The 72,089-nt window shown below is 31.8% G+C and overlaps 2 protein-coding genes across 3 annotated transcripts in view; both read left to right on the top strand.

The window, feature by feature from the left end:
* Positions 1-13,990, top strand: part of LOC139502168 (uncharacterized) — a 26,740-nt gene extending 12,750 nt beyond the window's left edge. Inside the window, exons 9-12 of one of the 2 annotated variants that reach the window (XM_071291546.1) lie at positions 6,157-6,301; positions 6,944-7,115; positions 12,502-12,674; positions 13,896-13,990. In XM_071291546.1, the coding sequence (XP_071147647.1) occupies positions 6,157-6,301; positions 6,944-7,115; positions 12,502-12,674; positions 13,896-13,954 (549 nt within the window). In that variant the 3' untranslated portion in view covers positions 13,955-13,990. Of the gene's footprint in view, positions 1-6,156; positions 6,302-6,943; positions 7,116-7,644; positions 7,818-9,017; positions 9,110-12,501; positions 12,675-13,895 lie in introns of those variants that run through there. The other variant, XM_071291545.1, reaches the window with a different exon arrangement.
* Positions 13,991-45,973: 31,983 nt separating this feature from the next.
* On the top strand, positions 45,974-46,876 carry LOC139500389 (uncharacterized). Its single transcript, XM_071289131.1, has one exon. It carries the CDS (start codon positions 45,974-45,976, stop codon positions 46,874-46,876), a length of 903 nt encoding a protein of 300 aa, XP_071145232.1.
* Positions 46,877-72,089: the final 25,213 nt, after the last annotated feature.

The raw sequence follows: 72,089 nt of genomic DNA, 5'->3' as shown, positions 1-72,089 counted from the left end.
TTGGACCTTAATGTAGACCAATTTGAAAACTGGACCAAAAATTAAGAATCTACATACACAGTTAGATTTTGCATATCAAAGAACCCATTTATTCAATTTTTGATGAAATCAAACAAAGTTTAATTTTAGACCCCCATTTGGACCAACTTGAAAACTAGGCCAATAATTAAAAATCTAAGTACATTTTTAAATTCAGCATATCAAAGAACCCCAAGGATTCAATTTTTGTTAAAATCAAACTAAGTTTAATTTTGGACCCTTTGGACCTTAATGTAGACCAATTTGAAAACGGGACCAAAAGTTAAGAATCTACATACATAGTTAGATTCGGCATATCAAAGAACCCCAATTATTCAATTTTTGATGAAATCACACAAAGTTCAATTTTGGACCCTTTGGGCCCCTTATTCCTAAACTGTTAGGACCAAAACTCCCAAAATCAATACCAACCTTCCTTTTGTGGTCATAAACATTGTGTTTAAATTTCATTGATTTCTATTTACTTAAACTAAAGTTATTGTGCGAAAACCTAGAATAATGCTTATTTGGGCCCTTTTTTGGCCCCTAATTCCTAAACTGTTGGAACCAAAACTCCCAAAATCAATCCCAACCTTTCTTTTGTGGTCATAAACCTTGTGTCAAAATTTCATAGATTTCTATTAACTTAAACTAAAGTTATAGTGCGAAAACCAAGAAAATGCTTATTTGGGCCCTTTTTGGCCCCTAATTCCTAAAATGTTGGGACCAAAACTCCCAAAATCAATACCAACCTTCCTTTTGTGGTCAAAAACCTTGTGTTAAAATTTCATAGATTTCCATTCACTTTTACTAAAGTTAGAGTTCGAAAATTAAAAGTATTCGGACGCCGGACGACGACGACGACGACGACGACGACGCCGACGCCAACGTGATAGCAATATACGACGAAAAATTTTTCAAATTTTGCGGTCGTATAAAAACTTCATCAGCAACATTTTATATTGGCAAATTTCCAATGAAGTTATTTACATAAAGTTATTGGCAAATAAAAATAGAAAATGACATCATAGTCATGTCTGGCAAATGTCCAACATACATTATCTAAAAACATTTTAGATAAGATAAGGAAATAAGATGTAAAAAAACTGCTTGTTATCACTGAATGGTAAAGATTATTTTTAATTTATCAGTTGGTAGTAAAAAGTGAATATACATTGTATATTGTATATAACAAAGATTTAAGTTGATTCTGGACAAAGAAAGATAACTCCAATTAAAAAAAATCTTGCTATTGCACAATATTTTGAAATTAGATATTTCTTGCTTACTATTCTGGACAAAGAAAGATAACTCTAATTAAATTTTTTTTCGCTATTTCACAATATTGTGCAATTAGATATTTCTTGCCATTGCGCAATACTATGCAATTGAAAAGACTTGCTATTGCACAATACTTAATATAATAATTTTAGATCCTGATTTGGACCAACTTGAAAACTGGGCCCATAATAAAAAATCTAAGTACATGTTTAGATTCAGCATATCAAAGAGGCCCAAGAATTCAATTTTTGTTAAAATCAAACTTAGTTTAATTTTGGACCCTTTGGACTTTAATGTAGAATTTGAAATTTGAAAACAGGACCAAAAATGAAGAATCTACATACACAGTTAGATTTGGCATATCAAAGAACCCCAAGGATTCAATTTTTGATGAAATCAAACAAAGTTTAATTTTGGACCCTTTGGACCTTAATGTAGACCAATTTGAAAACTGGACCAAAAAACTTCAATAATCAAGAATCTAAGTACATTTTTAGATTCAACATATCAAAGAACCCAACCGATTCATTTTTTGTCAAAATCAAACTAAGTTTAATTTTGGACCCTTTGGACCTTAATGTAGACCAATTTGAAAACGGGACCAAAAGTTGAGAATCTACATATACAGTTAGATTCGGCATATCAAAGAACCCCAATTATTCAATTTTGATGAAATCAAACAAAGTTTAATTTTGGACCCTTTGGGCCCCTTTTTCCTAAACTGTTGGGACCAAAACTCCCAAAATCAATACCAACCTTCCTTTCATGGTCATAAACCTTGTGTTAAAATTTCATAGATTTCTATTCACTTTTACTAAAGTTAGAGTGCGAAAACTAAAAGTATTCGGACGCCGGACGACGACGACGACGACGACGACGACGACGACGACGACGCCGACGCCAACGTGATAGCAATATACGACGAAAATTTTTTCAAAATTTGCGGTCGTATAAAAATTACATGAGTGTTTGTACTTCTATTCTATAAAGTTATAGTTTTATTTTAAGCAAAATTATATACAGGTTGAGCTTGAATGTACAAACCTTACACTTCTTTAAGTGTTACCGTTGGTAAACGGACAGAAAGTCACAGGACAAAAAGTCACAGGACATATTAAAGTCACGGATTTGATAGGACAAAAAGTCACAAATAATTTGTGGACAATTGTTTTAATATATAAGAGAACTATCTTGAAATATATTCATACGAAAGTTTAGGAAATATGTCATTATACTTGAAAAATGAAGATTTTTATAATTTTAATCATGCAAAGGATATATTTATTGGCACCATGAAGCCATTTAAGTGCCAAGCCACTTTGACATTTTGTTTATTTGACAGTTATTTGATCATCTTTGATATTTTTTTGATAAATTTTGTTAACAAAGTTGATTTATAATATACAATAGTTTAAGAAAAATGCAAAAATGTTTTTGTAAAAATAAGTGTTTTTTATTCAAAGAAAATAATCAGAAAAAAATGAATTGTGACTTTTTGTCCTGTGACTTTTTGTCCGTGGCTTTTTGTCTGTGACTTTTTGTCCTGTGACTTTCTTTCCTTCATTCTTATCGTTTTAACTTAATGGTTACCTGTAAAGGCTACGGATAGCGCTCAGTGTACCAACTCATCTATTCTCAGAATTATCCAAACTTGTCATTATATACATTATTTCCCGATGAGCTGTGAAATGCAAATTTTTTTGATTCAATATTAAAAATGGTTATATGCAATGAATTTGTCTGGCAAATTATGGCAACATTCTTTGTTGAATTACTCAACATCCGTTCGGTGTTCGTCTTCCAAATGAACAGACGGCCTTGGACTTGTACTGTGGTACACCATTCTCAATAAAAAAAAAAAACCGCTGTGCTTACTAATATAATATGCAGCTTAAGATAGAAATAAGGAGATACTTGTTTACCAAAAGGTGATAAACCTAGACAGTTTATGAAAAATTGGCGACCAATAAGTCTTTTGAATACAACATATAAACTAGCATCAAGTTGTATAGCAGAGCGTATCAAATCTGTTCTACCCATTATTATTAGCAATGATCAGACAGGTTTTATTCCTGGAAGATATATTGGAGAAAACACTCGTCTCATATATGATATTTTATTCTATACAGAGGTAAATGATTTGCCAGGTCTTCTCCTTCTCATAGATTTTGAAAAAGCTTTTGATTCGGTATCATGGAAATTCATAAATGAAGTATTAGACTTTTTCAATTTTGGACCCTCTATAAAACTTTGGATAAAGACTTTTTACACAAATATAAGCTCATCAGTATCCCAAAACTGTTTTTTATCAGATTTCTTTCAGATTCAAAGAGGCTGTAGACAAGGGGATCCTTTATCACCTTATATTTTTCTTTTATGTGCTGAAATTCTAGGAATTTTAATCAGAAAGAACAAAGAAATTAAAGGAATTAAAATTGATGACACAGAATATCTTATCTCCCAATATGCAGATGACACATCAATAATACTTGATGGTACACCTGAATCTCTAGATGCATCTCTTCGCTTACTCCAAAAATATGCTGAAATGTCTGGTCTCCATATGAACTTGGACAAAACAAAGGTGGTGTGGATAGGCAAAAAAAAATATAGTCAAGACACAATGTGTGTAAAATGGGGATTGGAATGGGGTTCCAGTAGGTTTACATTACTAGGAATAAACTTTTCTGTCAATTTGCATGAAATGGAACTGTTGAATTATGGTCCTAGAATTAAAGAAATTGAAAATATAATAAAAATTTGGTCTAAACAAACATTAACACCAGTTGGAAAAATAACCATCATTATAAGACACTAATTATTTCAAAATTGAACCATCTGTTTTTAACATTACAAGCACCATGCAAAAATACTTTAAAACAACTAACTGACAAAATTTATTCATTTATTTGGGAAAACAAACCTGACAAGATAAAAAGAGAAATATTATGTTCTGAACACAAATTAGGAGGGCTGAAAATGATAGATATTGACAAATATATAAAAGGATTGAAACTAACTTGGATAAGACGGTTGTTGAAAAACAACCCAAAACTAAATAAGCTAATAGAAAGTACTGAAAATATTAGTATTGAAAACTTAGTTTATTTAGGCCCAACAAAAAGATGTAAAAACCCTTTTTGGGAAGAAGTTTTTAAAGCTTGGACGGATTTACAAAATAAATTCATACCAAAAAATGAAGAGGAATTTTTATCAGATTCGCTCTGGAATAATGAAAACATAAAAATAGGAACAACATCCATTTTCTATAAAGACTGGATAGATAAAGGGATCTTTTTGATAAATGATTTATTGATTTATTAAACGATGAGGGAAAACTAATGACTTTTCAACAATTCCAAAACATTTATAAAATAAAGTCAAACTTTCTTACTTATAATGGGGTCATTTCATCAATAAAATCATATAAAAAGGCTTTAAAAAACTATATATCCACAAACAATTGTTATAAAACACTAGGACCAATTATGCCAAATAATATAAGAATATTTTTTTTATCAAGAAAAGGCTCGAAAGATATGTATAATGTTTTATTTGAAAAAAGCAGTACTAAACTTAGATGTGAAGAAAAATGGTCCTTAACACTCAACAAAAATTTTGATTGGAAAACTGTGCATAATATGTCTTTTTACTCCACAAAAAGCTCAAAACTCCACTGGTTCCAATATAGAATAATACACAGAATATTGGGCACAAATAAATTTTTATTTAAGATAAAAAATAAAACAAAGCGATAAATGTACTTTCTGCAGTGAAGTTACTGAAGATATTGAACACATATTTTGGACATGCCATAAAATAGCAGATCTGTGGATAAGACTTATGGACTGGATTTATAACCAAACACAAATAATTATTCCATTTAACATGGATATTATTTTATTTGGAAATTTAGGAAAAACAGAAAATAATAAAATAAAAAACTTAATAATACTTTTATCCAAATTCTTTATCTATAGAACAAAACTGTGTGAAAATCAAGTAAATTTTGCAGGGCTGAAAAACTATCTAAAAGAAAATCTAATACTAGAAAAGAATATATTTTTTAAAACAAAGCCTCTTCACATTGCCAACCTCTACTGGGACCCCTGGCTTCCATTATTAGAATAATTTACACTTAAGCAACTTAATTAGCATTACCCTATGTAATGTTATTGTGCATTTTATTTTAGCCTTCTCACACCAACATATATGTTTTTATATAATATACTGTTATATGTTGTTTATTGTCTTTTGTTCTTGTTTTGTGCCTAAAATGCATATACATTCTCTAATATCTGTTTTGTGTTTGTATGAATTATTTACAATGGAAAACCAACTTTGCCAAATTTATTTAATGTTGTATCTTAAGAAAAAAATACTGCTGCCAAATTCCAAATTTCAAGGACTTTCTATTTTTTATTTTTATTTTTTTTCTCTAGTTTTTATTTTTTGTTGTTTTTGTTTTGCATTTGTCTTTTAATTATTTATTATTTTCTCTTCTCTTACATTCTCTCTTAAATAAAATTCTCACTTTAAAAAAAAAATAAGGAGATGTTGTTAGGAAAGCCAACAATTAATACTTAATTATATGTCACCGTACCAGGGGCGGACCCAGCCATATAAAAAGGGGGTGTCCAACCATATGTCCCCATTCAAATGCATTGATCTGCCAAAAAAGGGGGTTCCAACCCCCGGACCCCCCCCCTTGATCCGACACTGCCTACGGTCTTCAACAATGAGTGATCGGGTATATCAGATAACTGCAGTAAATTTAAATTTATACAGTTATACCGTAAGACTGGTAAATGAATTGTACACACTTAAAAACTTAACTTAAATTTATTTCTGTTGCAGCTTTTGCTATGGGAAGCAACTCAGGATAACCAATACAAAGCGCCAGTTGAGGCTTTTGTTAATTCATATAAACCAGGCGGTGGTGTCCCTTATACACCGTGTGGACTTGTATATCGAGATAAATGGGGATCTAACAGATATGCAGGTATATACATTCTTTACTCTGATATTCATTGATACAATATATGCGACCGATATTATACATGTATATATATGTATTAGATACTATACAAAGGTAACAAAGCCGAGGACCTTGATCTGACTACAAGTGCAGAAAAACTATACGGCAGGTTGTTTCCGGCCTGTTTTTTCCGGCAAGTCGTACAGACATGAATATATCCGATCGTGTGTCGGGATTACAATTTGGACACTGATTTCTTTAATTTCTACCTCTACATGAAAAAGCAGAGTATACTTCATGTTGACCTTTGAGAAAAATCGAGAAGATCAGTGTAGCTTTTATAACCCCAACTCTATGTAAATATTTAGTTTGAATTTCACTTTCAGTCGACCAATTGTTTGTTGTGGTTGAATGTAATTCTCAGATTTCCCCACGTTCCTTTTTAAATTAATGCTTGTTATTTCTATTCATTTTGTAATGCATTAATTTGGATTTATAATATTTGATTGCAAGCAATTGTTGTTGAAATGTGAATATTGTGTTCCAATTGAGTTCTATATCTTTAACTTTATATTCACAGCCTAAAGACACGGCCTAGTTTGTATAAAATTATGTTTAAGCAAGATTTTCTGCTCTGTCACTTTATTCTTGGTTGTTTATCAATAGGTAATGCTGCATTCATTGCTGTAATGGCGGCTGCTGACGGAATAGGTGGCGCTGATTACCTCAAATGGGCCATGACACAAATAAATTATATCCTTGGAGATAACAATCTACATATCAGTTACGAAATCGGTTTTGGTGGATATTTCCCTCATAAGCCTCATCACAGAGGAGCGTAAGTATATCTTAAACGTTTAGTGATAATCAATTGAAAAAATAGTCCATAAAATGATAGTTCGTTCAGTGCAAAGGCGGATTTAGGGGGGGGGGGGGGGGGGGGGGGGGCCGGGAACCCCTTTTCTGGGAAAAATTTGGTTGCTTATAAAGGGAATCACTGAAGCATGACTGAAGTGCCCCCCCCCCCCCCCCCCCCCCCCCCCCCTTTAAGCAGTCAGTGGGCCCCCACTTATGAAAATTTCTGGCTCCACCACTGCAGTGTAAAGCTCAGATATCTTCTAGTTTCATTTTTGATAACATCTTTTCAACTATAAATATTATGAGATATTAAACAAATGCCCGTTAGATAGCATCTAAATGGTAAAAAAACGACCTCTAGGGGTCAACTAAATGAAAACGTCTTCAACAAAATATATGGGTCAATTAAAGCCTAAATCGTTCCGTATCTATAAATTTTAAGTGGTTTATAAATTTAACAGAGACTCATTACGGTTTATTATAAAGCTAAATCTGTGTTTTTTTTATAGATCCTGTAAACCCGGATGGTGTGCTCCTGAGAACCAGAATAGTCCCAATCAACTAAATGGTGCTCTTGTAGGGGGACCTGGCCAGAATGATGACTATTCTGATAACCGTGGGGATTACGTCAAAAATGAAGTGGCATGTGATTATAATGCAGGATTTCAAGGAGCATGCGCAGGTAATATCATATTTCCTTAATAACAATTTTAACATTATTTTTTTCATTTCACGTTTAGTTAGAATCAACAGTTAGATCAATGAATATTTATGCAGTGGACTGGTGCACATTATAAAATTGAGAATGGATATGGGGAATGTGTCAAAGAGACAACAACCCGACCATAGAAAAAACAACAGCAGAAGGTCACCAACAGGTCTTCAATGTAGCGAGAAATTCCCATACCCGGAGGCGTCCTTCAGCTGGCCCCTAAATTAGCTTATTTCTTTTACAATTGTTTTCGCACTGAAAATAAAAAGAAAACGCGATGCTGAGGAGAATTATTAAAAGTATACATATAAACCGGGATCAAAGAAAAATGTATAAGACATATAATATTTGATTAACATGACATGTAGTTTTACTTTGTTGCAACTATTTAAAACATTCAACTTCTTGAGGTGTGCTTAGAGTGAATTTCATGAAATGTCTCATTCCCTTCATATTTTGATATATATATACGAAGATACATGTAGTATTTTTATGAAAACATTTATGAATAAAGTACATGAATTAAAAAAAGACACGAGGTATACATAAACGAGGCATATACCCAATTACACACACACACACACATACCAACAATGACAACAATACATACACAAAAATAATCTGAAGGTCAACACACAGTGTTTGGCTATATGCATAAGAATAGAGAATGGAAACGGTGATTGTTCAAAAAGAGACTACAACCCGAACAAAGACCAGAAAAACCACCAAATCGAATGGATCTTCAACACAACGATAACAGACAGCATTCACATGCCCATAAGCAATAAGTATACTAGAAATGGACACCACGCTAAACTCTGAAACATGCAAATAAATAAAAATTATAATTAAAAAACGCAAGACTAACTTATGGTAGAGGTTCCTGACTTCAGGCCAAAGCAAAAATTTGGCGCGGTTAAAGATGTTTTTGGAGATCTAAACCATCAAAGCCTGAATTATGTAGTTTTTAACTCACCCCGGTTCAGGCCTGTTTTCAATCTGCTAACAACACCAAATATTTATCATTTTTTTATTGAGCTAGCTAGCAATAATACATCTTAAGGGTATTTGTAAAGCTGCTTTTGTATCAAAATATTTCATGCAAATATATGACTTCAAAAAGTACTGATGAAACTTGTTTTCTATATTTCATTACATTTTTACTTTCAGGTCTTTACCATTTTGCTATCAACAATCAACTACCGCCATCTCCACCATCGAAATGTTAATTTTATGTACAAATAAATAAAAGTCTATTTTTTGTGTATCATTTCTTGATAAAAAAAATTTTTTTTTTCAATGTATCTAATTGTGTGAATTAATTTTCTGTTATTAGGTTTGTGTATTTGATAACACATTCATTTTCTAATATTAGTCACTGTTCAATGAAGTTTTTCTACAAAAATGGAGATAATGACAAGTTAATGGTGCAAAATACCAGATCCAATAGAGATAAGTTATTATATACTGTCAAGTTGTTAATATTAGATTTTTTTTGTATAGACCAATTAAAGAAGGGACTTGGTAACGTTGTTACATTCGTAGGTCACAAGCCTAACTACCACATGCTAAGATAGTCGGTATGTTTGCCAATGAGACAACTCTCCACAATAGACCAAAATGACACAGAAATTAACAACTATTATAGGTCACCGTACGGCCTTCAACCATGAGCAAAGCCCATACAGCATAGTCAGCTATTAAAGGCCCCCAAATACTTATTTAATAACAGTGTGCTAGTGACTAAATTATACTAACACGATAAACATGGGATCAGTAAATTGCAAATGTGGATTCTATCAATTCTTCAAGGTATTTATAAAAAAATGATAAATTGATAAAGCTGAACCATGCCAAGCAGCAAACATTACAGTCATATTGAAAATACAGGTACATAGTTATATACGGTAAAAATTCATATTGTCAAATTAAAATTATAGAAAATAATTTCTTGCTGAACAAAATAATGATATATGTAGGAAACGTCTTAACAAAACAATGATTGATTTATTGATTTCTTGGTGTGCAATGCCACTTTTTTAAGACTATTGACTATTTCATGGCGGTTAGTTTTTTTTTATTAGTGGAGGAAGTCGGAGTACCAAGAAAACCACGTGACACCTTAGGAAGAAAAACTAACAATCCTAGTCGATGAGAATAAGTGTCGAATACACCTGTCGGTACCAAGAAACCCACCTGGCACCTTAGGAAAAAAAAACTAACAATCCTAGTCGATGAGAATTAGTGTCGAACACACCTGTCAGTACCAAGAAAACCACCTGGTACCTTAGGAAGAAAAACTAACAATCCTAGTCGATGAGAATTAGTGTCGAACACACCTGTCGGTACCAAGACAATCACCTGAAACCTCAGGAAGAAAAACTAACAATCCTAGTCGATGAGAATTAGTGTCGAACACACCTGTCGGTACCAAGAAAACCACCTGGCATCTTAGGAAGAAAAACTAACAATTGTTGTCGATGAGAATTAGTGTCGAACACACCTGTCGGTACCAAGAAACCCACCTGGCACCTTAGGAAGAAAAACTAACAATCCTAGTCGATGAGAATTAGTGTCGAACACACCTGTCGGTACCAAGAGAACCACCTGGCACCTTAGGAAGAAAAACTAACAATGCTAGTCGATGACAATTAGTGTCGAACACACCTGTCGGTACCAAGAAAACCACCTGGCATCTTAGGAAGAAAAACTAACAATTGTTGTCGATGAGAATTAGTGTCGAACACACCTGTCGGTACCAAGAAACCCACCTGGCACCTTAGGAAGAAAAACTAACAATCCTAGTCGATGAGAATTAGTGTCGAACACACCTGTCGGTACCAAGAAAACCACCTGGCACCTTAGGAAGAAAAACTAACAATCCTTGTCGATGAGAATTAGTGTCGAACACACCTGTCGGTACCAAGAAAACCACCTGGTACCTTAGGAAGAAAAACTAACAATCCTTGTCGATGAGAATTAGTGTCGAACACACCTGTCGGTACCAAGAAAACCACCTGGTACCTTAGGAAGAAAAACTAACAATCCTAGTCGATGAGAATTAGTGTCGAACACACCTGTCGGTACCAAGAAAACCACCTGGTACCTTAGGAAGAAAAACTAACAATCCTAGTCGATGAGAATTAGTGTCGAACACACCTGTCGCGTACAGGGTTTGAACTCTGAAATAAGAAATGAAGCAATGATTAAGCTAATGACAGGAACTGATTAGGTTTTTTTTACTAAAAATTATATACAATTTACGTTCGACCTACGGCTCAGTCATTATCACTGTCTAAGACAAACCTGCTGTCCCGTGTATATATAACGATAATGGCCAGATTTTCAATAACTTTTATGTAGGTATTTATTATCTTTAGTCAACAGTTAGTACGGGGCGCCGAATGGGACTCTTGTGGTTTTGTACTCAAAATTCAATTTTGTACGGACAAAAGTGACTTTTGTTCAACAAAAATAAGTTCAGTTTAACAAAATTTGTATCATACTACAAATTTAATATTTTGTCATACAAAATTATCTATCAGCGGACAAAAGTCACTTTTGTCATGACAAAATTCATTTTTGTTAATTTTGTTGAGACAAAAGTCAATTCTGTCAATTTTGTTGAGACAAAAATCAATTTTGTTGAGACAAAAGTCAATTTTGTTAATTTTGTTGAGACAAAAGTCAATTTTGTTAAAGTCAATTTTGTTAATTTTGTTGAGACAAAAGTCAATTTTGTTAATTTTGTTGAGACAAAAGTCAATTTTGTTAATTTTGTTGAGACAAAAGTCAATTTTGTGACGACAAAATTCATTTTTGTGACGACAAAATTCAATTTTGTAACAACAAAATTGACTTTTATGAGACAAAATTGACTTTCGTGAGACAAAAATCAATTTTGTTGAGACAAAAATCAATTTTGTTGAGACAAAACTCAATTTTGTCAATTTTGTTGAGACAAAAGTCAATTTTGTCAATTATGTTGAGACAAAAGTCAATTTTGTCTCACAAAAGTCAATTTTGTCAATTTTGTTGAGACAAAAGTCAATTTTGTCAATTTTGTTGAGACAAAAGTCAATTTTGTCAATTTTGTTGAGACAAAATTCAATTTTGTCAATTTTGTTGAGACAAAAGTCAATTTTGTCAATTTTGTTGAGACAAAATTCATTTTTGTCAATTTTGTGTAACAAAAGTCGATTTTGTATGCAAATTAGTTCACAGAAACCAAACTAAACTAATTTGAATACAAAATTGACTTTTGTCGCCCAATTTTCAAATTAGGTAACAAAATTCAAGTCTGTGTAACAAAAATGAATTTTGTCATGACAAAAGTGACTTTTGTCCGCTGATAGATAATTTTGTATGACAAAATTTTAAATTTGTAGTATGATACAAATTTTGTTAAATTGAACTTATTTTTGTTGAACAAAAGTCACTTTTGTCCGTACAAAATTGAATTTTGAGTACAAAACCACAAGAGTCCCATTCGGCGCCCCGTACTAGGGGTCAACTAAATGAAAACGGTCTTCAACAAAATATATGGGTCAATTAAAGCCTTAATTGTTCCGTATCTATAAATTTTAAGTGGTTTATAAATTTAACAGAGACTCATTACGGTTTATTATAAAGCTAAATCTGTGTTTTTTTATAGATCCTGTAAACCCGGATGGTGTGCTCCCGAGAACCAGAATAGTCCCAATCAACTAAATGGTGCTCTTGTAGGGGGACCTGGCCAGAATGATGACTATTCTGATAACCGTGGGGATTACGTCAAAAATGAAGTGGCATGTGATTATAATGCAGGATTTCAAGGAGCATGCGCAGGTAATATCATATTTCCTTCATAACAATTTTAACATTATTTTTTTCATTTCACGTTTAGTTAGAATCAACATTTAGATCAATGAATATTTATGCAGTGGAATGGTGCACATTATAATATTGAGAATGGATATGGGGAATGTGTCAAAGAGACAACAACCCGACCATAGAAAAAACAACAGCAGAAGGTCACCAACAGGTCTTCAATGTAACGAGAAATTCCCGCACCCGGAGGCGTCCTTCAGCTGGCTCCTAAATTAGCTTATTTCTTTTACAATTGTTATCACACTGAAAAGAAAAAGAAAACGCAGTGCTGAGGAGAATTATTAAAAGTATACTAACATATAAACCGGGATCAAAGAAAAATGTATAAGACAAATAAAATTTGATTAACATGACATTGGTTACATGTAGTTTGACTTTGTTACAACTATTTAAAACATTCAACTTCTTGAGGTGTGCTTAGAGTGAATTTCATGAAATGTCTGATTCCCTTCATATTTTGATATATATATACGAAAATACATGTAGTATTTTTATGAAACCATTTATAAATAAAGTACATGAATTAAAAAAAGACACGAGGTATACATAAACGAGGCATATACCCAATTACACACACACACACACACACACACATACTAACAACGACAACAATACAAACACAAAAATAATCTGAAGGTCAACACACAGTGTTTGGCTATATGCATAAGAATAGAGAATGGAAACGGTGATTGTGCAAAAAGAGACTACAACCCGAACAAAGACCAGAAAAACCACCAAATCGAATGGATCTTCAACACAACGATAACAGACAGCATTCACATGCCCATAAGCAATAAGTATACTAGAAATGGAGACCACGCTAAACTCTGAAACATGCAAATAAATAAAAATTGAAATTAAAAAACGCAAGACTAACACATGGTAGAGGTTCCCGACTTCAGGCCAAAGCAAAAATTCGGCACGGTTAAAGATGTTTTTGGAGATCTCAACCATCAAAGCCTGAATTATGTAGTTTTTAACTCACCCTGGTTCAGGCCTGTTTTCAATCTGCTAACAAACCCAAATATTTATCATTTTTTTATTGAGCTAGCTAGCAATAATACATCTTAAGGGTATTGGTAAAGCTGCTTTTGTATTAAAATACTTCATGCAAATATATGACTTCAAAAAGTACTGATGAAACTTGTTTTCTATATTTCATTACATTTTTACTTTCAGGTCTTTACCATTTTGCTATCAACAATCAACTACCGCCATCTCAACCATCGAAATGTTAATTTTATGTACAAATAAATAAAAGTCTATTTTTTATGTATCATTTCTTGATAAAAAAAATATTTTTTCAATGTATCTAATTGTGTGAATTAATTTTCTGTTATTAGGTTTGTGTATTTGATAACACATTCATTTTCTAATATTAGTCACTGTTCAATGAAGTTTTTCTACAAAAATGGAGATAATGACAAGTTAATGGTGCAAAATACCAGATCCAAAAGAGATAAGTTATTATATACTGTCAAGTTGTTATTATTAGATTTTTTTTTGTATAGACCAATTAAAGAAGGGACTTGGTAACGTTGTTAGGTCACAAGCCTAACTACCACATGCTAAGATAGTCAGTATGTTTGCCAATGAGACAACTCTCCACAATATACCAAAATAACACAGAAATTAACAACTATTATAGGTCACCGTACAGCCTTCAACCATGAAAAAAGCCCATACAGCATAGTCAGCTATTAAAGGCCCCGAAATCCTTATTTAATAACAGTGTGCTAGTGACTTATACTAACACGATTAACATGGGATCAGTAAATTGCATATGTGGATTCTATCAATTCTTCAAGGTATTTATAAAAAAAATGATAAATTGATAAAGCTGAATCATGCCAAGCAGCAAACATTACAGTCATATTGAAAATACAGGTACATAGTTATATACGGTAAAAATTCATATTGTCAAATTAAAATTATAGAAAATAATTTCTTGCTGAACAAAATAATGATATATGTAGGAAACGTCTTAACAAAACAATGATTGATTTATTGATTTCTTGGTGTGCAATGCCACTTTTTTTAAGACTATTGACTATTTCATGGCGGTTAGTTTTTATACGCCCGTCAAAATTTTGACGGGACGTATTATGGTATACAAATGTCCGGTGTCCGTCCGTCTGTCCGTCCGTCTGTCCGTCTGTCCGGCGTAAACATGTCGCACCGTAACTTGAGAACGACTTATTCAAATTTCATGAAACTTTATGTAGTTGTTTCTTATGATGGTCAAATGATCTGTATACTTTTTGGTGAAAATAAGATTTAAACTTTTTGAGTTACGGCACTTTGTAACTAAAACAGGGGTGTGTTTTTTTTCACATGTCGCACCGTATCTCAAAAACGTTTCTTGATTATTGCTTAAAACTTTACACACTTCTTAGTTATATTAATCTTAATATCTGTATACTTTTTGGTGATGATTCAAAATTTCATTTTTGAGTTTTTGAGTATTTTGTAAAAAAGGGGTAGGTTTTTTTTACATGTCGCGCTATATCTCAAAAACGATTTATGATTATTGCTTAAAACTTTACACACTTCTTTGTTGTATTAATCTAAAGATCTGTATACTTTTTGGTGATGATTAAAAATTTCATTTTTGAGTTATTGAGTATTTTGTAAAAAAAGGGGGAGTTTTTTTTTACATGTCGTGCCGTATCTCAAAAACGATTTATGATTATTGCTTAAAACTTTACACACTTCTTTGTTATATTAATCTAAAGATCTGTATACTTTTTGATGATGACTCAAAATTTTATTTTTGAGTTATTGAGTATTTTGTAAAAAAGGGGAGGTTTTTTTTTTACATGTCGCGCCGTATCTCAAAAACAATTTATGATTATTGCTTGAAACTGTACACACTTCTTTGTTATACTAATTTAAAGATCTGTATACTTTTTGGTTTGATTCAAAATTTTATTTTAGTGATATTTGTAAAAAAAAAAACAGGGTTGGGGGGGGGGGGGGGTTCACATGTCCCGCCGTGTCTCAAAAACAATAAATGGTTATTGCTTAAAACTTCCACACAAGACGTCGGGCGTATCATGCGCTCATGGCGCAGCTGTTTATTTTATTAGTGGAGGAAGTCGGAGTACCAAGAAAACCACGTGACACCTTAGGAAGAAAAACTAACAATCCTAGTCGATGAGAATTAGTGTCGAACACACTTGTCGGTACCAAGAAACCCACCTGGCACCTTAGGAAAAAAAACTAACAATCCTAGTCGATGAGAATTAGTGTCGAACACACCTGTCGGTACCAAGAAACCCACCTGGTACCTTAGGAAGAAAAACTAACAATCCTAGTCGATGAGAATTAGTGTCGAACACACCTGTCGGTACCACGAAAATCACCTGAAACCTCAGGAAGAAAAACTAACAATCCTAGTCGATGAGAATTAGTGTCGAACACACATGTCGGTACCAAGAAAATCACCTGAAACCTTAGGAAGAAAAACTAACAATCCTAGTCGATGAGAATTAGTGTCGAACACACCTGTCGGTACCAAGAAAATCACCTTTAACCTCAGGAAGAAAAACTAACAATCCTAGTCGATGAGAATTAGTGTCGAACACACCTGTCGGTACCAAGAAAACCACCTGAAACCTTAGGAAGAAAAACTAACAATCCTAGTCGATGAGAATTAGTGTCGAACACACCTGTCGGTACCAAGAAAATCACCTGAAACCTTAGGAAGAAAAACTAACAATCCTAGTCGATGAGAATTAGTGTCGAACACACCTGTCGGTACCAAGAAAATCACCTGAAACCTTAGGAAGAAAAACTAACAATCCTAGTCGATGAGAATTAGTGTCGAACACACCTGTCGGTACAAAGAAAATCACCTGAAACCTTAGGAAGAAAAACTAACAATCCTAGTCGATGAGAATTAGTATCGAACACACCTGTCGCGTACAGGGTTTGAACTCTGAAATAAGAAATGAAGCAATGATTAAGCTAATGACAGGAACTGATTAGGTTTTTTTTACTAAAAATTATATGCAATTTACGTTCGACCTACGGCTCAGTCATTATCACTGTCTAAGACAAACCTGCTGTCCTGTGTATATATAACGATAATGGCCAGATTTTTAATAACTTTTATGTAAGTATTTATTATCTTTAGTCAACAGTTGGACCTTTAAACCCAATTTAAAAAATGAAATCATGTTATTTGAACACAGGGAAAATTTCGGTACTAAAGTTGCACCAGTGATAAAGTTCAGAACTGCTGGTTCTGGTTTCACTGACTGCAATTGTATTGCAGGTATTTTAATATTCGGTTCACTAATTTGCAAAACATGATTCTTTTTAAACTTAAACGTTAAAATTAAGCAATTAGAAAGTATAGCTTTATTTTTCTTGAGTCTTGAGATTTTTTTTCCACAATGCTACACAATGCAATTGAAAGTATTTATTTTTATAAGAACTTTACAAACAAATTACTAGTGTGTTCTTTAAATATGAATCGGATTAACACCCTAATACTGACATTCAGTTAGAAGATGACATATGTGACATTACGGCTTATTTAAATATTTCAATTCATTTCATAAATAAATAAAATTATTATTCTAAATTTGTTTTTTCAGTTGGTATTTAACATACAATTTGAGAAACTCATGTTCGTTCTTATTATAAATACTAGGACAAACGCCAAGACAAAAATTAAATGTATTTGAGTCTCGTCTCTTACAATAGTTATCAAAAGTACCAGGATTATACAAAACATTCACAGAATATAAATTAACATATAAAACAAGAACTACTCTAAAGAGAGTTATTAGTTACAACATTAAATCTTTATTTAAAGAATAAAATTAACAAAATTATATCAATAAACTACAATGCATCATAGCAGATTTTGGCGCAAACTGATTTCTCCCATCTTGACAGAGTTAAAGTAAAAAAAAAAACACCAAAAATTAGGGGTGATCTCAGGTGCTGCGGAAGTGTAAGCAGATCCTGCTCCACATGAGAATTCATGACATACTATAAGATTCATGATAAAGGGAATTAGAATAACTAAATAAAATAGCACGTGCATCTGCATAAAATAGACATCTCAAAATAACATGTTTCTCATCCTCAACTGCATTATTTTTACAGTAAAATTTCACTATACAATCAATTTGTATTTTGTCAGAAATTTACCGGCCCATTTAAATTTTAAGAGTGAACATTTGCAAAAGCGGTTCATTATTTTGAACTCTGTGTTTGACATGTTAACAATCTGAAACAGATTTCATAAAAGAAAAGAACTTTAATGCTCTGCAATACTTAGACATATTTTCTACGTTTTTTTGTGTGTGATTATTTGAGGCGGTGGACATCAGACAATTAGATATTACTATTGTGTTTATTATTGGTATTATTTGCACAGTCGCTTTATATTTAAAAAAGATTGAAACTCCTAAACGGCAAATTTGTAAATGGTCTTTGTCGTGACACGTTGCAAGACTGGCGGAAAGGGAAATTATTCTTATATAAAAGTTAAGGCTGTGGTGTAAATCAAAATGAGACAGCTATATCCATACATTACATACTAAAAGTACAACAATGGGGAAATACTCAGACCTTCAACAATGATCAGACTCTATACTGTATTGCAAACTGTAAAAAAGGAAATGTAACGTACTGATACTACAACAATAAACGAAAAATAGTAACGACAACCGCTGGTTCAGTGGTTCCAAACTTGTTAAAAATGTAGAGTTTAAACATGTTTTTAAGCGCCAAATCCTCTCGGACAGTGACGAAACAGCACAACATGAAACAAATGAAACATTTGAAATAAACTTGACTCATCATTTCAGTATAAATTACAAAACAAAACACAAAACGACAAAATGCTTAAAGAATAGATATAGGATACCATCAGTTTCTGAAAATTAGGAAGCCATTTTCAAAATATACAATCTAAGCTGAACACGTTTTTCCAGACCAGTGCACCTTCGACGTATTTAGTTAAAGACTTTGAAAGCAGTTTTTTTAAATTTTCTTAACAAAATCTTATACGTGTATCTACAAAAAAATAGTTTAAACATATTAAATTGTTCAAAATGACAAATGAATCAAACCAATTAAACGTCAGTACAGACACGAGGCATAGCGAACGAGTTGTGAAATATAGATACAAATACAGAGTAATGCGAGCTGCCCCGGTCGTAAGGAATCAACCATTTGATTTTTATGGGGTGGCTAGGATGATATTTGAAAAAAAAATAGGCAGGACATGTGTTTTGATAAAGTAAAAGCAAAGGCAGGATGATAATTTATGTATATAAAAGTCAGGATAAACCGTGACAAAATGCAGGACCGAGTAGAATGAAAAATCAAAAGGAAAGACAGAGATTACAACTAAAACAAAAAGGCAGGACAACATTTTACCCTCACCCTATAAAATCTAAGGGTAGCTCCCTCAATAGGATATATTTTCTTAATCATTTTCCTCTTCTTCAATTCATGAATGTTATTTAATGGTGTTGACATTTTTGATCAATTCATGCATCTCCTAATTCTACATGTATTCCGTAGAATTTTTGGTACCTAAATACTGCTTTACTGAAAATTGGAGAGAAAGCGTTGTATATACAAAATAAAATCACATATATTCTAGAAATCTGTAAATTGTAAATATTCAATTAATATGGCTGTGTTATGGTATTGATAATTATGGCGTTTTTTGACAACCTTGGCTACCCATGAGGGTTTTGCACGGACGGGATATCAATAAGGTACATTTTGTTTCAAACTGTTATTAGTTTCAACAGTAGGACACACTAAACATTGTTTTTTTCATATCAAAACACTGTTTTTCAAACCAAGATAAACATAAATATACAAGGTAATAAAAAGTAAATATTTGAAATTTATACAATTGACTCCACATATATCTAATACTTTTAAGTATTAAGGTACATATTAAATACTTGTATTTAACGTAGGTGTTAATATGCTAAAGGTACAAGGAAGTGCCTTAAGCTTATTATTGTAAAAGTTTACTGTTTGTGAGTATAATATATTGACATGATAATTTAATCTGTTTTGTGCGAGTCGATTTATCGGATGGACCAAACAGTCTACTGTCCCAGGTTAGGGGTGGGAGTGGGGGACCCGCTAACATGTTTAATCCCGCCACATTATGTATGTTTGTGCTTGTCCCAAGTCAGGAGCCTTTATTTCAGTGGTTGTCGTTTGTTTATGTGTTACATATTTGTTATTCGTTCATTTTTTGTACATAAATAAGGCCGTTAGTTTTCTCGTTTGAATTGTTTTACAAATGTCATTTCGGGGCTTTTTTTAGCTGACTATGCGGTATGGGCTTTGCTCATTGTTGAAGGCCGTACGGTGACCTATAGTTATTAATTTCTGTGTCATTTCGGTCTCTTGTGAAGAGTTGTCTCATTGGCAATATTAATCATACCACATCTTTTTTTTATGCCCCACCTACGATAGTAGAGGGGCATTATGTTTTCTGGTCTGTGCGTCCGTTCGTCCGTTCGTCCGTCCGTCTGTCCCGCTTCAGGTTAAAGTTTTTGGTCAAGGTAGTTTTTGATGAAGCTGAAGTCCAATCAACTTCAAACTTAGTATACATGTTCCTTATGATATGATCTTTCTAATTTTACAGCCAAATTAAACTTTTGACCCCAATTTCACGGTCCACTGAACATAGAAAATGAAAGTGTGGGGAGTTTCAGGTTAAAGTTTTTGGTCAAGGTAGTTTTTGATGAAGTTGAAGTCCAATCAACTTGAAACTTAGTACACATGTTCCCTATGGTGTGATCTTTCTAATTTAATGCCAAATTAGATTTTTTACCCAATTTCACGGTCCATTGAACATGTAAAATAATAGTGCGAGTGGGGCATCCGTGTACTTTGGACACATTCTTGTTATAAAACATTTTTTACAGAAGTTTTTTTTCGGATTGTTTCATTGGTTACAGGCTATTTCTGACCTAATGTCATTTTCTACCTGTATAATTTTGAAAATTATTATATCTTATAAATTTTCACGGGAAATGTATGGAATTTGACAAATATTTTTTTTTCTGAAAATATATGAACAAATGTTGTAATTTAGACAAAACATTTACAAAATTTTCTAAAGATTTAGTAAAATTTTATGTTGAATGTTTCGTATTTGTACATTTTAAATACGCGTTAACATGTCTTGTTGTTTTTAAATACTTTAAGTTTATTTCCGAGTTGTACCTGTAAAACCTTACAAAGAATACGGCTTTCTACTATTGAATAATGAGAAATGTGTATGATTTTGACAATAATTGTTTAACAAATCGTATTTCCGCTAACCGTTTGTTAGAAATTTGTCAATTCAATCTGTCTTTATACTTGTTTGAAACATTTCACAGCATATTTTCATATATATATATATAGATACTTGTACTAAGATATTGACAAAGCAAACGTTAGCGTAATAAGTTTAATTCAATAGCCGGATGTATACACTAGAACCACCCTACCTACCTCTATTTCAGTGTCTAAGATTTATTTGCAACGTTTAAACAATCACTACACTGAAGAAAGATTGTTTCACCTATTTACACCAGTCTAAAACGGTTTGGAAAATAAAATTATCAATGATGACCTATCAATCGGCCCTATTTTCAGCATGTAAGGGAAAAACTTGTGATGTGTCTGTCATATTTTCAAAATTTAGAAATGTCGTAGACTGTAAATACAATTCTTATGAATATGTTTTAATGTTAAAGTCTCTTTTCTCTAATTCTTACTCGATTTATCCTTTTCCTGACCTGATTATTATTATTATTTAATCAACGGGTGGTTCATTTGATTAAATAATAATAATAATCAGGTCAGGAAAAGGATAAATCGAGTAAGAATTAGAGAAAAGAGAAAAGATCTTAGTTTTTCATTAGTTAAAATTTGATTATGACGTCACATTTGTTTGCTTTCCTCTTAAATTCCAATTTTGACGTCATGACTAATCGGCGACCATCGTTTAAGATTCCACAACCAAATCTCGTGCAATACGATACTTATCCACTCCCGACAGTTTAATTTTCTCGAGTGGACAGATATTGTATCACACTCAATGCTGTGATATGTAATTCTGTACAGAATGTCTCTTTTATAATATCTATATATTTTTACACTAAATGTAATATTTTGTTAAACATTATTGAGAGATGAGACTTAAATAAAATATTGAATTTAATTTAATTGAAGTAATCGTAATCAGCTTTTCATGTATTTAACATAAAATAATTGATAGGACTTTTAAACATTCAATTTCATATTAAATTTTTATTATATGTACCTTGACTAACATAACATACCATTTACCTCAAATAAAACAAAATTAGATAATTTGATCAGTATAGAAATCGAAATGTTAAAGACCAAGGGACAATCAAGATATAAATTCTATGTGGACGTAAAGACAAACTAAATTCATTGTAAAAGAAGCTTTTGTCGCCGAAAACAACAACCACTAGTGAAGGAATGAATAAGTGAGCTCATTGGATAAAAATATGAAGTTCGTACAGAGAGTATTTTGGCTATTGTTTTGGGTATTTACATTATTATTTTTTAATAAGAAAGTGATTATTTCTATTTCAACTTACCACCAAACAGTGTACAACAGCTTTGGCGAAACCCTACACTACGCTACAGAGAAACTTCAATACGTAGTAACGGAAACAATGATATACGCTACGAGGAAAATACAGATAACACAATTATTTCGAGGAAGAAACATATCGACGAAGTTTGAGAGCTATTATATGAATGCTTCTGCTGCTGAACTTATAGACCCATTCATTCACCAACATCGCTACGAACTATTGATAAATCAAAACTTCAAATGCAAAGGGAAAAATATTTTTCTTTTAGTATTTATACATATGGCACCGGGCAACTTTGCGGGACGAAACTTGATTAGATCAACGTTGGGAACCATTTTTAGTTTTCACAGTAAACGCATCGAAAGTGTATTTGTGCTCGGCAAAACTGGAAATACAACACTTCAACAAGAAATCGAACATGAAAGTAAAAGATACATGGATATTATTCAAGGTAATTTCATAGATTCATACAGGAATTTAACATATAAACTTGTATTTAGTTTGTTTTGGGTGAACAATTTCTGCAAAAATGCGGAATTCGTTATCAAGATAGACGACGATATTATAATCAATATTCCACTCGTAGTACCCTACCTGACAGAGAAGCTTAAGACAGGAAAATCAGTCAATGTTCTGGAATGTAAAACTATAACGTAAAATATTCCGGTTCGTGAAAGGAACAATAAATGGTTTATAACACCAGAGGAATATCCATTCACAAAGTTTCTACCATATTGTGCTGGACACAGTTCTATAATGTCAATTGACGTTGTAAGAAAAATGTACAGAGCATCAAAGAATGTACCTTATTTGTGGTTAGAAGATGTGTATGGAAGTGGATTTTTATCTTTGCTCTTAAAGCTAGATATGTTGATGCCGAAATTTTATGTTGAACCCGTGTTAAATGGGTTATATGAAATGCCATGCAGTTTATTTTATTTGAATATTTTAAAAAATTACAATAATTCGTTAGAAATGTGGAAGACTATAACAAAATACGAAAAAAGACTCAATTGTTCGGTTTGATATAAAAAAAAATATCAAAATATTCACAAATATCCCATACTGGATGTAAAACAAACAATCAGAACCAAATACTTTACTAACTGCTACGTTTTCTTTTTTATAAAACCAGGTTTAATCCACCGTTTTCTACATATGAAAATGCCTGTACCAAGTCAGGAATATGACAGTTGTTATCTATTCGTTGAACATGTTGAATGTGTTTAAGGTTTTTGATATTGTAATTTGATTAGGGACTTTATTTTTTGAAATTACCTCGGAGTATAGCACTTTTGTGATTTGACTTTTTTCCATGTTCAATGAACCTATACAGAACTGGATCAAATCACAATTTAGTATATATTTCAAACATATCCCATAATTATGAACGAATGAACTTAGGTTCAGGTTTGCACGACAACAACTGCATGGTGAGCTACCTTACAATTAGTTTTAACTCGATACAGGTTGTTTTAATCCTGTAAAATATAACCTCGAATTTTCTTTTAATTTAAACGTTTTCATATTGCTGTTCTAATTATTAATTTTTTGGTATGAGATAGTAAAACAGCGAATACAACATAAAACAATTAGCACAATACAAACGCATTTTTGTCATTTAGCATGCGTCCGCCTTTGAGAAAATAGAGGCTTTAACTTATACCTTCCTTTAAACGATATTTGTCTTTGTTAACGAATAGTATTGTACGGCATACAAACTATTTTCCTTGTTCCAACAAATCAATTTATTGAAATTACACTCCAATTATATTACCATTTGATACTGTTCTACCTGTTTGGAAAATAGGTTGGTTCCCTTCGTAAAATATTCCGAATACTTATTAAGGCATTTGATTTATAGTTTAATTGACTCGTCCTTATTATGCTTGAAATATTTTTCACTTGACGTTAAGGAACCAACTGATCAATCAACCAGTTTCTTTCCCGAACTATATAATTGTTTAGAATAAATATTCGTAATATCAATAAAAAAAAAAAAGATGTCGATAAAATACCGCGCTGAAGTACGTCCATTTTTCATAGTTCATTATTCAAAATTCAATAATGAATAATGAAATAGTTCACTATTCAATGTTTAAAAAATGAATAATGAATAATGAAATAGTTTATGTTTCATTATTCAACTTGATGCGGTGAATAGTGAAATAAAAATTAAAAAATTGACTGTGACACTATAGCTATATCCCGTATTTCGAAATTCGTCTTTTTGGTGTTATCTAACAAATATTAAAATTGATATCAGAAAAATTAGATAAACACAGTCTTTAAATTTTAATTTAATATATTTATCTAGTTCCCAGTTTCGATGGATAAACTAATGGGTTTTCCTAACTATATATATATATATATATTTAACAGAAATTCCTTGGTTCAATTTATGGACGACCTGAATGCCAAAACATATTTTTTCAAAATTGAAATACTCTACGTGGTCTTTCTTTTTAAATTTTCACTGGACCATTGCTATTCCTCATCCTTTAATAAATTATAGATAAAACAAGTCGATTGTGCCGCAATGACCATTAGAGGGGTTATGGAGGACCTAAATGCCAAAATACGCGTGAAAATTAAGAAACAGCCAATTTTGAATGATGAAATAGATATTTTGAATAATGGAAAGGACTGCTGTGACCCTTTAGCCCCTAATTATAGATAAACCTTATACCTCATTCGAAAGCTTATTACGATAGGAACAAAAGGTATATAGTCAACATGTTCCACAACGCATATTAGAGGAGAAACGAAGGACTTAGATATCGAAATACGCTTGAACATGAAGAAATAGCTTATTTTGAATAATGGAATGGACTGCTGTAACCCTTCAGTCCATAATGAAGGCAAAATGTATACACCAAATCAAAGCTTAATGATAGAGGGATAGACTGAGTATAAACGATATGTGCTGCAATGACCATTAGAGGGGTAACGGAGGATATAAATGCCAAAATACGCGTGAAAATTAAGAAATAGCCAATTTTGAATAATGAAAGGATATTTTGAATAATAGAATGGAATGCTGCGACCCTTTAGCCCCTAATTATAGATAAATATTATACCTCATTCGAAAGCTTATTACGAGAGGAACAAAATGTATTTAGTCAATATGTTCCACAACGAATATTAGAGGAGTAACGAAGGACCTAAATATCGAAATACGCGTAAACATTGAGAAATAGCTTATTTTGAATAATGGAATGGACTGCTGCGATCCTTCAGTCCCTAACTTAGGCAAAATGTATACACCAAATCAAAGCTTATTAATAGAGGAATAGACTGAGTATAAACGATATGTGCCGCAATGACCATTAGATGGGTAACGGAGGACCTAAATTCCAAAATACGCGTGAACATTAAGAAATAGCCAATTTTGAATAATGAAATGGATATTTTGAATAATGGAATGGACTGCTGCGACCCTTTAGCCCCTAATTATAGATAAACCTTATACCTCATTCGAAAGCTTATTACGAGAGGAACAATAGGTATATAGTCAACATGTTCCACAACGCGTATTAAAGAAGAAACGAAGGACTTAAATATCGAAATACGCTTGAACATTAAAAAATAGCTTATTTTGAAGAATGGAATGGGCTGCTGTAACCCGTCAGCTCCTAATTAAGGAAAATATCAAACACCAAATCAAAGCTTATTGATAGAGGAATAAACTGAGTATAAAATATATGTGCTGCAATGACCATTAGATGGGTTACGGAGGACCTAATGACCAAAATACGCGTGAAAATTAAGAAATAGCCAATTTTAAATAATGAAATGGATATTTTGAATAATGGAATGAACTGCTAGGACCCTTAAGTTCCTGATTAAAGATTTACCTTATACCTCATTCGAAAGATTATTAAGAGAGGAACAAAAGGTATATAAGCAATATGTCCCACAAGGCATATTAGAGGAGTAACGAGAGACCTAAATATTAAAATACGCGTGAACATTGAGAAATAGCTTATTTTGAATGAGGGAATGGACTGCTGCTAGTCGTCAGCATCTAATTAAGGAAAAAATTATACACCAAAACAAAGCTTATTGTTAGAGGAATAAACTGAATATGAACAATATGAGCTGCAATGACCATTAGAGGGGTTATGGAGGAACCAAATGCCAAAATACGCGTGAAAATAGCCGATTTTGAATAATGAAATAGATATTTTGAATAATGAAATGGACTACTGCGACCCTTCATTCCCCTAATAACAGATATACCTTATACCTCATTCGACAGCTTATTAACAGAGGAGCGAAAAGTATATAGTAAAAAGAATCATAATGCACGAATTCTATTTTACAAAAATTGTAAGAAAGGACAACACCAATTATTTTAAACGAACACGATATTCGTAAACCATGATGAAGGGAGTTTGGATAACTAAATAAAATAGCACGTGCATTTGCATAAAATGGACATGTCAAAATAACATGTTTCTCATCCTCAACTGCATTATTTTTACAATAAAATCATACTATACAATCAATTTGTATTATATATGTCAGACATTTACCGACCCATTTCAATTTCAAGAGTGAACATTTGCAAAAGCGGTTCATTATTTTTACAAATACAAATTTCTTCGTCGAACTCTGTGTTTAACATGTTAACAATCACCGACCCATTTCAATTTCAAGAGTGAACATTTGCAAAAGCGGTTCATTATTTTTACAAATAAAAGTTTCTACGTCGAACTCTGTGTTTAACATGTTAACAATATGAAACAGATTTCGAAAAGAAAAGAAATTTAATGCTCGGCAATACTTAGACATTTTTTCTACGTGTTTTTGTGATCATTTGAGGCGGTGGACATCAGACCATTGGATATTACTATTGTGTTTATTATTGGTATTATTTGCACAGTCGCTTTATATTTGAAAAAGATTGAAACTCCTAAACGGCACGTTTGTAAATGGTCTTTGTCGTGACACTTTGCAAGGCTGGCGGAAAGGGAAATTATTCTTATATAAAAGTTATATATAAGCTGTGGTGTAAATCAAAATGAGACAGCTATATCAATACATTACATACTAAAAGGACAACAATGGGGAAATACTCAGACCTTCAACAATGATCAGACTCCATACTGTATTGCAAACTATAAGAAAGTAAATGTAACGTACTGATTCTACAACAATAAACGAAAAATAGTAATGACAACCACTGGTTCAGTGGTTCCAAACTTGTTAAGAATGTAGAGTTTAAACATGTTTGTAAGCGCCAAATCCTCCCGGAAAGTGACGAAACAGCACAACATAAAACAAATGAAACATTTGAAATAAACTTGACTCATCATTTCAGTATAAATTACAAAACAAAACACAAAACGACAAATGCTCAAAGAATAAATGTAGGTTACCATCAGTTTCTGAAAATTAGGAAGCCATTTTCAAAATATACAATATCAAACCAAGATAAAAATAAATATACAAGGTAATAAAAAGTAAATATTTGAAATTTATACAATTGAATCCACATATATCTAATACTTTTAAGTATTAAGGTACATAATAAATACTTGTATTTAATGTAGGTGTTAAAATGCTAAAGGTACAATGAAGTACCTTAAGCTTATTATTGTAAAAGTTTACTGTTTGTGAGTATAATATATTGACATGAGAATTTAGTCTGTTTTGTGTGAGTTGATTTATCGGATGGAACAAACAGTCTGCTGTCCCAGGTTAGGGGTGGGAGTGGGGGACCCGCTAACATGTTTAATCCCGCCACATTATGTATGTTTGTGCTTGTCCCAAGTCAGGAGCCTTTATTTCAGTGGTTGTCGTTTGTTTATGTGTTACATATTTGTTATTCGTTCATTTTTTGTACATAAATAAGGCCGTTAGTTTTCTCGTTTGAATTGTTTTACAAATGTCATTTCGGGGCTTTTTATAGCTGACTTTGCGGTATGGGCTTTGCTCATTGTTTAAGGCCGTACGGTGACCTGTAGTTATTAATTTCTGTGTTATTTCGGTCTCTTGTAAATAGTTGTCTCATTGGCAATATTAATCATACCACATCTTCTTTTTATAATATTTTTTTTACAGAAGTTTTTTTCTCGGATTGTTTCATTGATTACAGCCTATTTCTGACCTAGTGTCATTTTCTACCTGTATTATATTTTGAAAATTATTATAATATTTATCTTATAAATTTTCCCGGGAAATGTATGGAATTTGACTTATATATTTTTTTCTTTCTGAAAATATATGAACAAATGTTGTAATTAAGACAAAACATTTACAAAATTTCTAAAGTTTTAGTAAAATTTTATATTGAATGTCTTTCTTATTTGTTCATTTTACATACGTGTTAACATGTCTTGTTGTTTTTAAACAATTAAAGTTTATTTCGGAGTTGTACCTGTAAAACCTTAATAAGAATACGGCTTTCTACTATTGAATAATGAGAAATGTGTATGATTTTGATAACAATTGTAACAAATCGTGTTTCCGCTAACCGTTTGTTAGAAATTTGTCAATTCAAACTGTCTTTATACTTTTAAGAAACATTTCACAGCATATTTTAATATATAGAGATATACCTGTATACTAAGATATTGACAGAGCAAACGTTGGATATATACACTAGAACCACCCTACCTACCCCTATTTAAACAATCACTACACCGAAGAAAGATTGTTTCACCTATTTACATCAGTCTAAAACGGTTTGGAAAATAAAATTATCAATGATGACCTATCAATCGGCCCTATTTTCAGCATGTAAGGGGAAAACTTGTGATGTGTCTGTCATATTTTCAAAAGTTAGAAATGTTGTAGACTGTAAATACAATTCTTATGAATATGTTTTAATGTTATAGTCTCTTTTCTCTAATTCTTACTCGATTTATCCTTTTCCATACCTGATTATTATTATTATTATTTAATCAACGGGTGGTTCATTTGATCTTAGTTTTTCATTAGTTAAAATTCGATTATGACGTCACATTTGTTTGCTTTCTCTAAAATTCCAATTTTGACGCCATGTCAAGTCGGCGACCATCGTTTAAGATTCCTCAACCAAATCTCGTGCAATACGATACTTATCCACTCCCGACAGTTAAATGTTCTCGAGTGGACAGATATTGTATCACACTCAATACAGTGGTAGAACCTATATGTAATTCTGTACAGAATGTCTCTTTTATAATATCTATATATTTTTACACTAAATGTAATATTTTGTTACATATCATTGAGAGATGAGACTTAAAATAAAATATTGAATTGAATTTAATTGAAGTAATCGTAATCAGCTTTTCATGTATATAGCATAAAGTAAAAAGAAAAATCACAAAAATACTGAACTTAGAGGAAGATCAATTGGGAAAGTCCATAATCACATGGCAAAATCAAATAACAAAACAAAATTGAAAGGACTTTTAAACATTCAATTTCATATTAAATTTTTATTATATGTACTATGACTAACATAACATACCATTTACCGCAAATAAAACAAAATTAGATAATCTGATCAGTATAGAAATCGAAATGTTAAAGACCAAGGGACAATCGAGATATAAATTTTATGTGGACGTAAAGACAAACTAAATTCATTGTAAAAGAAGCTTTTGTCACCGAAAATAACAACCACTAGTGAAGGAATGAATAAGTGAGCTCATTGGATAAAAATATGAAGTTCGTACAGAGAGTATTTTGGCTATTGTTTTGGGTATTTACATTATTATTTTTTAATAAGAAAGTGATAATTTCTATTTCAACTTACCACCAAACAGTGTACAACAGCTTTGGCGAAACCCTACACTACGCTACAGAAAAACTACAATACGTAACGGAAACAATGATTTACGCTACGATGAAAACACAGATAACACAACTATTTCGAGGAAGAAACATATCGACGAAGTTTGAGAGCTATTATATGAATGCTTCTGCTGCTGAACTTATAGACCCATTCATTCACCAACATCGCTACGAACTATTGATAAATCAAAACTTCAAATGCAAAGGGAAAAATATTTTTCTTTTAGTATTTATACATATGGCACCGGGCAACTTTGCGGGACGAAACTTGATTAGATCAACATTGGGAACCATTTTTAGTTTTCACAGTAAACGCATCGAAAGTGTATTTGTGCTCGGCAAAAATGAAAATACAACACTTCAACAAGAAATCGAACATGAAAGTAAAAGATACATGGATATTATTCGAGGTAATTTCATAGATTCATACAGGAATTTAACATATAAACTTGTATTTAGTTTGTTTTGGGTGAACAATTTCTGCAAAAATGCGGAATTCGTAATCAAGATGGACGACGATATTATAATCAATATTCCACTCGTAGTACCCTACCTGACAGAGAAGCTTAAGACAGGAAAATCAGTCAATGTTCTGGAATGTAAAACTATAACGTAAAATATTCCGGTTCGTGAAAGGAACACTAAATGGTTTATAACACCAGAGGAATATCCATTCACAAAGTTTCTACCATATTGTGCTGGACACAGTTCTATAATGTCAATTGACGTTGTAAGAAAAATGTACAGAGCTTCAAAGAATGTACCTTATTTGTGGTTAGAAGATGTGTATGGAAGTGGATTTTTATCTTTGCTCTTAAAGCTAGATATGTTGATGCCGAAATTTTATGTTGAACCCGTGTTAAATGGGTTATATGAAATGCCATGCAGTTTATTTTATTTGAATATTTTAAAAAATTACAATAATTCGTTAGAAATGTGGAAGACTATAACAAAATACGAAAAAAGACTCAATTGTTCGGTTTGATATATAAAAAAAAATGTATATATTCACAAATATCCCATACTGGATGTAAAACAAACAACCAGAACCAAATACTTTACTAACTGCTTCGTTTTCTTTTTTATAATAGCATGCGTCCGCCATTGAGAAAATAGAGGCTTTAAATTATACCTTCCTTTAAACGATATTTGTCTTTGTTAAGGAATAGTATTGTACGGCATACAAACTATTTTCCTTGTTCCAACAAATCAATTTATTGAAATTACACCCCAATTATATTACCGTTTGATACTGTTCTACCTGTTTGGAAAATAGGTTGGTTCCCTTCGTAAAATATTCCGAATACTTATTAAGGCATTTGATTTATAGTTTGATTGACTCTTCCTTAATATGAATGAAATATTTGTCACTTGACGTTAAGGAACCAACTGATCAATCAACCAGTTTCTTTCCCGAACTATATAACTTTTTAGAATAAATATTCGTAATATCAATAAAAAAAATGTCGATAAAATACCGCGCTGAAGTACGTCCATTTTTCATAGTTCATTATTCAAAATTCAATAATGAATAATGAAATTGTTCACTATTCAATGTTTAAAAAATGAATAATGAATAATGAAATAGTTTATGTTTCATTATTCAACTTGATGCGGTGAATAGTGAAATAAAAATAAAAAAAATTGACTGTGACGCTATAGCTATATCCCGTATTTAGGAATTCGTCTTTTTGGTGTTATCTAACAAATATTAAAATTAATATCAGAAAAATTAGATAAACACAGTCTTTAAATTTTAATTTAATATATTTATCTAGTTCCCAGTTTCGATGGATAAACTAATGGGTTTTTCTAACTATATATATATATATATTTAACAGAAATTCCTTGGTTCAATTTATGGACGACCTGAATGCCAAAACATATTTTTTCAAAATTGAAATACTCTACGTGGTCTTTCTTTTTAAATTTTCACTGGACCATTGCTATTCCTCATCCTTTAATAAATTATAGATAAAACAAGTCGATTGTGCCGCAATGACCATTTGATGGGTTATGGAGGACCTAAATGCCAAAATACGCGTGAAAATTAAGAAACAGCCAATTTTGAATAATGAAATAGATATTTTGAATAATGGAATGGACTGCTGCGACCCTTTAGCCTCTAATTATAAATAAACCTTATACCTCGTTCGAAAGCTTATTACGAGATGAACAAAAGGTATATAGTCAACATGTTCCACAACGCATATTAGAGGAGAATCGAAGGACTTAAATATCGAAATACGCTTGAACATGAAGAAATAGCTTATTTTGAAGAATGGAATGGACTGCTGCAACCCTTCAGTCCCTAATCAAGGCAAAATGTATACACCAAATCAAAGCTTAATGATAGAGGGATAGACTGAGTATAAACGATATGTGCTGCAATGACCATTAGAGGGGTAACGGAGGATATAAATGCCAAAATACGCGTGAAAATTAAGAAATAGCCAATTTTGAATAATGAAATAGATATTTTGAATAATGGAATGGAATGCTGCGACCCTTTAGTACCTAATTATAGATAAACCTTATACCTTATTCGAAAGCTTATTACGAAAGGAACAATAGGTATATAGTCAACATGTTCCACAACGCATATTAGAGAAGAAACGAAGGACTTAAATATCGAAATACGCTTGAACATTAAAAAATAGCTTATTTTGAAGAATGAAATGGACTGCTGTAACCTATTCGCTCCTAATTAAGAAATATATCACACACCAAAATTCAGGCTTATTGATAGAGGAATAAACTGAGTATAAAATATATGTGCTGCAATGACCATTAGATGGGTTACGGAGGACCTAATGATTAAAATACGCGTGAAAATTAAGAAATAGCCAATTTTAAATAATGAAATAGATATTTTGAATAATGGAATGGACTGCTAGGACCCTTAAGTCCCTGATTAAAGATATACCTTATACCTCATTCGAAAGATTATTAAGAGAGGAACAAAAGGTATATAAGCAATATGTTCCACAAGGCATATTAGAGGAGTAACGAGGGACCTAAATATCGAAATACGCGTGAACATTGAGAAATAGCTTATTTTGAATAATGGAATGGACTGCTGCAATCCTTCAGTCCCTAATCAAGGTAAAATTTATACACCAAATCAAAGCTTATTGATAAAGGAATAGACTGAGAATAAACGAAGTGTGCCGCAAGGACCATTAGATGGGTTACGATGGACCTAAATGCCGAAATACGCGTGAAAATTAAGAAATAGCCAATTTTGAATAATGAAATAGATATTTTGAATAATGGAATGGAATGCTGCGACCCTTTAGCCCCTAATTATAGATAAACCTTATACCTCATTCGAAAGCTTATTACGAACGGAACAAAGGGTATATAGTCAACATGTTCCACAACGCATATTAGAGAAGAAACGAAGGACTTTAATATCGAAATACGCTTGAACATTAATAAATAGCTTATTTTGAAGAATGAAATGGACTGCTGTAACCCGTCAGCTCCTAATTAAGAAAAATATCACACACCAAAATTCAGGCTTATTGATAGAGGAATAAACTGAGTATAAAATATATGTGCTGCAATGACCATTAGATGGGTTACGGAGGACCTAATGATTAAAATACGCGTGAAAATTAAGAAATAGCCAATTTTAAATAATGAAATGGATATTTTGAATAATGGAATGGACTGCTAGGACCCTTAAGGCCCTGATTAAAGATATACCTTATACCTCATTCGAAAGATTATTAAGAGAGGAACAAAAGGTATATAAGCAATATGTTCCACAAGGCATATTAGAGGGGTAACGAGAGACCTAAATATCGAAATACGCGTAAACATTGAGAAATAGCTTATTTTGAATGAGGGAATGGACTGCTGCTAGTCGTCAGCATCTAATTAAGGAAAAAATTATACACCAAAACAAAGCTTATTGTTAGAGGAATAAACTGAATATGAACAATATGAGCTGCAATGATCATTAGAGGGGTTAATGAGGACTTATATGCCAAAATACGCGTGAAAATGAAAAAAATAGCCGATTTTGAATAATGAAATAGATATTTTGAATAATGGAATGGACTACTGCGACCCTTCATTCCCCTAATAACAGATACCTTATACCTCATTCGACAGCTTATTAACAGAGGAACGAAAGGTATATAGTAAAAAGAATCATAATGCACGAATTCTATTTTACAAAAATTGTAAGAAAGGACAGCACGAATTATTTTAAACGAACACGATATTCGTAAACCATGATGAAGAGAGTTTGGATAACTAAATAAAATAGCACGTGCATCTGCATAAATTTGACATCTCAAAATAACATGTTTCTCATCCTCAACTGCATTATTTTTACAATAAAATCATACTATACAATCAATTTGTATTATATATGTCAGAAATTTACCGACCCATTTCAATTTCAAGAGTGAACATTTGCAAAAGCGGTTCATTATTTTTACAAATAAAAATTTCTTCGTCGAACTCTGTGTTTAACATGTTAACAATCACCGACCCATTTCAATTTCAAGAGTGAACATTTGCAAAAGCGGTTCATTATTTTTACAAATAAATATTTCTTCGTCGAACTCTGTGTTTAACATGTTAACAATCTGAAACAGATTTCATGAAAGAAAAGAACTTTAATTCTCGGCAATACTTAGATATTTTTTCTACGTTTTTTTGTGATCATTTGAGGCGGTGGACATCAGACCATTAGATATTACTATTGTGTTTATTATTGGTATATTATTTGCACAGTTGCTTTATATTTGAAAAAGATTGAAACTCCTAAACGGCACATTTGTAAATGGTCTTTGTGGTGACACGTTGCAAGGCTGGCGGAAAGGGAAATTATTCTTATATAAAAGTTATATATAAGCTGTGGTGTAAATCAAAATGAGACAGCTATATCCATACATTTAATACATACTAAAAGGACAACAATGGGGAAATACTCAGACCTTCAACAATGATCAGACTCCATACTGTATTGCATACTATAAGGAAGGAAATGTAACGTACTGATACTACAACAATAAACCAAAAATAGTAATGACAACCACTGGTTCAGTGGTTCCAAACTTGTTAAGAATGTAGAGTTTAAACATGTTTGTAAGCGCCAAATTCTCCCGGAAAGTGACGAAACAGCACAACATAAAACAAATGAAACATTTGAAATAAACTTGACTCATCATTTCAGTATAAATTACAAAACACAACACAAAACGACAAAATGCTCAAAGAATAGATGTAGGTTACCATCAGTTTCTGAAAATTAGGAGGCCATTTTCAAAATATACAATATCAAACCAAGATAAAAATAAATATACAAGGTAATAAAAAGTAAATATTTGAAATTTATACAATTGAATCCACATATATCTAATACTTTTAAGTATTAAGGTACATATTAAATACTTGTATTTAACGTAGGTGTTAATATGCTAAAGGTACAAGGAAGTGCCTTAAGCTTATTATTGTAAAAGTTTACTGTTTGTGAGTATAATATATTGACATGAGAATTTAATCTGTTTTGTGTGAGTCGATTTATCGGATGGACCAAACAGTCTACTGTCCCAGGTTAGGGGTGGGAGTGGGGGACCCGCTAACATGTTTAATTCCGCCACATTATGTATGTTTGTGCTTGTCCCAAGTCAGGAGCCTTTATTTCAGTGGTTGTCGTTTGTTTATAATGTGTTACATATTTGTTATTCGTTCATTTTTTGTACATAAATAAGACCGTTAGTTTTCTCGTTTGAATTGTTTTACAAATGTCATTTCGGGGCTTTTTTTATCTGACTATGCGGTATGGGCGTTGCTAATTGTTGAAGGCCGTACGGTGACCTATAGTTATTAATTTCTGTGTCATTTCGGTCTCTTGTGAAGAGTTGTCTCATTGGCAATATTAATCATACCACATCTTCTTTTTATGCCCCACCTACGATAGTAGAGGGGCATTATGTTTTCTGGTCTGTGCGTCCGTTAGTCTATTCGTCCGTTCGTCCGTCCGTCTGTCCCGCTTCAGGTTAAAGTTTTTGGTCAAGGTAGTTTTTGATGAAGCTGAAGTCCAATCAACTTCAAACTTAGTATACATGTTCCTTATGATATGATCTTTCTAATTTTACAGCCAAATTAGATTTTTTACCCAATTTCACGGTCCATTGAACATGTAAAATAATAGTGCGAGTGGGGCATCCGTGTTCTTTGGACACATTCTTGTTATAAAGCATTTTTTACAGAAGTTTTTTTTTCGGATTGTTTCATTTATTACAGCCTATTTCTGACCTAATGTAATTTTCTACCTGTTTAATTTTGAAAATTATTATTTCTTATAAATTTTCACGGGAAATGTATGAAATTTGACAAATATTTTTTTTCTGAAAATATATGAACAAATGTTGTAATTTAGACAAAACATTTACAAAATTTTCTAAAGATTTAGTAAAATTTTATGTTGAATGTTTCGTATTTGTACATTTTAAATACGCGTTAACTTGTCTTGTTGTTTTTAAATAATTAAAGTTTATTTCGGAGTTGTACCTGTAAAACCTTACAAAGAATACGGCTTTCTACTATTGAATAATGAGAAATGTGTATGATTTTGATAACAATTGTAACAAATCGTGTTTCCGCTAACCGTTTGTTAGAAATTTGTCAATTCAAACTGTCTTTATACTTTTAAGAAACATTTCACAGCATATTTTTATATATAGAGATATACCTGTATACTAAGATATTGACAGAGCAAACGTTGGATATATACACTAGAACCACCCGACCTACCCCTATTTAAACAATCACTACACCGAAGAAAGATTGTTTCACCTATTTACACCAGTCTAAAACGGTTTGGAAAATAAAATTATCAATGATGACCTATCAATCGGGCCTATTTTCAGCATGTAAGGGGAAACTTGTGATGTGTCTGTCATATTTTCAAAAGTTAGAAATGTTGTAGACTGTAAATAAAATTCTTATGAATATGTTTTAATGTTATAGTCTCTTTTCTCTAATTCTTACTCGATTTATCCTTTTCCTGACCTGATTATTATTATTATTATTTAATCAACGGGTGGTTCATTTGATCTTAGTTTTTCATTAGTTAAAATTCGATTATGACGTCACATTTGTTTGCTTTCCTCTAAAATTCCAATTTTGACGTCATGACAAGTCGGCGACCATCGTTTAAAATTCCTCAACCAAATCTCGTGCAATACGATACTTATCCACTCCCGACAGTTAAATGTTCTCGAGTGGACAGATATTGTATCACACTCAATGCAGTGGTAGAACCTATATGTAATTCTGTACAGAATGTCTCTTTTATAATATCTATATATTTTTACACTAAATGTAATATTTTGTTACATATTATTGAGAGATGAGACTTAAAATAAAATATTGAATTGAATTTAATTGAAGTAATCGTAATCAGCTTTTCATGTATATAGCATAAAGTAAAAAGAAAAATCACAAAAATACTGAACTTAGAGGAAGATCAATTGGGAAAGTCCATAATCACATGGCAAAATCAAATAACAAAACAAAATTGATAGGACTTTTAAACATTCAATTTCATATTAAATTTTTATTATATGTACTATGACTAACATAACATACCATTTACCGCAAATAAAACAAAATTAGATAATCTGATCAGTATAGAAATCGAAATGTTAAAGACCAAGGGACAATCGAGATATAAATTTTATGTGGACGTAAAGACAAACCATGACCTATAACGGTTTACTTTTATAAATTGTGACTTGAATGCAGAGTTGTCTCATTGTAAAAGAAGCTTTTGTCACCGAAAATAACAACCACTAATGAAGGAATGAATAAGTGAGCTCATTGGATAAAAATATGAAGTTCGTACAGAGAGTATTTTGGCTATTGTTTTGGGTATTTACATTATTATTTTTTAATAAGAAAGTGATAATTTCTATTTCAACTTATCACCAAACAGTGTACAACAGCTTTGGCGAAACCCTACACTACGCTACAGAGAAACTACAATACGTAACGGAAACAATGATATACGCTACGATGAAAACACAGATAACACAACTATTTCGAGGAAGAAACATATCGACGAAGTTTGAGAGCTATTATATGAATGCTTCTGCTGCTGAACTTATAGACCCATTCATTCACCAACATCGCTACGAACTATTGATAAATCAAAACTTCAAATGCAAAGGGAAAAATATTTTTCTTTTAGTATTTATACATATGGCACCGGGCAACTTTGCGGGACGAAACTTGATTAGATCAACATTGGGAACCATTTTTAGTTTTCACAGTAAACGCATCGAAAGTGTATTTGTGCTCGGCAAAACTGAAAATACAACACTTCAACAAGAAATCGAACATGAAAGTAAAAGATACATGGATATTATTCAAGGTAATTTCATAGATTCATACAGGAATTTAACATATAAACTTGTATTTAGTTTGTTTTGGGTGAACAATTTCTGCAAAAATGCGGAATTCGTAATCAAGATGGACGATGATATTATAATCAATATTCCACTCGTAGTACCCTACCTGACAGAGAAGCTTAAGACCGGAAAATCAGTCAATGTTCTGGAATGTCAAACGATAACGAAAAATATTCCGGTTCGTGAAAGGAACAATAAATGGTTTATAACACTGGAGGAATATCCATTCACAAAGTTTCTACCATATTGTGCTGGACACAGTTCTATAATGTCAATTGACGTTGTAAGAAAAATGTACAGAGCATCAAAGAATGTACCTTATTTGTGGTTAGAAGATGTGTATGGAAGTGGATTTTTATCTTTGCTCCTAAAGCTAGATATGTTGATGCCGAAATTTTATGTTGAACCCGTATTAAATGGGTTATATGAAATGCCATGCAGTTTATTTTATTTGAATATTTTAAAAAATTACAATAACTCGTTAGAAATGTGGAAGACTATAACAAAATACGAAAAAAGACTTAACTGTTCGGTTTGATATAAAAAATAAATGTATATATTCACAAATATCCCATACTGGACGTAAACAAACAACCTGAAACAAACACTTTACTAACTGCTACGTTTTTTTTTTTATAAAACCAGGTTTAATCCACCGTTTTCTACATATAAAAATGCCTGTACCAAGTCAGGAATATGACAGTTTTTATCTATTCGTTGAATTTGTTTAAGGTTTTCGATATTGTAATTTGATTAGGGACTTTATTTTTTTAAATTACCTTTGAGTATAGCACTTTTGTGATTTTACTTTTTTCCATGTTCAATGAACCTATAGAGAACTGGATCAAATCACAATTTAGTATATATTTCAAACATATCCCATAATTATGAACGAATGAACTTAGGTTAAGGTTTGCACGACAACAACTGCATGGTGAGCTACCTTACAATTAGTTTTAACTCGATACAGGTTGTATTAATCCTGTAAAATATAACCTCGAATTTTCTTTTAACTTAAACGTTTTCATATTGCTGTTCTAATTATTCCTTTTTTTGGTATAAGATAGTAAAACAGCGAATACAACATAAAACAATTAGCACAATACAAACGCATTTTTGTCATTTAGCATGCGTCCGCCATTGAGGAAATAGAGGCTTTAAATTATACCTTCCTTTAGACGATATTTTTCTTTGTTAAAGAATAGTATTGTACGGCATACAAACTATTATCCTTGTTCCAACAAATCAATTTATTGAAATTACTCCCCAATTATATTACCATTTGATACTGTTCTACCTGTTTGGAAAATAGGTTGGTTCCCTTCGTAAAATATTCCGAATACTTATTAAGGCATTTGATTTATAGTTTAATTGACTCGTCCTTAATATGAATGAAATATTTGTCACTTCACGTTAAGGAACCAACTGATCAATCAACCAGTTTCTTTCCCGAACTGTATAATTTTTTAGAATAAATATTCATAATATCAATAAAAAAAAAATTTGATAAAATACCGCGCTGAAGTACGTCCATTTTTCATAGTTCATTATTCAAAATTCAATAATGAATAATGAAATAGTTCACTATTCACTATTCAATGTTTAAAAAATGAATAATGAATAATGAAATAGTTTATGTTTCATTATTCAACTTGAAGCGATGAATAGTGAAATAAAAATTAAAAAAAATGACTGTGACACTATAGCTATATCCCGTATTGCGAAATTCGTCTTTTTGGTGTTTTCTAACAAATATTCAAATCAATATCAGAAAAATTAGATAAACACACTTTTTAAATTTTAGTTTGATATATTTATCTAGTTCCTAGTTACAGAGGATAAACTAATGGGTTTTCCTAACTATATATATATATTTTTAACAGAAATTCCTTGGTTCAATGCATGGACGACCTGAATGCCAAAACATATTTTTTCAAAATTGAAATACTCTACGTGGTCTTTTTTTTTAATTTTCACTGGACTAATCCTCATCCTTTAATAAATTATAAATAAAACAAGTCGATTGTACAGCAATGACCATTAGAGGGGTTACAGAGGACCTATAAATGCAAAAATACGCGTGAAAATTAAGAAATAGCTAATTTTGAATAATGAAATAGATATTTTGAATAATGGAAAGTACTGCTGCGGCCCTTTAGCCCCTAATTATAGATAAACTTTATACCTCATTCGAAAGCTTATTACGAGAGGAACAAAAGGTATATAGTCAACATGTTCCACAAGGCAAATTAGAGGCAAAACGAAGGACTTAAATATCGAAATACGCTTGAACTTGAAGAAATAGCTTATTTTGAATAATGGAATGGACTGCTGCAACCCTTCAGTCCCTAATCAAGGCATTTGAAATAAACTTGACTCATCATTTCAGTATAAATCACAAAACAAAACACAAAACGACAAAATGCTCAAAGAATAGATGAAGTTTACCATCAGTTTCTGAAAAGTAAAGGCCATTTTTAAAATAAACAATCTAAGTTGAACACGTTTTTCAGACAAGTGCACCTTTAATCTATTTAGTTAAATACTTTGAAAGCAGTATTTTTAGAACTTTCTAATCAAAATCTTTATAACATACTAAAATCACAACAATTGGGAAATACTCAGACCTTCAACAATGACCAAACTCCATACTGTAATGCAAACTATAAAAATAAGGAAATGTAACGTACTGATACTACAACAATAAACGAAAAATAGTAACGACAACCACTGGTTCAGTGGTTCCAAACTTGTTAAGAATGTAGAGTTTGAACATGTTTGTAAGCGCCAAATCCTCCCGGACAGTGACGAAACAGCACATTATAAAAGCAAATGAAACAATTGAAATAAACTTGACTCATAATTTCAGTATAAATCACAAAACAAAACACAAAACGACAAAATGCTTAAAGAATAGATATAGGTTAACATCAGTTTCTAAACATTATAGGCCATTTTCAAAATATACAATCTAAGTTGAACACGTTTTCCAGACCAGTGCACCTTCAACGTATTTAGTTAAAGACTTTGAAAGCAGTATTTTTAGAACTTTCTAAACAAAATCTTTATTATACGTGTATATACAAAAAAATACTTTAAACGTATTAAATTGTTCAAAATGACAAATGAATCAAACGAATTACACTTCAATACAGACACGAGGCATAGCGAACGAGTTGTGAAATATAGATACAGATACAGAGTAATGAGAGTTGTCCCGATCGTAATGGAGCAACCATTTGATTTTTATGGGGGTGGCTTAGATGAAATTTAAAAAAAAATAGACAGGACATTTTTTTGATCGAGTAAAACGAAAGGCAGAATTAAACACTTATAAAAAAAGCCAGGATGATAATTTATGTATAAAGGTCAGGATAAACCGTGAAAAAATGCAGGACCCAGTAGAATGAAAAATCAAAAGGTAGGAGAGAGATTACATCGATGAAAAAGGCAGGACAATATTTTTACCCTCCCCCCTAAAAATCAAAGGCTAGCTCCCTTATATTAATATGATATATTTTCTTAATCATTTCCGTTTCTTCAATTCATGAATGTTATTTAATGGTGTAAACACTTTTGATCAATTCATTAATCTTCTAATTCTACATGTACTCCGTAGAATTTTTGGTACCTAAATATTGCTTTACTGAAAATTGGAGAGAAAGCGATGTATATGTCGTGTACATGTTATTATTTTGTACAGGTTATTACTTGTACAAACATTTTATACAAGAAATTACTTGTATGAGGCCATCATACAAGTTATTACCTGTACAAATACAATTGTACAAGTAATTACTCGTACAATTTTTACTGAGAAAAAAATAATTACTTGTACAAATCAATATTCTACCTTGGCCCATTTGAGGTTCTCAACAAATCGTTTCCCTTTAAACCAATAGTTCGTAGTTAGCCGACAACAAGCTGTTTATCTGAATTTGCTCGAGGTGTCATGTTATCGTAATACATTGTTACTTTGCATCCGTCGTTTGTCTGTAATTTTCTATCATTTGAAAAATAATACTAATACACACGTAAAAAAGAAAAAAAAACAATTAAACAAAGTTTAAATTTCAAAAATACAAACGCTGAATAATATCAACTATGAAAAGAAACCAAAAAAAACCAAATAAATAAATAAGAGAAAATAGTAAAACAAAATAAAATACCTGACAATCGACAAAAAAATCCTTGACTTACAAACCCAAAGAAAGGAGTTTTTTAATGAATCATTTAAAGCAAAATAAGAAACAAACATAACTCAAAGATGATGTTTTGTACAAGTTATTATCTTTTTCTCAACAAAAATTGTACAAGTAATTACTGGTACAATTATATTTGTACAAGTAATAACTTGTATGATGACATCATACAAGTAATTACTCTTACAAAGTTTTTGTACAAGTAATAACCTGTACAAAATAATAAAATGTACACAACATATATACGAAATAAAATCACATATATTCTAGAAATCTGTAAATTTTAATTATCCAATTAATATGGCTGTGTTATGGTATTGATAATTATGGCGTTTTTTTGACGACCTTGACTACCCATGAGGGTTTTGCACGGTCGGGATATCAATAATGCCGGGTACATTTTGTATCAAACTGTTATTAGTTTTAACAGTAGTAAACACTTAGCACTGTTTTTTCTTCCATATCAATACACGGTTTATCAAATCAAGATATATAAATATACAAGGTTATAAAAAGTAAATATTTGAAATTTATACAATTGAACCCACATAACACGAAATATCTAACACTTTTAAGTATTTAGGTACATAATAAATACTTGTGTTTAACGTAGATGTTAATATACTAAAAGTACAATGAAGTGCCTTAATTTTATTATTGTAAAAGTTTACTGTTTGTGAGTATAATATATTGAAAGGGGTATATTTCTGTTTGCGTGAGTCGATAAAACGGATGATACAGTCTAGAAGTATCAAGAAAAGATATTTATTAGCAGGTTTTTTACATTTTTTTATTGGTGGCGGAAGCCAAAGTGTCCGGAGAAGGAGTATAATGTTGAAAATATCTTATAAATTTTCCACTGGAAATGTATGGAATTTGACAAATATTATTTACTGAAAATATATAAACAAATGTTATAATTTTCACAAATCATAAACAGACATGATTTCTAAAGTTTTAGTAAAATTATATTGAATGTCTTTCTTATTTGTTTATTTTACATACGCGTTAACATGTCTTGTTGTTTTTAAACAATTAAAGTTTATTTCGGAGTTGTACCTGTAAAACCTTACAAAGAATACGGCTTTCTACTATTGAATAATGACAAATGTGTATGATTTTGACAACAATTGTTAAACAAATCGTGTTTCCGCTAACCGTTTGTGGGTTATTTATATAGGTTCACTTAAATAAATTGGTTTTATACACACAAAACTATTTTTCACGTTCACCTTATGGTGCCTCATGCATGAAGAGTGAAGTCATATAGCACGTGACCTATGCCATTATTTATTTGCAATGGAGTAGTGTGGTCGATTTTATATAGACTAACCACCACCTTCCCTACCGCCACCATTGTTTCATTATATTCAGAAAATTATAATGTACTATTAAATTGCTGTCTCGGTATATAATATCTTTTAGGTCAGCATATTTCGTTATTATTAACTCAATTTCCCCAAATTTGATTCAGAGTTATTGATGTATAAGTTGCTTGTCACAGTTAATGGGACTTATAGCAGTACTTAAGTTAAATTTTAAATAGACCAGACACGTGCTAGAAGTTTCCGGACACTAACTAACAACAGATCCCTGTTTTAAGTCAGTCCTGACGTCAGTCCATGCATGGACTTCTATCACTGACGTTTTTGATCTACATGCTTGTAGTCATAAACAAGAACAGGTCCAGCAGTAAGTTCAAGCATGAACTTAAAGTTAGTGTCCTATCGTTATTCAGAAGTTCAAGCATGAACTTAGATCTTCCGATTGATATGATTATCAAGCTTGGGAATTAATCAATCACGGTGACAGCAACCGAGACGGCTAAACGCCAAATGATGTTTATTTTATTTTATGTATATCATGTAGTATGTATCTTAGTTTATTATATCTTAATAAATATATATGTAAACCTCAGATCTATGTACGACCTCAAATCTATGTCCGTTTTTCAAATCTATGCCCCATCGTGACGTCAATCGCTAATTAAATATAATCTATGTCCGTAAAAAATGATTCTACCTCAAATTTGTGTCCGATTTTCAATTGCGACGTCATTTGCAAATCTGTGTCCGTTATAAGAAAGATAAGGTCTCAAATCTGTGTTATGTTTTAATTTTTTTTCCAATTTGTTTCACTATACGCAAATTTATGCCTGTCTAATAATTTCGGCCTTATAGGTTTTTTTTTAAATTTTATTAAGTAATTTCCCATAATTCAATATTAAGTTGGTATGTGTTATCCATGTATGTGCAAGAGCCGAAGTATAGTATACGTTTAAGAAAATCCAGCTAAATTATTTAGCTGGTATTTATGATATTGTTTCAAGTACAGTCTTTATGCTTTTGTTTTATTAAGTTTTTTTTCATGTGTGTGGTTAAAATCTTTACATATGATGCGTGTGTTATTATTGTATGCCGTATTAAAGAATGAAACCACAAAACCATATTAATTTTACTCAAAAAGACAGTAAAGAATGAATATTTGTTTGCAACTTCAACTTACTTCGTTTTGTCTTTGAATTTGTTCATATCGCTGTTACATTAAGACTTATAAGTATAAGTCATGTTTATGTTGTTAAATTGTTCCTATAGACTCAACTATAAGACAGTTATTTTTAGTTCTGATTTTCAAGGCTTTTGATTGGCTGTTAATTAATTATGACATCATTGATCGTTTAACATTGTTACTGCCAGGTCTTGTGTCTTATCAAAGTTTATACAGAGTTTATATACAACATTCTATATTTTATTACAACTTATTTACACTATTGACATTATTATCATCATTCGATATTTATACGTTTTCCAAGGATATAACTGTTCTCAGATTATTTGCGAAGTGGAATTTATTAAAACATAAACACTCGGACATTGACCTTTCAGTGATCATGGCCGATCGACGATGCAATTCAAATTATATAGAATTTAGGAAGATACACAACCATGTGTAAAACCGATATTTTTGATGCGTTCAAGTTAATGCCAGTATTACCCTCACAGTGGCACATGTTTTGTATTAAATGGCGTACAAAATATTATTTCTATACCAAACTTGCATTTGGCTGTCGATCAAGCCCAAGAATTTTTTGATAACTTGTCGCAAGCAGTATGTTGGATAGCAAAGAATAATTTTGGCATAGAATTCATTTTGCACCTTCTTGATGACTTCATAACTTTTGAACATCCACATAATGTGGACAGAGAAATATGGATTTATTATACTACATTTTTGACACTCTCAAGATTCCAATGGCTAAACATAAAACTTCAGGTCCAGACACAGTTATTGAATATCTTGGAATTATTCTGGATTCAAATTTAATGGAGGCAAGACTGCCAAACGATAAACTTATTCGAATTTCAACTTTCTTGAAAGAGTTTCTGATTAAAAAATCCTGCACAAAGCGGGAGGTGTTACAATTACTAGGCCATTTAAATTTTGCATCTAGAGTCGTCATCCCAGGGAGAACATTTGTATCCCATCTGATCTTAGTGTCAACAACAGTTAAGGCGTTACACCACTATATCAAACTAACATGTGAATGCAGGGAAGACATTCGAATGTGGCTCTTTTTTCTTTCAAATTGGAATGGTGTCAGCATGTTTTATAACAAAGAAAATATAACTTCTGATGACTTGTGTTTATATACAGATGCCTCTGGTTCTATCGGTTTTGGTGGCTATTATAAAGGACTGTGGTTTGCTGAATCATGGCCATCAATGTTTTCAAATTTAGTAGTTGATGAGAAAGAAGTATCTATAGCTTTTAGAGAATTGTACCCTATAGTGGTATCAGCCGTTTTGTGGGGACACATGTGGAAAAAGCAACGAATAATTTTTATGTGTGATAATGAGGCTACGGTAGCCATCTTGAAAAAAGGACGTTCCAAATCAGCTCATATAATGCCTTTAGTAAGGAGACTTACATTAATTGCTGCACAACAAAATTTTGTGTTTTTGTCTAAACATGTACCAGGAAAATTTAATTCTAAAGCTGATGCTTTGTCTCGTTTGCAGATAAACAAATTTCGTCGCCTTGCAAAAGAAGCACAGGAGGTTCCATGCAAAGTTCCTCTTCCTCAACTTGTGTTATGGAGCTCGACACCGTAGTTAGCCAGTTGTGGGAGGCAGCAATATCTACAGGCACAAGAAAAACTTATGAAACTGGTTTTAGATCATACACTTCTTTTTTGTTATTAACTGGTGTTGTTGCTTTAATATTGCCTGGCTGTGTACCAGTCAATGAACAGTTATTATTACTTTTTGTTGCTTATTGTACAAGTAGACTACATATTAGTTATAGTGCTATTAAATTGTATTTGTGTGGTATTAGGTTCAAATGTTTAGAACTTAACATAAATTATCCTGATTTAACTAAGTTAAGACGACTCAAAGCTATACTGAATGGAGTAAAGCGTACTTATAAAACCAATCCTAAACCAAGGTACCCTATAACTTTTGATATTTTACAGAAAGTCTGTCTCTGGCTGCGCCAGAACAGTAGTTATGAGAATTTATTATTAGAAACTATGTGTACAGTTGCATTTTTTGGTTTTTTAAGATGTGGTGAATTCACAGTTGATAGTTGTGGAAATTTTGATCCAGCTTTTTACTTATGTATTTCAGATATTACTATTCTAAGCGACAGTATACATCTTAAGCTAAAAATTTCTAAAACAGATCCTTTTAGACAAGGTGTGACTATTAAACTTTTTGAAACAGGTACTGAGATTTGCCCACATAGGATATGCTGTTTGTATATGAATAATCGCTTTCAAAGGAATCCGTCTCCTGAAACTCCATTGTTTGTCGATTTAACTGGGGCTGCTGTCACCAGAGCTAAATTTCTCTCTTTATTCAAACATGCTTTAGATAGTTTAGGTATTGACTCTACCTATTACAGTGGCCATTCTTTTCGTATAGGGGCAGCGACAACTGCCGGTTCAGTTCAGGTTGAAGACCACTTGATATAAGTTATGGGAAGATGGTCTTCAGATGCTTACTGTAGATATATAAAAATTTCAGAGTCTGATCTGAAAAGAGCTCAAAATTCTTTAGCAAAGAATTGATAAAATTGGCAAATTTGTCAATCATTATATAACTATATATTATTATATGAGATACATTGTACTAGTTTTACAGTATACTATATTGCGGATCGATCTAGGATCACTTGTATGTCTGTCGTCATTTAGGTTTAGGAATAATTAGGACTTATGTAGTGTAGTATGATACATGTAATAACAATGATAAGATTGCATGTATATAAATGTATTGTTTTGATTTATATCTTTGGTTGTTATAACTTTTACTTAATTTTGGGGCACTCAGACCGCATACATTTCATGTATTCAATCTGATTTATGGCCGTATTAATTAATTAATCTGGTAATGGGAATACATAATTCATTAATTCCCCAAAATTCTGTAGTTTTCATTTGTTTCCATGTACAGTACATGTACATTAATATTTGAATGGGCTATTAAATTTGTCTAGCAGTTTTGCTATCTTCATCCACATCAATTTGAAGTAATGCTCTTCCGGCTCTTGTAGCATACTTGTCTTCCGGCTCTTGTAGTTCTGGGTACACCGAGTAGCATCTAACATTGCTTCCGGCTCTTGTAGCTAACTACACCGAGTTGACCGCTACACCGAGTTGAGCATTACTTCCATGTGCATTACTGACATTGTTATTCCGGCTCTTGTAGCCTAAGCTACAGCATTTACAGTGAGTAAACACTTACTCTTATGTTCTAAAAGCTTTCCAATAGCTGCTACACCGAGTTTAATTATGTCAGTAATTTAGAAAATGCTGAGTCTGCCCCAAACCCAAATCAAGTATAAGTTTTTAGTTATTTTGTATTAAGAAGTTATGTAATATAGTATAATCTTTCTGATTAGAGTAATTTTGAGTGATTTATTGTGTATGTAAATATTTTGATATTATGTTTTTTATTAATAGAAATTATTAACTACTTTAGTTTTGTCTAATTATTACATTAGGGAGTGATATAATCGAGAATCAAAATAGTAAGTCGACATCACCTTTCTTATTACTATACTAGTGGTAAGATCCGTCGTCAAATTATCCATACATGTAAATGTAGAAATTGGTATATGAGAAGCTGCACTCCCTTGCAAATATGGGGTATATGTCAATGCATAGGATGATACTAAGCAGAGTCTTTACAGTACTCAGTAACCTGTTATGCCTTATAGTAGAATATATGGCATCATTTTTAAGCTGTGCACATACTTGGTTTATCTTATAGAGTTTTGTCTTAGGTTGTTTCTTGCTTCTAGGCATTTGTATATACACTTAGTTTATTGTCAAACTCTACAGAGCTCACAATGAGAAGTTACTTGCAGTACACTATGAACACTTAAACATCAGGAACATCTACAACTATACATGTATGCTGATTGATCTCAGAATTACAATACAACACTATTACTATATTTGGTGGGATAAGAATACAGTTGAAGGATCAACATGGTTTTCTATTCTAATTAGTATTTACAAAATAAATTGACATTTATACCACTTTATCTATGTTTTTTCTTGAATACTAGTATCAAAAAATCATTTTAAATTGCTAAAAATAAAACGTTTTTTATATTTTTAATTGAAATATTTGTGAATCACAAAAGAATATATTTCAATTGTTTGGTCTTAGCTGATATCTATTTAGTTTATATGTAAAACTTGTAATAATGTCTTTAATAACGAAAATATTTCCCCGAGAAGAATCATTCTTTATGTTTTGGCATATCCCTTCTCTCCAGAAACTAAATGTCAACACCGCAGTCCCTTTGTTCATGGTTGGATTTGTTTTGAATTGTAAATAGTCCACAATAGGAGGAGTAAAGATATCCTGATAATTGTCAGAAAACATGTCAAGAGGATAAATCTCTATAGTTGACGTTTTTGAAAATATTTCATCAGTCCACTATTCATAACAGATTTTCCTCCAGTTTTAAAAACAAATATTTAAAAATTTCCCATCAGTCCACTATTCATAACAGATTTTCCTCCAGTTTTAAAGACAAATCATAAAGCAATTTTAAATCATGTGTAGTAATAGTTAAAATGTTAACCTTGCTATTGTCATATAAACCACTTGTTCGGTGTGAGTTAATGCTCCGTGTTGAAGGCCGTACTTACACCTGTTATTGTCAACTTTTCATTGTTTACTTGATGACGTTTTGTTATGTTTTACGTCGATGAAAGGACATAGATTTGAGCCAAAAATGGCCATAGATTTGAGTAAATAAAGGACATAGATGTGAGACAATACAGGACATAGATTTGTGACAATAAAGGACATAGATTTGGAACGTCTATGACACAATATTAAAAAGGACATAGTTTTGCGGAAAGGACATAGATTTGAGGCCGGACATGGATTTGAGGCTTACATATATTCTATGTTTGTTGTGTATAACTAGAAATTTGTCAATTCAAACTGTCTTTATACTGGTTTGAAACATTTCACAGCATATTTTCATATATATATATATTCTTGTTCTAAGATATTGACAAAGCAAACGTTAGCGTAATAAGTTTAGTTCAATGGCTGAATGTATACACTAGAACCACCCTACCTACCCCCATTTCAGTGTCTAAGATTTATTTGCAACATTTGAACTATCACTACACTGAAAAAAAGATTGTTTCTCCTATTTACACCAGTCTAAAATGGTTTGAAAAATGAAATTATCAATGATGAACTTTCAATCGGCCCTATTTTCAGTTTGTTAGGGAAAAACTTGTGATGTTTCTGTCATATTTTCAAAGAAAATGTTTTCTGAGTGTGTTGCAGAACATTTGTGTAGAATAACAGAATATAATGATAGTACCTTAGTTGTTAATACGAATATGTCTAGAATGATTAGTCAATATATTGAACAATGAAACTGCAATTTACAATCCGAGAAAGTTTATCTGGCAAACTTGGAACACATAATTTATTTAAGAACAGTTTAACACAGAAACTTATTGTACTCTTACAATGTCATTTTCACAATGGAGTTCTTTTGCAAATTTTGTTGTGATTTAGCACCTTTTAGAATCGAAGCACGAAGATTTAGAAAAAACACACTTTTTGAGGAGCGATTCTGTGATAGTTGTACGCGTCTGGCGTACTGAATTATGATACGTGTACTTTTGATAACTATTCACACCACTGGGTCGATGCCACTGCTGTTTGGTGTTTCGTCCCCGCGGGTATCACCAGCCCAGTAGTCAGCACTTCGGTGTTGACATGGATATCAATTATGTGATTATTTTTATAAATTTCCTGATACATGCTCTTTAGCTTTGTATTGTTTGGCTCTATAACTATTTTGATATGAGCGTCAATGATGAGTCTTATGTAGACGAAACGCGTCTGACGTACTAAATTATAATCTTGGTACTTTTGTTAGGATATTTTAGAAGATTAAGCCCATATTATTTGATCGTGTCCTTTCTATTTGGGCCAACTTTTTGGAGCTTTTGGTCCTAAATGCTCTTCAACTTTATACAACATGTTTAACCCCGCCACATTATGCATGTATGTGCCTGTCCAAAGTCAGGAGCCTGTAATTCAGTAGTTGTCGTTTGTATATGTGTTACATATTTGTTTTTCGTTCATTTTTTTTTAATATAAATAAGGCCATTAGTTGTTTCGTTTGAATTGTTTTACATTGTCATTTCGGGGCCTTTTATAACTGACTATGCGGTATGGGCTGTGTTCATTGTTGAAGGCCGTACGGTGTTGTTAATTTCTGTGGCACTTTGGTCTCTTGTGGACGGTTGTCTCATTGGCAATCATACCACATCTTCTTTTTTTTTTTTTTTATATAATACTAGTTTTATGCTTTACTCTGGCATAAGTAATTAAACTAAAGTATGTTAATGATGTTCTATTCTTCAAAAACACATTCACATGTTATGGTAACAATAAATCAAGAGAACAAGATAAACTAACATATATACAAATACGGAATGCAATCCGCATATCAATACACCAAAGGCTGGTTAAAGAAAATAACTTTCATAAAAGTATGTTAACTTTACCAAACGACTTGACCATACCAAATTGACATATAACACTAGGACCAGGGTTTCCGCTGGCGGTCGCCATTTTCGCAATGTGCGAAAAAATAATAATTGTGGCGATAAAAATTCATTTGCGAAAAAATTTGGCGAAAGAAATATATGTAACGATTTATTTTCCTCCATCTTGTTTATTTACCTTTTTCTAGTTTCTCGGACTTTACCCGATCAGACAATACTCGAAATTCACCTTGACCTCATTAAGATTTGGACAGAAAATCAATTATCAGCTGATTGCATTTGATAGCTACCAACAACAAAGGACTTAATAAAGGTGTTGATTGAATTGTTTGACAAAATGATATGGTTAAATGGCTTCCGCTAAATGTCACATGCAGAATTTATTTACCACTTTGCGACGCACGTGTTAGAAGCAAACATTTGACGTCTCCTCTCCTTTTAAAGATAGTTTAGAAAAGAAATCTGTTGTTGTGACAAAAAATGTTCAAAAGCAAGAAAAATCTCCGATTTAAAACATTAATTGTCCTTTGACTTTAATATATGTAATTGATTAGGGAGACTACTTTATAGTCGTTTGAGTGACACACGTGTTTCAAGCATAGTTTTACGTGTCATCGTTTTCATTTACGATGGACAAGAAAAGAAAACTGTCGTTATGAAGAAATCTATCCAAAAGGTTGGGAACAACCCCTCAAATGAGAGTAACCCTTCAATGTAATGTCTACACATGAAATGAGGGATCAATTTCATGTCATAAAAGCTTTTGTTTTGTTGTAAAAACCACTTCTTAGTACAAAAAGGCACATCCGTATTTTTCTTTTAAAGACACTTTCCCTACGAACTATACTGGTGTTATATGATCAAAATATGTCCATTAATGTTGTTATATTCCAGGACTTATATCCTCTTTATTATTAAAAGTATAGTGGTCCCCTCATTCAGAAAAGTTGTTTCAGTTAAAAAAAAACCTCTGTTGTTGTAAAGTAAACGGTAAGTGTTTATTCATTAAAATGTAGACTCTAAAATAAGTTTGAGAGAATAATCATAGAGACAATGGGGAAAATTTATCTTAATTAAGGGAGGGGGTAGAAAAAAGGTAAATTTTAAACGAAAATATATTTATGTTACTTGGCGAAAAAAGTAATAAAGTGGCGAAAAAAATATTGTTTTGGCGAAAGAGGTGGCGAACAAAATAATTGACCCAGGGGAAACCCTGACTAGAACCCTACAAATGCACAAATTAAGCTGAGATACTGTTTATAACTGAGATACAAGCAAATATTGGTAGTTTTTGGAAATAGTCATGGTGTAAACAAAATATTTTTTGTCATCCTTTTGTTGTTTTTTTTTTCCTTTTTTTTTTGCAGTTTTTGTAAATTCTCTTCCTGAATATGCAGTCTTTGTTCTTTGACGCTTAGCGAGCAACAATGAATCCGTCATAATTAATAATTTTAAAATGAAGACTTTCACTGCTATAAACTGATCAATTTAATGTATAAATGGCAGTAAAAAGTTTTAAGTAATCCAAGAAATAACACATAATTTTAAACAAATTGTACACTGAAAAAATATGTACACTTCAAAAATTCGTTCATGAACACCCAAGTTCTAGTATAAAAATAAAAGTTTAACTTTTTAAATTAAAGTCGTATAGATATCTTTCCCGTTACGAACTTTTCCGAAAGCCAGTTACGGTTATCATTTGTAATTCGGAATTGTTATGTTAAAATAAGATGAATTTTTCGCTTTTTCGAAAATTCTGCATTGTAAATATTGAAATATTGACCCATGAGCAAACAAAGAATTTTTTCGAAAGTCGTTTTTTCACAGACATATGCAATAAAAGAGGGACGAAAGATACCAAAGGGACAGTCAAACTCATAAATCTAAAACAAACTGACAACGCCATGGCTAAAAATGAAAAAGGCAAACAGAAAAACAATAGTACACATGACACAACATAGAAAACAAAAGAATAAACAACACGAACCCCACCAAAAACTAGGGGTGATCTCAGGTGCTCCGGAAGGGTAAGCAGATCCTGCTCCACATGCGGCACCCGTCGTGTTGCTAATGTGATAACAAATCCGGTAAATAGTCTAATTCGGTAGGTCACATTCAGGAAAGGGAAGGGGATTGTAGTTACGACGTAAGGAACATATCCGATATCATTTGTGATACGGTTATTCCATAACGGTCAACCAACTCGTGATGGCGTCCGTAAAATTTACGAAGGGATGATTTCAACTTCACCATTTGGAACTCTTGGTTTAATAGCTTCCTTGTGAGCAGCAACCCTCTATCAAGAAAATCATGATAGGAAATGCAAGCACGGGAATATCGTATCAATTGGGAGATATATACCCCGTATGCAGGTGCTGCTGGAATGTTGCTACTTAGAAATGGAAAGTTCACAATTGGAAAGCTGAAATCATCTCTTTTGTCGTAAAGTTTTGTTTTCAACCGACCCTCATTGTCAATTTCTAGATGTAAGTCAAGATATGAGGCCGACTTAACTGTATCTGTAGTATCCTTTATCTCTAGCTCGATTGGATAGATGCGTTCCACATAGTCACCAAATTTTGAATTATTTAGTGAAAGAACATCATCTATATAGCGACACGTAGAGTTAAAGGATAGTGCTAACTTCTTATCTTTCTTCCTAAGAAGTTCCTGCATGAAGTCAGCCTCATAATAATAAAGAAACAAGTCTTGTTTCTTTATTATTTATGCAATAAATGTCATCGAATTTTCTCTAATGCTTAGTTCGTTCTATGTGTGTTACATTTTAATGTTTTGTCCTTGTTCTGCTGTTATATTTAATGCATTTCCTTCAGTTTTAGTCTGTAACCCGGGTTTGTTTTTTTTCTATCGATTTATGAGTTTCGAACAGCTGTTATACTTTTAACTTTATTCATACCTTAAATGAATGACTGTAGAAAATCTGTCAATGATAAAAATTACACAGAACTTGTGTTCACACTGAATAACCCGCGTAGCGTGTTATAAAATTGAGAATGGAAATGGGGAATGTGTCAAAGAGACAACAACCCGACCAAATAAAAAACAACAGCAGAGGGTCACCAACAGGTCTTCAATGTAGCGAGAAATTCCCGCACCCGGAGGCGTCCTTCAGCTGGCCCCTAAACAAATATATACTAGTCCAGTGATAATGAACGCCATACTAATTTCCAAATTGTACACAAGAAACTAAAATTAAAATAATACAAGACTAACAAAGGCCAGAGGCTCCTGACTTGGGACAGGCGCAAAAATGCGGCGGGGTTAACCATGTTTGTGAGATCTCAACCCTCCCCCTTTACCTCTAACCAATGTAGAAAAGTATGTATTATGTAAAAGTGTGCATACCACTTTTTAAGTTATTTCGAATAGACAGGAAAATATTACAATGATTCTTAACAACTTAATTTTAAATTCCATTTTTCAGTAGTAAATCATGAAATATATGTGGATAAAATCCCGCTTATATGACAACACAATGTCTATGAGCAGATACACAAAACACTACCAGTACGTGTTAAACCCAAAATTAATTTTTTTTCAAATGCACATACATTACTTTACCCGTAAATGCTCTAGCAAAATGTTCTTAAACTCAAGTTCAAATGTAATTTGATTTGATTTTCTGTGTTAAACGCAACTTTTGTATTGGTGGAGGAGGCCGGAGTGTCCAGAAAAAACCAGCAGCCTTCGATAGGACAACTGACAATCCTAGTCAATTAAGATTCAAGTCGAGTGCACTCGCATGAACAGGGTTCGAACTCACAACCTCAGTGTTGACTTACTAGTGAATTTAGTAATAACTACTTAGACAACTCGGCCAACGAGGCCCCTAAATCTAAATTTTCAATTCAAAGTTTAAATATCTATCATATCAAAGTTCAACACGTGACATTTACACGCAACGATGATATATTAAATACATACACAACATTAGCACAAATATAGTACATAATACTACTGTATGTAATTGTAAAAGATAAAATTGAAATGTAGAATACATTACATAGAATTGTTATGTCAGCGATACAGCTCTAGGTTCATATAACAAATACCAATATTTGAAGTGTCTCCAATCTCATAATTATTTTAGTCAACAAAAGAACCGATTCAAGGCAATGCATTTTTCATATGTAAATAAATTTGATACACAGTACCAAGGGAATAATTGCACCATTGGTCTACAATTCTAAATACTCGAATTTGTTTTTTTGCAATTTTTACCCCTATATTCATTTAAACATATTAATTCGTCATCATTTTACAAATATATTTTCAAAAAAATACAATAATAATAGGATTCGGAAACTAGCTTTACATAACTTAAAGTCATATGAAACGAGTGACTGATGAATAATACTATGTGTCCAATTCTTGAACCAATCCATGTATATATCATAAACTTATTCTTCTGTGCACGATTTATCATTTTTTATGCAAAGATATCGTTTAATCGTCATTTTTTTCTCTGTCTGTTATGATTTAACAAATATGGTAACTCATTAATTGCCGTGTTTTGAAGCCGAGGTTTACCGATTGTCCCCTTATAGTAAGCAATCAACAAAGAAACATGGATATTGAGAACGTGTTAAACATAGATAATAGTTTGTTTTAATGACAGATCCACGCGTATTGCGATCACCGGATTTTTACGAGAAGGGCCACGCTAAGGTCACTTGCATTTACGGAAAATATGTCGGCGACTTGCTTCCTGGAAGCAAGCAATTAAAATAAAGTAAACAACCTCTAAATGTGGACATATTAAATAATTTTCTTAAAAAGAAAGTAAATATACAGAAGTTTTATAATGGATACTATCCATTCAGTTATAAAAATCATATGCATCATTTTTTTCCATTTAAGGTTTCATATGACTTTCAATTGATCCATTTCCTTGAAATACCAACACCAATTTTGAATTCTATGTGCAATAACACAGTATTTTCTCACTCTCCAATTCGATCAGATTCTTTGAATCATATGCATTTGCTATGCAAAAGTTTTTCATTGGATAATTAAATAGTTTTCCAATTATTATATTCTCTGCCAAATTAGACTTTATTTTTGTTTAGCGTTACCTTTGTACAAAAGTATGTAATGAGATAAAAACTTATAAGTTGTTAGTTTTAATTAAGAAGAAACTTTGCTACTACAAAATTCAAATGTAAATGAAGAAAACATGATACAATTAATTGGTCTTAAAATAAATCTTGAATTTTATAAATAAATCTTAATTCTTCTCAAACAATCATTTTGACAAGACATTATAGTATATGTTATATATAAGCAACAGCATGCCTTTACATGATTTCGTCTAAAATAATGTTATTTCAAAATTAAGTTAAATCTAATTGAATAATATAGAAATATCCATCCTATATAATGTATTAATGGTAACCAGTCATTCATCAAATAATAAAATAATTAACATGACTTTTAAACTACGGATTAGGAGACCGTATCTTCATATTCACTCTCTGACCAACAGGACGTACTATTAAAGAGAAATAAAACAAAATTAAATAATTGGATCATTCATATTAATAGTAGTGCTAAAGACAAAGTGACAATCACAATTTAATATTGAAACTAGATGGCCGTAAACAAATATTAATTCATTGAAAAAGAAGGTTTTGACGCTAAGAACAATTATCACAAGTGCAGGAAGGAATTAGCAAGTCTCAAGACATACAAATATGAAGTTCGTACAGAGAGTATTTTGGGTATTAGTTTGGGTATTACCATTATTGTTTTTTGATGAAACAATTATGATTTCTTTTTCAACTTACCACCAAACAGTGAACAACAGCTTTGACAAAAAGTTACACTACGTCACAGAAAAACTACAATACGTCACAGAAAAATTACAATACGTCACAGAAACAATGCTAAACGCTACGAATAAAACGCAAATCAATACATGTAACCAAAAAAAAACAACCCAATTATTTCATGGAAGAAAAATATCGGCACAGTTTGAGAGCTATTATATATATGCTTCTGCTGCTGAACTTATGGACCCATTTATCCATCAACATCGCTACGAACTATTTATAAATCAAAATTTCAAATGCAAAGGGAAAAATGTTTTTCTTTTAGTTTTTATACATATGGCACCTGATAATTTTGCTGGACGAAACTTGATTAGATCCACGACTGGAACAATTTTAAGTTTTCACAGTAAACGTATTGAACGTGTATTCGTGCTCGGTAAAACTGAAAATACAACACTTCAACAAGAAATCGAACTCGAAAGTAAAAGATACATGGACATAATTCAAGGTAATTTCATAGATTCATACAGGAATTTAACATACAAACTTGTATTTAGTTTATTTTGGGTGAATAGTTTCTGCAACAATGAGAAATTCGTGATCAAGATGGACGACGATATTATAATCAATATTCCACTAGTAGTACCCTACCTGACAGAGAAGGTAAAGGCGGGAAAATCAGTCAACGTTCTGGAATGTAAAACGATAACGGAAAGCATTCCAGTTCGTGAAAGGAACAATAAATGGTTTATAACATTAGAGGAATATCCATTCTCAAAGTTTCTGCCATATTGTGCTGGACACAGTTCCATAATGTCAGTTGACGTTGTAAGAAAAATGTACAAAGCATCACAGAAAGTACCTTATCTATGGTTAGAGGATGTTTATGGTAGTGGATATTTAGCATTGCTTTTAAAGATAAATATGTTTATGCCGAAGTTTTATTTCGAATCCGTGTTAAATGGGTTATATGGAATGCCATGCAGTTTATTTTATTTGAATATTTTTAGAAATTACAATAATTCGTTAGAAATGTGGAATACTATAACAAGATACGAAAAAAGACTCAATTGTTCGATTTGATATTCAAAATAAGTGTATGTATTCGCAAATATTCCATACTGAACGTAAAACTCCGAAATAAAAAAAACTTTTAACTGAAACGTTTCTATAACCAGTGAACCTTTTAATAGAAACCTGGATTAAACCATAATTTAGTATATATATGTATTTTAAACAAATTCCATAATTATTACAACTAAACTTAGGGTCAGGTTTTCTCGACAACAATTGAGCTACCATTAACTTAAATATTAATTTGATAACGATCGAAGTCGTCCTTTAACATACACCACAAACCAGTGAAAGTAAAAAAAATGCCTGTTTGTGTTTTACTCGACCAGTCTGAATTGGTCTGAGTTTTTCTCGATATTACTTGACCCCATTCCTAACCATAATCTACTGTACTGGTTTGTACTTGACCCTTATCTTTGATATTAAATGTAGTCCTAATTGCGGACCCGACCAGTCTGAAACATTCTGAACCCATTCGTGACCTGTATTTTATCAGTACTTGGCCAGTTCTCGTTCATTTTTTTCAGTCTGTACCATACTCGACTAAAGGTCTGAACAATGCTGGACCAGTCTGCACTTTGCTTGACCAAATATCCTTTTTAATTTAAAAAAAAAATTTAACTGTAAAATTAACTTTAACTTACCTGACAACAGCCACTGTGACAATAAAAAAAGATAAACAGATTTTTACATCAGTACATGATTCTCAGATGTATCTAATCGAGATAGTTATAGGTTTTAAAAAATGCCTACACTGAGGGTAATAACAACTTTATTATGGTGCTTCTAGTTTTGGGAAATTGGACAGAAAGTCACAGGACATATAGTTATTGATTTGATTAGACAAAAAGTCACAGGACATAATTTTATTGATTTGATAGGGAAAAAAAGTCACAGGACAAAACGAAACACAAATTATTTGTTTGTAGTTGTTTGTTGTATAATAGAATGTTCTTGAAATAATAACATTATTAAGAACTTTTTATAACAGATAATCATTATACAGTTTAGAAAAGTTTACATAAGAATGATAAGCCTTGATAAATAAAGATATGACAAATTTAAATGCAAATGATATATTACTCGATTTATTTCACTTGACTGGGCGGAGTTTAACCGGTTCGTTCATAATAAACCAGTCCATCAATAGATAGGTGTTTTAGGATAAACTCATCAATGAAGTGTCCAGTCATTGTTTTGTAAATTCCTTTGGTGACACTGATAGGTGATTAGAAATCAGTAATAATTATAACGGCATTCATCCTTATCACACACATCTTCAAATAGACTGTCATTATGCAAATTAAAACGTAAGCTCCGCCCGATCAGTTGAATTAACATTGGTAATACATGTATGTCTACTCACCATGTAACCATCTAAGTACCAATTATAAATTAAGCCATTTTCAAGCTGTTTTCGTAACAATAATTTAATCATCATTATTTTTATTACATAATAAAATACATGACCTAAAAAGGGACAAAATCTTAAAGAAATGAATTGTTCTTATGGGTAGGTTAACTTTAAAGTAAAACCGCCTGCTTGGGGCAAAATCATTTAAATGATTACATCTGGTCAAAGGGTTTTAAATTTTAAATAACAACCATTGAAAATGACATCCTGTAAAACTTAAATCTCATGGCCTTTTTGATTCACTAGAAAGTTAATACACAATTTTGAAGAAAATTGGAGTTTCTTTTTAAAACACCTGTTCTGAGGTAATAAAACCGGATTAAAAGTGCTTCTTGTATGCCATGTCTTTAATTTTTACAAATCATTAATTAAAAAAGATTTAACTGCAATTTTTTTAACACAGTTCCTTGTTAAAAAAGTTAATGAAGGATTGCTATGGAAGTTATATTATCATGAATACTAGTATACTAAATTCTTGGTTTAACAAAACAAAGGTGTAATTTAAAAAAAAAAAAATATTTTGCTTGATATACTAGCCTTTGTTTATCAAATCTGAGACTACTATAACACATATGTGTTATAGTAGTCTCAGATCAAATGATTTAGAAATTTCACAGAATTATCAACTAAGCCCGACTGGCACCATAAATCTATACCAGAAAAAGTAAATAACAAAAATACCCAACTCCGAATAATATTCTAAATGGGAAGTCCCTAATCAAATGACAAAATCAAAAACCAAAACTCATCAAACGAATGGATAACTACTGTCATATTCGTGCCTTGGTTCAAGAATTTCCTTATGCAGACCATGATGAATTAAACCTGGTTTTATAGTTAGCTAAACCTCACACTTGCATAAAATTCCATTATATTGACAACAATGAATAAACAAAACAAAAAAAAAAAACCCAGACATAATAGGTAAAATGGCAAAAATAGGGTAACACACTCAACATTGTATCATAATCTCAATCACTTCAAAAACAAACAAATATGTCAACAAAAAAAATTAAAAAAAAGGCACGTAGGCAAAAACGAAAGAAAAGAATACTATAACACGTTATCAAGAAGATAAACAACATCAGTATCTAGAATCGATACTTCAAGACCATCATTTATTATTTGTGAATTCGACGTTCATTTTGGAAAAAAAGGACGAGATGTTCTTTGACATAGGTATTATCCCTTGTTTTTTTTATTCTTCTTTGAAACTTGAATGAAAAATGACGAGTCCAGAACCAATCCTATATATACCAATACATACTCTTTGTATTTTCTTTTTATTCTTATTCTATTTTGTTCCATTCGATATTTTCTTCTTTGTAGATATCTTTTGTGTTTTTATGTGTTCCGCTAAAGGTTTAACTATAAAAGGCTTTTCCTCATCAGGTAACCCGAGCCTCTTAAATATTAAAATATTCAGTTTAGAAGGAAAGTTCAAAGCACCCATGCGCATAGAATATAATTTCTTGGATATTGGGATACGACACCTGGTAAATTTGTATTGATGTATTGTTCTCTTAAGTCAATCAATTAATGTTTTGGTATATCTTAAAAAAAATATCTGCGGCATTCAGATGTAAGCATAGAGTTTAATCTTTATCAGTTTTTTTTTATCATCATAGTTGATAAATTGCAAACAATTTGACAACAAAAGGCTGATGATGCTAAAAGTAAAGGATTTGCGTTTTGCTCTAAAAGAAATAAAACAAAATATTCTGAATGATACTTAACTAAACGTATCTACATAAAGGTATTTTTTTCAAAAATAAAGATGTACATATACATTAAATAACCAGCAAATTATTGAATAACGAACATGAAACGGTTCAGATCCATGCTAGTAAATACATTAAAAAAAATGAAAACAACACGTTTAAAAAGTAAAATCACAAAAATACTGAACTCAGAGGAAAATCAATTCGGAAAGTCCATAATCACATGGCAAAATCAAATAACAAAACGCATCAAAAACGAATGGACAAGAACTGTCATATTCCTGACTTGGTACAGGCATTTTCAAATGTAGAAAATGATGGATTGAACCTGGTTTTATAGCTAGCTAAACCTCTCACTTGTATGACAGTCGCATCAAATTCCATTATATAGTCATCGATGCGTGAACAAAACAAACAGACATAATAGGAAAAAATGTCAAAAATAGGGGTACAGCAGTCAACATTGTGTTATCATCTTAATCACTATAAAAACAACAAATGTAACGAAGAAGCACAAAAAGGCATACATCAAATTAACATCCTCATTTTGATTATATTATACGATTATATTTGTCTATGTAAAATGCACCCGTCAAGGAAGGAGGGTATGGGTACTGGTGTAAAATTGCGCGTTTGAAATTCGCACAGGTAGACATGAAATAATTTTGTCGTTCAAAGTATGACGGGATGCATAAATACAGTCACGCAAAATAGATATAACGAACACTGACTTAGCAGTTAAAGTAATAATAATAAATAAAATAATAGTGTGGTTCAAAGTATGACGTGATACATAAGTACAGAGTAACGTAAAATGTATATCACAAAAAAAGTTGGTTAACAGTAAAAGTAATATTAATGAATATAATAATTTTGTAAAGTTGGTTAACAGTAAAAGTAATATTAATGAATAAAATAATTTTGTCATTCAAAGTATGACAAGATACATAGGTACAGAGTCACATCATAAAATAATTTTGTCATTCAAAGTATGACAAGATACATAGGTACAGAGTCACATCATAAAATAATTTTGTCGTTCAAAGTATGATGGGATACATAAGCACAGAGTTACGTCAAAAGGATATCTCTAAAAACAGACAACAGTAAAAGTAATATTAATAAAGACAAATAAAAGAATAATATAACACGTAATTAAGATGATAAACAACGTCAGTACGCAAAATCTATACTTCAAGACCATCGTGTATTATTTGTGAAGTTGATACGGAATATTTATCAACAAGTTCTGGGTACCTTCCGATGAACTTTTTTAGAAAAAGGACGAGACGTTCTTTGACATACCCCTGGTTCATCAACTTTCTGCTCAGACACTGGTGACGTTTTACAAAGTCTGAGTAGGAGCTGCAAGCTCTTGAATACCGAATAAGTTGGGAAATGTATATTCCATAATTTCTTGCGTCCGAAGCGCTTTTCTGGATTTACCTTCATCAGCAACGCTCAAAGCCAAACATTTGAAATCCGAAGATGGATAAGAACCGAAACCGTTGAAGAGTTATATGTAAACAAACACCTAAAAAAATAGCCAAATTCATCTAAAGCCAACTTTACCTGAGAGAGTTGAAACCTTAGTTTCTTAATAATTTCAAAATTTGAAAACGGACAGTTTTAGTATGTATGTGTCAAGAACAACTTAAACAATTAGAGATATGTATACAACCTTTTTCTGTGTATATATCGGGATTGACCGGACGTCAAATTTGATACTCACTCTTTAAGATTATTATTACGCCTTGGAAGTTTTAGTTGCTAGCACTCGAGGTTTCAATACCCTAATTGACCTGGTCTAATGAACCTGTCAGTTATATGCACATACTAATGTATTAATGTATAGGTCACAATATTTCAAACAATTTGCCAGAGATGCTAATGACTGCTTCTTGACCTGATTTGAATTTGATTTATCTGGATAATTTTTCAGTTTGACGCAATATTCTCCTTTTATTGTAGCATAAACATTTTCCATTATTTCATCCAATCAGAGTAAAGATTTGTTTCATATTGTTACCATAGGGAAGCGTCCTTTATAAATGGCTCACTTATTACATGTTCTGACTGCGTCGAGAAATTGTTGATGAGACAACCTTTAAAATTGAGAATCGAAATGGGGAAGGTGTCAAAGAGACAACAACCCGACCAGAGAACAGACAACAGTAGTAGGTCACCAACGGTCTTCAATACAGCGAGAAATTCCCGCACCCGGAAGTGACCTTCAACTGGAATTGATATATTGGTATTTGATCGGTTTTAAGATGGCCGGAGATCAATCTATTCCCAAATACTAAACTGACCTGTTTTACTTTTCTTTTGTTCATGAATACAAAGTTTGACTTCTATGTTGTGTTTTGTAGATTCCTTGTGGCCAGATTTTCAATGCATCAATGGTGCATCAATGGTACATTATTTAGTCAGAGATTTCGTTACCATAAATTACTTTAAAAGTTTACTAAATTCTTCCATAGATACAAAGATTTGATAAATAAATTTGGCTGTTTTCTTATCCAACAAACAGATTAACTTAGCCGTATTTGGCACAACTTTTTCGAATTTTGAATCATCAATGCTCTTCAACTTTGTACTTGTTTGGCTTTATAACTAGTTAGATTTGAGCGTCACTGATGAGTCTTATGTAGACGAAACGCGCGTCTGGCGTATTAAATTATAATCCTTGTACCTTTGATAACTATATACAGTAATATTGTACTAAAAGCGCGGTTATCATTATGTGATCCGTGTAAACTCATCGAACCTTTAAACAAACTATTTAATCATAGTAAAGGTTAGGTTACCAAAGTTGTAATTAGATCTTTAAATATAGTTTACATTGGCACCAACATCGATTTTGTCATCAGCAAATTAAATTATAAACAAATTGTTTTGTATTCCTTTTCAAACGGAATGCATAAAGACATATCTACGTTCATTTTTATTAATGAAGAGGTTAACTCCTAACTATCCTACTACATTTATGTTTGGTATTGCACAAGTCATGTCTTCTTTCACTGTTCACGACGTTAAAATACTAAATCCCTGAGATGTGATTTAGTTGTTTTAGTCTCTGAAGCATGATGATTTATTATTAAATATTTTTGGCTTTTAACTACATGTAGCGGTCAGTAACTGAGAGTACTCTCAAATCGTACTTTCTTGTTATATTAATTTAATTATTGTTGATATGGTTATATTTATAAATTACCTGTTTACAAAATTTAGAATTTTTGAAATACTAAGGCTTTTCTACCTCAGGTATATAATACCTTAGCTGGATTTGGCAAAACTTTTAGGAATTTTGGTCCTCTATGCTCTTCAACTTCGTACTTTATTTGGACTTCTTAACTTTTTTGGATTCGAGTGTCACTAAGAGTCTTTTGTAGACGAAACGCGCGTCTGGCGTATATACAAAATTTAGTCCTGGTATCTATAATGAGTTTATTGATACTTTTATAATGCTTTGTTTTGTTAGTTAATGTTTACTTATTCAGGGTTATATCTAGTCTATATACCAGCTTTGATATATTTTTAGTAGTATTACTATAAATTTGCACTTCTTCGTATTATTAAAATAATCTATTTTGTAAAAATATTTTTTTCCATTTAAACTGTATGCCTAACAAAAAAAATCAGTTTTGTTTACCTGTGTTTTTTATTGTAAATGGCGGTTTTTTTTACAAGGTTAATGTTTTTTCGGGATTGCTTGACATTTCACAGCGGTGTTATACAGTGACTTTAATTATTCACCCTTTATTATTTTTATTTTGTATTTACATTGTATCATAGATAAAATTTATTCGTTTAGTGTATGTGTACCTGTTTTATTATGTCTTTTGATTGAATAAATCCATTTGAATTGATATTTTATAGTGTGTCTTTCTATGCTGTAATGTTACAATATTGTTTCAGATAAGGGTGAAGGTTGGTACCTATTAAAACGTTGAAACCTGCTGCAATTGTTTACATCTGTCTTAAGTCAGGAATCTGATGTTCAGTAGTTTTCGTTTGTTGACGTGGTTCATAACTGTTTCTCGTTTTTCATTTTTTATATAAATTAGACCGTTGGATTTTCACGTTTGAATGGTTTTACACTAGTCATTTTTGTGGCCCTTTATAATGTGCTGTTTGGTGTGAGCAAGGCTCCGTGTTGAAGATCGTACTTTGACCTAAACGGTTTACTTTTATAAATTGAGACTTGGATGGAGAGTTGTATCAATAGCACTCATACAACATATATTCTTATATCTATTTATCGTTTGTTTTGTCCTGGTCTTTAACAGTTTTATAGCAACTAATGAGTTTAAATATCCCGTTGTTATCTTCCGTCCTTCTTTAATATACAGACCAATCTTCTGATTTTTATATATACATAAAAAGAAGGTACAAGATGTAGTATATTAACCTCTAGATGTCTTTATTGGTAGATTTAAAATACATATATATGTAACTAAGCAATGACTGTGGTATCACCAGCCCAGTAGTCAGCACTTATGTGTTGACAAGAATTGTCATTGATATGGTTATAATTGTAAATTACCTGTTTACTAAACTTTGAATTATTAAAATACTAAGGCTTTTCTTAATCAGGAATAGATAAACTTAGACTTTAGGAATTTTTGGTTCTCAATGCTCTTCAACTTCGTATTTATTTGGGTTTTTAACATTTTTTTTTTATTTGAGCGTCACTGATGAGTCTTTTGTAGGCGAAACGCGCGATTGGTGCAAGTACTTGATATCAATCCTGGTATCTATAAAGAGTTTATTAATTATTCTAAGAGCTCACCGGGTAGAAAATGTACAAATTTGGTATTAGGTCTACATAGACGGTATATCAATTTTATATATATTAACTATATATATATATATATATACAATTCGTCTAAACATCAACCCAACAATGTTAGATCTGTAAATTTGCTTTCGCAAATTTTTGGTTCTTCCCTCGCCGGGATTCGAACCCATGCTACTGTGATATCGTGACACCAAATCGCCTGCACTGCAGCCGTCCCGCTAGACCACACGACCACCTGGGCTCTCAAAAAAAGAGCTTTCGGTGGGCATGTGTTACCTTTCCACGTCAGTTTTAATCTAGCGGCGTACTACAGTACATGATATATAAGGCATGAAGATGTTATTGTTACAGATCAGCTAAATTATCTATAGTAAAGGATCCTACAAATTAATGTAAGATACAGTCACAGAAAATAATTATATTCATAAGTACGTCTGAGTCAGTGACAACCCTACAACAGATGTTGTAGATATATATATATCTTTAGTGCTATTACAATTTGCCATAAGTGGATGGCAATAACATACAGTTAATACGAAATTAGACATATTAAGAGGGACATTTGACATAAATATTTTCGACGTAGGTGACGATACAAATATTACTTAAAAGATTAAAACATTAGAGCCTAAACATCTAGGTAAATACCTTTATTTAGCTGATAAGATTCGTTATTCATAATATAATGATGATATTTCATTATTTATAATTATATTATTTGTTGTCATTCTCCACCGATGATAGCTGAATAACAGACTTTTATCATTATAGGTTATTAAAAAAGATAAATATTTTATTTATCGTTCTTACTCCGAACGCAGTTGCGGAGATACATAAGGTTTTAAACCAGTCCGTCTGTCTGCCGTCCGTCATTTCGTCAGTCCGTCGGTCCTGTTTCTTGTCATCGCAACTCCTCTCAAACCACAGAAGAAAATTTCATGAAACCTTTTGGATAACAAGGACGTACTATGTAGATGTGCATATCGACAGGATTTTTGTTTCTTTCTAAAAGTTATGCCCACTTGAACTTATTTGCTTCAATGTACTACTGCAAGTTTGTCAACTCATCTTAAACTACACAACATCATTTCATGAAACCCTTTTTGATGATAAGGACATACTATGTAGATGTGCATATCGACAAGAAATTACGATTCATTTTTTTTTCTAGCAGTAACACCCCTTTGTACATATTTACTTTAATGTAGTTCTGGAACAGTTTGTCATCACAACTCTTCTTAAACAACAGAATTTCATGAAACCTTTTTAAATAATAAGGACATACTATATAGATGTGCATATCGACAGGAAACTAGGATTCATTTTGTAATGTAAGAGTTATGCCCCTTTGAACGTATTTGTTTCAATGTACTTCTGCAACAGTTTGCCATCGCACCTCCTCTGAAACCGCACTATATACTTTCATGAAATTTTGTAGATAATAAGGACATACTATTTGGATGTGCATATTGACAGGATATTGTGATTATTTTTTTTTTTCTTACACTTATTTTATTTCTCCAATTCTATTGTGGGGACGTGTGGTTTGTGAGCGCGCTCACTAAGGTTCTTTAAATTCTAATGTTACACTGACCAAGAAAGTCATTGAAAAAACAAATAAGTTCAAAGAAACAAAAATTATAAGCACAAATGAAAACAAAAATGGGCGCAAATGAAGTGAAGATTGGCGATATTGCAAAACGGCGCAGGAAACTAAGCTTGACTTTTTAAAACGATATGGTAAATCATGAAATTAAATTGATAATTTAAGGTTAAAGGTAAAATAAGGTTCTTAATAAAAATATATTAAACTAAACAAAAGATATTTAAAATTAACTAAAGAAAGGTTTTATTTTAGAAAATAATTGAAAATATTTGTTTTGAAGTTATCATTGTTGGTAATTAACTCTTTTTGAAATTATAGGTGTCTGTCGATACCGGCATGTCTCCACATTCATACAATAGCACACCCACCATAGGCTTTTACATTCCAATGAACCCGTGGATGACATTGCCAGTTAAGTTTTTTTCTTAAATTTTCTATTGACTTATTTTGTTGTTTGCTATTGTTTATTGTGTATTTGTTATTTTATTATCAATGCCCCCCCCCCCCCCCCCCCCCCCCCAAAAAAAAAGAGAGAAGAAAAACCAGGATTGTAAGATAAATAAAAGACAATAACAATTTGTGATAGGGTTTGTTCGTTCTGTATCAGGACAATTTGAAGTCAAATTATGTATTCTATATCCAGTATGCCATAATCCATAACCGCCTATACTGTAAACCAACTTACTTTTGCGAGCGATTTATTGTCGCGACTTTTGTGAGTAGAAAAATAACGCCAATAAATTCGTCGCAATAAAGTAAAACTTGGATCTTTCCTTCTTAAACTACATCATATAAATTTTCAAAATCACGTAACTAAATAGCCGTGGACTAGACAGGGTAAAACGCGAAATAAAGTATCCGCGAAAATAAGTTGGTTTACAGTATTCATATTTAAAATAATTTGCATACAGTTGAGTCTTTTTCATGTTCCGTGATTGTATTCCACAAAACCAGTGCATTGCTGTCATTCTTTAAAACGTCCAGGTAAAATAAACTGCATGGGGATTTATGTAACCCATTCAACACAGATTCATAATAAAATGTCGGCATACACAGGTTTATCTTTAAGAGCAACGATAAAAAGCCACTTCCATAAACATCCTCTAACCAAAAATAAGGTACGTTTTTAGATGCTCTGTAAATTTTTCTGACAACGTCAATTGACATTATAGAACTGTGTCCAGCACAATATGGTAGAAACTTTGTGAATGGATATTCCTCTGGTGTTACAAACCATTTAGTGTTCCTTTCACGGACCGGACTATTTTCAGTTATCGTTTGACATTCCAGAACATCGCTTGTTTTTCCCGCCTTTTCCTTCTCTGCCAAGTAAGGCACTACGAGTGGGATATTGGTTATGATATCGTCGTCCATCTTGATGACGAATTTTGCATTTTTGCAGAAATTATTCACCCAAAATAAACTAAATACAAGTTTGTATGTTAAATTTCGGTATGAATCGACGAAGTTACCTTGAATAATGTCCATATATCTCTTACTTTCCTTTTCGATTTCATGCTGCATTGTTGCATTTTTTATTTTTCCAAGCACAAACACATGTTCAATGCGTTTATTGTGAAAACTTAAAATCGATCCAAAAGTTGATCTAATAAAGCTACGTTTGGCAAAATTGCCAGGTGCAATATGTATAAAGACTAAAAGAAAAATATTTTTGCCTTTGCATTTCACAACATTGTTTAGTGATAGTTCGTAACGATGTTGGTGGATAAATGGATCCTTTAGTCTATTAACAGACGCATTGATATAAAAATTTTCATATTTCGGAGATATGTTTCTTTCATAGTTAACTTTGTTAACCACTGTGTTAAAGATGTTGTATACTGTTTGATAGTATGTTGAAAAAGAAATAATTATTTGCGGTTGGTGACTATAAAGAACAATCAATGTAAATACCCATAACACTATCAGAATCGCTCTTTGTCTAAACTTCATATCTTTATTCAATGTACTCTTTGTCTATTCTTTTATTTCTTCCGTCACTTATGATGAATATTTTTGGCATAAAACTATCTTTAATAGTGAATCCAGTTTTGTTTTCTGTTTCGTTTCTTTGATTTTTTTCCCATCGACTCTTTATCATTTCATTCCATGTTTAAGATTTCAACTAATGGCCAGTAAATCCAGTTGTAATTTCTATTTCGTTTCTCTGACTTTTCCCACTTGATTTTATTATCATTTCATTCCATGTTTTTTATATCAATTACTGATATTTTTATTTTTATTTCCTATTAATTGCATATGAAATAATGATATGATTGCAGATGCGATAATTATCCAACAGAGTCTAAATACAGCAAATTGAAGTTTGTTGAACGTACATTTAATTCAAATGAAAACGAAAACACGACTGTGCAATAGACCTTTCAATTGTCATAACATCATTGGACAAAATATAATAGATTTAATGAATACACCAGCAGCTATACTAAGTAAGCAATCAAAGGTTAAATATTAGGAATACTGCGAAATGATTTCTAAATGTATGAATTGGTTTATTTTGCTTTCCTATTAATTTAGTCTAGAGATTAGCGTATATGTATATATATAATTATATACATATATGTCATAGATTTTAACGAACGTAATCAATGCATCACTGGGAAATTGCTGTGTCAGGGATTTCGATACCATAAATTACTTAAAACTTTTACTAAATTCTTTCATAGATACAAAGATTTGATTGGTAAATTTGGCTATAACTTATTAAAAATGGTATTTCACATCCTAAATTTTACGGTAATATTGTACTTTAAGCGAGGAAATCACTATGTGATCCGTGTAAACTCATCGAACCTTTAAACAAACTTATAAGTAAGGGTTATCGTACCAATATTGTAATTAGATCTCTGAATATAGTTTACATTGGCATTAATTAGCAAATTAAAACATAACTAAATTATATCTTCTTTTGAGGCGGGATGTATAGAGACACAGACACGTTAATTTTTGTCTCTATAGAAGTCGCTCCTCACTATCCTACTACCTGTTGATACATTTATTTTTGGCAATGCACTAGTCATGTATTCTCTGACTGTTCATGACGTTCAAATACTAAATCCCTGGGATGTGTTTTAGTTGATTTTAGTGTCTGATGCATGATTGTTTTTTTTATTATTAATTGTTTTTGGCTTTTAACTAGCTGTCAGTAACTGCGAGTACTCTCAAATCGTATTTTCCTGTTAATTCGACCTGTTGATAATGTTGATAATTTTTTTTTTTTAATTATTTTATATTTATATGGATCTTGTCTATATACCAGCTTTGAATATTTGGAATATCACTTCTTCTTACTACATTTGTATAAACTTCAAGATTTACCTGTATTTTTTTAAAACCGTTTTTTTTTCTAAAGTGAATATTTTCGAAAGGTTAAATATGTCGCAATGGTGTCTTGACATGGCTTTGTTTGGACTTGTTTGTTTGCTTTTTGGCCTTGAATGTTTGTTCCTAATATTTTGTTAACTGTGCATTTGCATTCAGATATCGCAGATCAAATTTATTTGTTTATAGTGTATTAATGTACGTTTTTTGATTAAGTTAACTGCCAATTGATATTTTATCGTGTGTTTTTTATGTTTTGATGTTATGCTATTGTTTCAGATAAAGGGAGAATGTTTGGATCCATTAAAACGTTTAATCCCGCTGCAAATGTTTGCACCTGTCCTAAGTCAGAAATCTGATGTACAGTAGTTGTCGTTTGTTTATATAATTTATACGTGTTTCTCGTTTCTCGTTTTTTTATTTTATATAGATTAGACCGTTGGTTTTCCCGTTTGAATGGTTTTACACTAGTAATTTTGGGGCCCTTTATAGCTTGTGGTTCGGT

The sequence above is a fragment of the Mytilus edulis genome, chromosome 13, assembly GCF_963676685.1.
Source record: "Mytilus edulis chromosome 13, xbMytEdul2.2, whole genome shotgun sequence".
NCBI lineage: Eukaryota > Metazoa > Mollusca > Bivalvia > Mytilida > Mytilidae > Mytilus > Mytilus edulis.
The sequence above is the reverse complement of the archived record's forward strand: the minus strand, read 5'-3'. Positions and strand labels throughout refer to the sequence as shown.

Bases quoted from the DNA above. Each gene is read 5' to 3' on its own strand.
- LOC139500389 (XM_071289131.1), top strand. From the start codon at position 45,974: ATGGATTTATTATACTACATTTTTGACACTCTCAAGATTCCAATGGCT.